The sequence below is a fragment of the Arachis hypogaea genome, chromosome 7 (genome assembly GCF_003086295.3).
Source record: "Arachis hypogaea cultivar Tifrunner chromosome 7, arahy.Tifrunner.gnm2.J5K5, whole genome shotgun sequence".
In the NCBI taxonomy this organism is placed as follows: Eukaryota; Viridiplantae; Streptophyta; class Magnoliopsida; order Fabales; family Fabaceae; genus Arachis; species Arachis hypogaea.
This window is the reverse complement of record NC_092042.1, coordinates 78,076,320-78,134,441: the sequence shown is the minus strand read 5'-3', so window position 1 is coordinate 78,134,441 and position 58,122 is coordinate 78,076,320. Positions and strand designations below refer to the sequence as shown.

Here is a 58,122-nt window from a genome sequence, read left to right as displayed (position 1 = left end):
CACTTGTAAATTAATGATAATTACTTATGCTACTTATAATTGATTAAATGAAAAATTTTAGAATTATAATTGTCCTAAATTAATATTCTTTTGTTTGACTCTTTTTTCCTATTTTATTTTATGATAAAATTTAGTTTAATATTTTAAAAAATAATGACAATTCTTATCAAAAAATAAATGAGCACATATGAATTTTTTGTTGTGATTTTTAGAATCTATTTAAAATAATCATCTTTTAATTTAGATTTTAATAAGTATTGTTGTTAATATTTTTTTCATATCCTATGATAATTAAGAAAAGTAAACGAAGAGAAAAGATCTTAATATTAGTAAATTAAAGATGGACGAAAAAAATATTAAATAGAAAAAATATATCAACTTTATTATTAAGATGTATGTGCAATATTTTTTACTTATATTATGTGTTAGTTTTTCAAGATAATAATGTTTAATTTCACCTTTAATATATTTATAAATAAGTAGATAAACAAATGCAAAGAAATAGAAAATTTGAAAAGAATGAAAAAAATCATTTTTAATTATAGAGATCTATTTAATATTTATCACTAGTTTTTTTTTATTTATCTTTGTTTTTCTTATTTAAAATAATATAGTAAAAAGATAAATTTCAATAATATATTATAAAAATATTTTTAAATCGATATGTTTATACTATATTTAAATATTATTATATAAGAAAGAAGTCATTTTATGCAAGGCAAATATGATTGTCTTTGTAGTTCATCTATACTTATTAAAGAAAAATAATATTAATATTAAATACATTGAATAACCTAAAGAAAAAAATACTATACATCTAAGTATTTTTGTTAACCAAGTATAACTAAATTAGTTTAACATAACAAAAATCAGTTATAACTAGTATTATTTCAAATCTTATTATTTAACTTGGTTTGACTTGATTCATAAAAAAATTTGAATGTGTACAATTACTCAAAAAATATTCTATTTGGATTAGAATTTTTTGGTAAAAAAATACTTTTTAAAATAATAAAGTATTTTTATTAAAGTTTAAACATATTTAATACATTTGAAAGAAAATTTTTTACCGAAAAATATTATTCGATTGTTCTAAAAACCAATAATATTTTGATTTTAAAAAAATAAAAGTAAAATAAGTTTTAATTATTATTTTTACTAGGCATATTATTTATCAAAATTAATATTACAATTTATACTTTTAAAAATAAAAAATAAATTACTCAAATTGAATAATTTTATTTGAAATATGAAGAAGTAAATTATAGCAACATAATGTTATCATATTTGCAAATATTAAATTTAAGTCTTTATTAATTTAATAATTTGTCATGTATTATGTATAAAATAAAATTAAAATTTATTATTTTAATTTTTTTCAATTAAAATTAATGTGTCAATTATATAAATTATAATTTTTCAAATTAAGAAATAATATATAAAATAGATACATAATTATTTAATCAATATACAATAATATGATATATATAATTTTTGGAATATAAAAAAGTATTGTTTCTTTTAATAAATTTTTTATTTTTATACATTTAGCTCAAATTAATGCAACTAATTTTACTTTTAAACATCTTGTAAACAAAATTTTTTTTATATGAGATTTCACAAACAATATAACTCATAATAAATAAAAAAAATAAAATTTCTGCACATGACTTCTCTATACAGCAGTGCAAATTTTTTTAAAGTTCTTTTTGTCTTTTTAGTTTTTATTTTATAATTAAAGGGCTATTTTCGCCTTTTTATAAATAACTATAAGACAAAAATTAATCGTACATGAAATATTAAAGTTTCAATAAAATAGGTGGAACACCTGAAAACTTTCCTACAAAATTTATGTATATGATGTAAGCTGACATAGAGTAGTAGCTAATAATGTGCATTTTTACTGTGAATGAGCGGGCTTTTGCACGTTGCGTTGATAGATTTGACAGTTGTTGACCCGCTGAAATGCAAGAATAATCTATATGTCAAACTAAATTGGATAAACTATTGGTTCACCAATTTTTTGGTAGAATGACGACCTGATTTTGATAATACTGTAATAAATTCTTATTTTATAATGAGTTTTGGATAGAGTTTATTAACTTATTTTATATTTATTCATAAAAAATATATAATTTTATAAATTTTTAAATTATATTTAATTATAAAAATTATATTTTTTATTTTTTAATTATTAATTTTTTAATTTTTTTTGTGTCGTTCGATGTCGTGATCAATTTTGTTTAAAAATTTGAATTAAAGCACTTCAATTGTTTTAAGGGGTAAAAAAGAGCAAAACAAAAATACAAATTTGGAAAACAATTTAGAATGGATGTTGCTAAAATTTTGATTTGGTATAACACTCCAAATTTTTTAAAATTAAATAATAAGTTATTCATAATTTATTATTTTATTTAATTTTTTTAAATTAATTAAATTAAATTTTATGATATTTTTAATTTAAAAATTTATTAAGATTTTAAAATATTTTTATTATAATGAGATATTTTTAAAAAAATAAAAAATTATTATTATTATTATTATTTTATTTTTAACTACTTCAATTAAAATAAAAATTTATATAATAATATTATTATTAAAATTCAAAAAAAAAGAAAAAAATTTGGCCGAAACCATTTAAGAGCAAAAGAAAGAAAATGAAACATGACTTTTATATATATAACCAATGCCATTAAGGGAACAAAAAGAAAGAAATAAAATAGCGTGGCTTGCATGTTTATATACATATATATATATATAGCCAAGTCTCTGGTGACTATGTCTATGGTAATTAGTGGTGGCTAAGGTTACACTTTTAACTTAAAAGTGTAACCTTTCACAAAGAAAAGCGTCACCTAATGGAAAAAAGTAAATTAGAAGATTTAAGAGAAGAAATAATTAAGTTACCAAAATTAATAGATCAAAAATTAATAATTTTAACTAATGTCAACTGTAATGACACCGAATTCTTAAAATCAATACAAAATGATTTTTCTCAAAATCTTTATTTTACTATAAGTTTTATTGAAGGACTTCAAAAACCTAAAAAAACTTATTTTTCACACGGAATTTCTAAAAAATGTTACCATGGAAATGATTCCCCACATCTATATCATACTTTTAACCCACAATTAAATTCTATAGTAGATATGCTTGAAGAAATATTAACATCCATAAAATTTCAAAGAAATAAGGAAAAAGAGAATCCCAAGAAAGAAAAATTTCAAAACATAATTAACATAACAGATTTAAAAGTAAAACCACCACTAAAATTATGAATATTGAAGAAAAATTAGAAGAAGTTACAATGCTTTTTAAACAATTAAAAATGACTCAAAAAAATAATATTATGGAACATGGTTTTCAAATAGAGGAAGAATTAGTAAATTCTGAAAATATAGAAAATGAAGAACACATTCTAGATTATTCAAGTGACGAAGAACCAGCTATTCCAATACAAGTAAAGAATGAAGCTGGAACATCTAAGGATAATCAATCTCAATTTAAATGGGAAACAGGTTTTGATAATTATGCTTTTAAAAAAGGGTTTATAAATAAAGATTCAAAATATGCAAAAATACCATCAAAATACGTTCCTAAAATCCAGGAAATGGAAGGAGAAAGAATACTCGATTTAGACTGCAAAAAGAACGAAAAAGAAATTTTTGAAAACTGGTTGAATTCCTTCTTATTAGAAGCCTTTACTAATCCAAAACTTGGTGAATTGTCTGGAAGGGACATTTGGAATTACATAGGGTTTCATACTAAAGGAATTATAAGAGATTATATGACATCAATAGAAAACCAAATAATAGAAGAATTAGAAACAAAAACAACAGCTTATGATAAGATATTATATATAATGATGATTCTATATAAAGAATTTTTTGGAAAAAATATTATAGATCATAGACAAGAAGTCTATAATAAAGAATATCAAGAAGCAAAAAACCATTTAGCTAATATTCAGATATATGATTTATGTAATGTGGAGTCCTATATATGTGAATATAGAATACATTATTACAAATTAAAAGAAGAAGATAAAAATCATTATCTTAGTATGTACATAACAAAACTTCCATATCCTGCTAATGAATTTATAATGGGAAGATTTATAAGAGAAATAAATAGAGGAACAATTGAAAATAATTTTGGTGGAGCAACCTCTGCTATAAGAGAGGAAATAAAAGAACGTTGTATGCAAGAAGCAACTCAAAAAAGATTTGCAAATATAATCAGAATTTGCTGTCAGGATAATGAGGAGATACCTCAAAAATATGGTCTCAATAAAAATCTTCAAAGAAAAAGAAAATATCAATTTAGAAGAAGAAAATACTATCCAAACTGGAGAAAAAAGAGATATTTTAGAAAAGAAAATAACAATAAAAATAAAAGACAAAGAAATAACTAATGCCCGAATAAAAAAGAAAATTGTAAATGTTGGTATTGCCAAGAAGAAGGACACTACGCAAATGAATGCCTGAAAAAGAAGGATAAAAAGGATCTTACTAAACAAATAGAAATTGCTAAGTCTTGTTTCATGGAACCATTAGAAGAATCTGATGATAACTTAGACTATATTTTTGAATATGTCTCGGAAACAGACTCAGAGACTGAGTAATAATGCTACATTTATTACTATAAAAATAACAGAAAAGTTTATAAATGCTTTCATAGATTCTGGAGCAACACAATGCTTTGCTAGTTCAAGTATAAAACTTGATTGAAAAAAATTAAAGAAACCATTAAAAGTTAGAATAGCTGACAAATCAATACATAAAATTGACCAAAAAGCAGAGATGGTTGAAATTTTTATTCAAAATTATAGGTTCATTGTTCCATCTATATATATGTTAGATTTTGGAATGGATTTTATCATAGGAAATAACTTTTTAAAGCTATATCATCCATTCATTCAAGAATTAATGTATATAGTTTTAAAAGCTCCACACGATTCTTTAATAAATCAAAAATCAAAACGTATAAAAATACCAACTACTACTATAGATAAGATCTTAAAGTTTAAAATATTTTCTATATTAGAAACATGTTATTTAAATCTATACTTTCAGATAAATATTCCAAAAAATAATCTTGAAATAAAGATAGAAGAACTCTTGGATGAAATTTGTACTGAAAATCCTTTAGATATTAAAAATACAAATAACGAATTAGTAAGCATTAAATTAAAAGATCCCACAAAAGAGATAAATGTTTCAAATAAAATTCCTTATTCCGCGAGAGATAGAGAAGAGTTCTCATTAGAGTGTAAAGACCTTTTGGAAAAAGGAATTATAAGATTAAGTAAAAGTCCTCATGCGGCTCCAGCTTTTTACGTTGAAAACAATAATGAAATTAAAAGGGAAAACGAAGAATGGTAATAAACTATAAGAAAATGAATGAAGCAACTATTGGTGATGCTCATAAACTTCCAAGAAAAGATTCTATTTTAGAAAAAATCAAAGGAGCAACTTGGTTTTCATCTCTTGATGCAAAATCAGGATATTGGCAACTTCGTTTAGACGAAGAAACAAAGAAATTAACTGCTTTTACTTGCCCAACAAAGGAATCAACAAGTGTGTTGCTTTATGAATGGAATGTATTACCATTCGGATTAAAGCAAGCCCCAGGTATTTATCAAAGATTTATGGAAGACAATCTAAAAGAGTTAAATGAATTTGTTCTAGTATACATTGATGATATACTAATTTTTACAAAAAAGGATAAAGAAGATCATCTTCAAAAATTATTAATAGTTTTAGAAAGATGCAAGCAAAAAGGATTAGTTCTTAGTAAAAAGAAAGCAAGAATAGCAAAACAAGAAATAGAGTTCCTTGTATTAATTCTATCTACTCAAGGAAAGCTAAAACTTCAACCAAATGTTCTAGAAAAGGTAAATTTATTTCCTAATAAAATAGAAGATAGAAAACAATTACAAAGATTTTTAGGGTGTATAAATTATATTTCTGATCAGGGATTTTTAAAGAATATAACAGAATACACTAAAAGCTTATTTCCAAAAATAAGTACTAAAAAAGTATGGAAATGGGATGAAAAAGATAGCATACAAATTCAAAGAATTAAAGAATTATGTAAAAAACTTCCAGAACTTTATATTCCAGAAGAAAATGACTACTTAATAGTAGAAACAGATGCTTCAGACATAACCTGGTCAGGATGTCTAAAAGCTAAGAAAGCTATAAAAAGTTTGGAACAAGAAAAAGAATCACTAGATTCTAAATATCCCCCAAAGGAATTACTTTGCAGGTATATTTCAGGGACTTTTACTCCAACAGAACAGAGATATACTACTCATGAAAGGGAAACTCTAGCAGCAATTAAATCTCTTAAGAAATGAAAAATTGATTTACTACCCAAAGAATTTACATTAAGGACAGATTCAAGTTATTTAACAGGTTTCATACGATATAATTTAAAAGTTGATTATAATCATGGACGATTGGTAAGATGGCAATTATTTTTATTACAATATCCAATAAAAATTGAATATATTAAGGGTGACAAAAATGTTATTGCAGATACATTAACAAGAGAATGGAGTTCGTCTACAACACATTAAATCAAGAAATTCAAAAATACGAACAAGAACTCGAAAAATACAAGCATTGTTAGCAAATAAGGACACAGATCCAATCCCTCAAGAAGGCCATCGAAGCAATGAAATCAACACAACAACCAAAACCATCAGAGTTCAGCCAGCTAAGCGTGGTGGACAAATTAGGTGAGGAAAAAATTCCAGAAAATAAAACAATTGCTGAAATTATCAAAAAATCCACCCAAGATAAAAAATATTATGTAATTTATAATGGCCCCATGAAAGGAGTATATGATGCCTGGGAAAAAGCAGCACCATTTACACAGCAATCAAGGATAATTCATAAAGGATGGTTTTTAACACTGGAAGAGGCAAAGGAATCTTTTAGAGAATATGAAGCTCTTCATCCAGAGCAAACCCTAAAAAGAGCAGATAAAGCTCCAATTCAAACCCAGAGAACAGGGATAATAAGAAACATTCCTACAAGGGATGAAATCAAGGAAAAGAAAAGGGTTTGTAGATCAAATCTCAGAGAAACCCTTAACATAGTCTTGAATTGGACTGCAGAAAAAAGGGCGATCTTGGGATATTATCCTATTGCCAAAGAACAGCTAACAAAGCTGGTTATATTTCCAGAGGCTTCCCCATCTGACACCTATCAGTTTTTCCAGTATGGATTAATTGATACAATCTTAATTTTTAATGATTTGAAAATTATTAGTGAGTTTCCTGCAGGATTTATTGATGCAGTAAAAAGATTTAAAAATATGATTGACAACGTAAATCCAAGGGATATATCCCTAAAATTTACGAATAGTCAACCTATTTTTAATGAAGAAGAAGAATGCTTGGTTCCAGCACATCAAGTGATCTTCATGTCCGTCTTCCCAGGAAATTTTCAACCAATTGATCAAGTTCAAGATTTAACAATCTACAGTCATGAAGGAAGACTAGCCAGCACACTAGCAAGGGTCTTCGAAAGAACTCAAAAGATAACAAGGGAATCTCACACAAGAATCAATTATAAAAGCAGAAATACGTTGCTTGTGTCCAGTAAAAGGAATGAAATTGAAGAAAGAGAGATGAGACTCTTAGTGGAATTTGAATCAGCATTCTACAACTTATCTGGACTCTTAGAAAAGCTCCTCGAAGGGATAAAGAGGAATCTCTGCTATTTGATAAAAGACAGAGAAGACCACAAGTGCCAGCTATGTGTCTCAGAGTTATCTGAAGAAAGCAATAATAAAACGGAATCAACCCACATGATAAAGGAAGAAGACAACGCATCTGAAGGTCACATGATGAAAGAGGAGGACAGCACATCTGAAGCATCTCTCAACATTATTGCATAGTGACGTAAGTGCTTAGGTCATAGAGCACCAACAATGTAGCTGGTGCAAGATAATAAACAATGACGTAAGCAATGACGTCATAAGAAGGGTAAGGATGGGAATTGTCCATCAGACCCAACCATTATAAATAGGTTGCTTAGGCAATTGTAGAAGGAATCAAACAATAGAAAGCAGAAGGCTAAGAGTACTCATATGCTAGGAGAGCAAGGAGGAAGCGGCCGAGGCGATTCTATAGTTTGAAGAAGAATTCCCTTAGGAAAAACCAATTCTAAACTCCCCTCTGGAGTTAGTATCTACAATCTCCCCTCTGGAGATAAAAACATCTTATGTAAAATATTCTAAATAAAGGAAGTTTTTCTTCAGAAAGATACGCCTTTATCTTAATCTCATAGCTATGAATTATTTAGAAAGTTTAGAATTAACGGAAGAATCTGATTATTATAGACTATCTGCCTTATTAGATAATGAAAAACAGGTTGTTCTAAAAACAGAATTAAATCTCAAATCAAATGAAAATTTTAATAAACAAAATCTTTTAAAAGAAGTTTTTAATAGAAAAAATATAATATACTATGGAAAAATTCAACTTGAAGCCCCTATAAAGATAAAATCTGCTAATGGAGAACTTGAAATAGCTCTGATAAATGATGAAGAATTGAGTAAACAGATTGAGAAAATTAAGGATCAACAAAAAAGATCTAAAATTGGATGGATTCATATTAGTACTATACAAGTCTTAATCAAATCTACATATATGAAAGGAATTAATTCACCAATAAGCTTAGCAATCTGTGACAAAAAAATTACTGATGACCCAATAGATCAAATAATTGGAATTGTTCATGGAAACTTGACAAACGTAAATGTTAAATTCAATGCCCATCTTGGATATGCTATACCTTTATCAACTGAAAATCTTGGAAGATCTATAAGTTTGGCTTATAAATTTCACAGAAAGAATCTAATGGAACAAGACGATGAACCATTTTCAATTACATATGCAATAAATTATGCTTTAACAAATAGCCATCATAGTATAGTATTTAAAAACAGAGAAAGAATTTATGTCGATGAATTATTTCAGAAAATTGTAAAAACAGAAATACCAAAATATAAAGCTATTGAAAACCCAGTTCTTTTACTAAAAGAACCATCAGGAAAATTAGTTTCATCGAATTTTCAAATAAGAGAATCCAAAATTAATAGCCCTTTAAGTTTATCTAAGTTAAAGATTAAAGAAGAAAATTCTGAAATAAAAGAATTAACAAAAAAGGTCGAAAAATTAAATGAAACCCTAAACACTAAGTTATGATAATAAATAAAGAGAAAATATATGTAACCTATCAAGACAAGAAACAAGAGCTCTTTGAAAGAAAAAATCGGTTGAATTATTTACAGTTTTCTGAAATAAATCAAAGAGCCTTTGAAACTCTAAAAATAATCTATGACAAATTGAAAGGAGAAGTTGAAGAGTTAGAAAAAATAATAGAATCTCTAGAAAATAATGATGAATCGATGATAGAATTTGCAGAAATTCTAAGATAACTAATGAAGTATACAAAGATTGAAAGACCAGAAAATAAAATAAAAAGAAAAAGGGCGAAAAAATTAAAAAGTAAAATAAAGGAATATAAAAGAGAATTAAATAATCTTCAATTCGAAATTAATGACCTTATAATAAAAAGGATAGAAATAAGAACAAATATAAACAAGCTGGAGCTAAACTTAAAAAATTTATAAATGCCTGGAACACCATATTATGATTTAAAAGAATTAAAGCTGTTAAAAAAAATGGAGAATGAAATTAAAAAATTAAACAGATATTTAGAAACAGGAGAAAGTGAATAAATAAAAGAAGTTATTGAGGATTTGAGAAATTATAAACAGATAAAAGATTTTATATACAATAATCCATGCAAAAAAGAATATTATAAACTAAAACAAGATTGAAAAATTATGGTCAATACTTTTTATAAAGCACCTATACAAATAGAAATTTCGAAAAAGAAATTAAAAGAAAAATCCAAATTAAAAATTTGGTATCAGAGCCAAGTTAACGATTAAGGGTAACACTTTCTCTTTAAGCAACACTTTTAGTGATACGCTTTCAGTTACCAAATGTCCACAACTAATTGGTAAACTTCTTTGTAGTCACCATATGTACAATAAGATAATAGGTACTATAGAAGGCACCTCTATATATATATATATAATTGTTACACATGTTTCTTTAATTAACAATCATGACACATATACCTCCTTCATTTAATAACTAATAACACTTGGTTATGAATCATCATTAATTACCAATCATGACACATATACCTCCTTCATTTAATAACTAATAACACTTGGTTATGAATCATCATTAATTACCTTCGTTCCTTTAATTTCACCACCAAACTAAGCTTAAGAAAAATAAGAGAAAGAGAGAAACCGAATGAAAGAGAGAGCCTGAATTTCATGGAAACATAAACCTTCTGATTTCAATTTTTTGAACTCCGTAACTATAGTAAAAAATCTAATCTGATAAAAATGTTCGTATCCTTTTTTTTACACATTGGTGTTATATTTATTTGGTAGAAATTGACAATAATTCGTAGTTCCCCTTTTCTTTGAGTTTGGTTAATTAGAATTCTAGGAGGCATAGACGATTTCTGATATTTTTTTCTTCAGCAGCTCGATAAAAAAACTTTTTTGGAGCTTCTGTTATTTTGATTTCATACAGAGATAAAGTTTCGATAAATTCTCAATGATTAAATCTGTATTGAATAAGTGATTTGGAGTTGTGACTGATTATTGATTGAGTTTGATTGAGTTTATATTGAATTTTTACAAAATATTGATGTATGTGAAGATCATGGCTTGGCTGTGATGAAACCAGCAAGGACCAAACTATTTTGAGAATTTTTAGGCTGGAATATCATTGAGGTTCAAGTAAAAATTAGTGAGATTTGATGGTCGAAAGATTAAATTAAAAGTTACAAAAAATCGGTAACCGAAAAACTCGAGAACAGATTAAAACACAAGTAATATTTTTTAAAAAAACGGTTAAGGATTTCGGTATAAGAGGTAGATTAGTAATTAAATTTTATTTTTGAAGGGTAACATTGTATTTATATATAAAATCAAGATAGAATTCGTAATTATGTAAGTTTTTGAGCATTTTGGATAATAAACATGGATAAAAATGGATATTTTATAAGAGTTCAGGATCATTTCTAAAAATATAAAATTAAAATTAGTAATTTTATAAAATGGGTTAAAAAGTAAAATATTTAAAAACTTAAAGAATTGAACGTTAATAAGTAGATTTTGATATAAAAATAATAATGTTAATATTCTTTTATTATTAATACTGGCATTACTTGTATCAATATAATATATTAGTATTTTATTTAAAAGATATTATTTTATTTATGATATACTAAAAGGGTAAGCAGAGAACTGTCCTAAAAGCTTTAGAAAGACAAATTTAAATAAGAATATTTGATTCTCTTTTCATAAGACACTTAGGAAAAAGCGAGGGAATAATGCGAAGATAACTCATATTGTTGAATGATAAGAAAGAAAAAAAAGAACGAAAAAAAAGAGATAAGCAGAGATATTGTTTGGTACTGAAAATGAGCAGAGATGTGGTGGTGAGTCCACCGAGATTTGCTTTCCAGAGATACATCGGCCAATCTAGGGGATGGTCGCACCTGTAAGACAGAGGTTGCTTACAGAAGTTATCAATATATACATTGGCTAGAGAGAGCCTCACCTGTAAGTTCGAGGTTGCTTACAGAGGTTATGTTTGCATACATCGGCTCAAGATAGTCGCACCTGTAAGACAGAGGTTGCTTACAGAGGTTATGGCATTAGAAGCCAAACTCAGACAAAGGTTGCTGAGTTAAGTCGGAATATAATTCAATAAATAACAGATAATAAAAGAATTAAGAGAATAAAAGAAACTAATGAATCTCTGCTATAGAAGAGCAGAGAACATAAGAGAAAAGAATGTATTAACTGAAAGGATTTCTGCTACAAGAGATCAGAGGGCAAAGATAAAGAAAAAATTTTAAAAGACTATCTGCCACAGGAGAATAGATGCGACCTTGCTTGGGACTTAGTGCCAAATGTATAGTGGGGACGCCCACACATTGAGAACTGTTTTTTAGATGTAAGCATATTGAAATACATTTAAAAGTCACACTGTATACGGACTGACCCTAAAACTTATACGCACACTATATGCATCTGGAAAGCCATATATAGGATTTGTGCCCGGGTAATGTTGAGAGCGGATAGGCAACCGACACATGAGCTCATGGCCTGCATAGGACAGACATGTATCATACTTGTTTGCACATACTTCTCTGTGATATGTGTTTCTGTGATTGTGTGTGTGCTTCTTGACTTGATTTTCTCTGTATCTTTGGTTTGTTAAAGTTGTTTGTATTTTGAGGTTTGTTACTATTGGCTATCTATTAAAGATTGTAAATATTCTGTTGTGAAATTGTTGTATAACAAATAATAAACTGAACATAACTACACAGTCCGACCCTACTAAGAACTCCCTAGTTCTTACCCCTTATTTTCACCCCTTTTAGCTATAGGTGCGAAGATTTAGTGCGGAACTACATAAGCATAGAAGATTATGTTTACAAGTTGAGTTGTTAGAATTTACTTTCCCCTTGTCGTTTATTCTTTTGGTTTTTAGAGGGGTAGGACATGTAATTAAGGTTCTATGAATAAGTCTATTGGTGCGGATTTTTTGAATATCCACAACTGAACCAGCAAGTGCACCGGGTCGTCCAAGTAATACTTCAGGTAAGTGAGGGTCGATCCCATGAGGACGGATGGACTGAGCAACAATGGTCGACTGATTGGTTTAGTTAGCAAGCAGAAGAGTGGGTTTGGTGATTTGAAACAGCATTAAACAGCATTTCAAGAGTAAAGAAAGCAAATAAGAGAATTGGTGAGAAATCAATGAGAGAAAGCAATTAAGGTATCATAGATGTTTACTTTTCTGGATTAAGTTTTCTTACCAATTATTTTAATCATGCAATATTCATTTCATGGCAAATTGTAATTGACTAAACCCTAATTTCTTAGAGATTTAGTCTCATCTAACCTTCATTAACCACCAATGTCTTGATCACTTGATTCCGATTAGAGAGTTAAGTTCAAATCTAGTTTATGGCTACAAAATCCCTAATTACCCAAAGCTAAACGGATTATATGTCACGTATCCAGATTAGTTCAAGTAATTAGCAATTTAGGAGAAATTTACTTTCAAGCTGTGTTCAGGTGAGGGACCTCTTCCAAGGGTCACAAGAACGAATCTAAAATAAGGGTCACACTCTCGATCCACCCAGATTCATAAAATGAAGAACGAAAGTAATTCTTGAAACTGAATCAATATATTAATTAAAATAGAAAAGCACTAGTCTTAATCCATAAAAATAAACAGAGCTCCTAACCTTAACCAAGGAGGTTTAGTGGCTTATGACTTATAGAAAAAATACGGATTTTGAAAAGTGTAACGTGCGAAAGTGAGAAGATCCTCCTCTAGGGTGAATCTTCTCCCTTTTAATTCTAACCTAATTTCATTTGAAATTAAAATAAGATAACTAATAAAAATTACAAAATTAAAAGATAAGATAACTAATAAAAGCTAAATCCACTTGAAGATGCTTCCTTGATGAGCTTCAATTCGGATTGCCTAGCGCTAAATGTCAGTTAGGCGTTTAGCGCCTAAAGAGGCAGAGAGCTTCCTGTTTCACAAGGCTTGATGGCACTAAATGCCAACTGGGCGTTTAGCGCCCAAAGGGGTAACTCCAAATCTTTTCTTTTAGGCACAAAACTCTGCCAACTTGCTCCAAATTTCACCTGAAATCATAAAAATACTAAAACAACTCAAAGTAGCATCCAAAGAGGATTTTTGCACTAAAATATAATAAAACTTAATAAATTCTAACTAAAAACGACTAGAAAACAAGGGAAAAATAGGTACAAGATGCTCACGCATTACAACACTGAACTTGAACTGTTACTTGTTCTCAAGCAACTAAAAATAATATAGGACTGAGAAGAGAAAATGCCTAAGGCTTGAGTGTTCAATTAATCTCATGTCTGAGTACTGAGTGGGGCTAATGACACTCTGATTCTAAATAGGTTTGGCATCTCTTTATCCTTTGAAGCTCAGAAATATGGATATCCTTCAGTACTAGAACTCGGATAATATTATGGATTCTCTTCTTTTAGGCTGTAATTGATCTTTGAACACAGTTTTTTCTTTTCTTTTCTTTTGGTGCTTTGCACTTTGAGCCTAGCCGTGACTCTAAGTGTTTTGTCCTTAAGCTTAACTTGATACAACAACACTACAAGTACTTAACTAGGAAACTCTTTGAGTTCTAATTTTTCTAATCATTTTTCCCAAACAGTAGTGCTTAGAGCTTTTGGTATACTCTGCAATTGCACTTGGTGACGACTCTTAGTGCTCTGTCTCAAGGATTAGTTGACACATTCATACCACAAGCATATGGTTAGGAAAACTACTCTTTGAGCTTTTTGATCAATCTTGACCTTCCTAACCATTGATGCTCAAAGCCTTGGACCTTGCTCTTCATTTTCTTTTTCTCTTTGCTGTTTGTTTTGCTTCAAGGATCAATATCTCACTTACTTTAGAGCATCCATAATATTTCTCTAGGTTCCTATACCTCAAGAACCAGCATTCTTAACTTCAATATCAAACATGCACTGTTTATTCATACATTCAGAATTAAAGATAATACAACCACATCAAAGTAACTAGAAAAACTCATAATATATAACTCATACACTTTACTACTTCTTTCCTTTTTCTTTTGATTTTTCAAGCTCAGTTAGCAATACATGAGACAACTTTCAAAGTAAACATAAAATGACAAAATAACTGACTAGGCTAGAAAGCAATAAAAGACTCTAATGATCATGCAATGACTCAAACAAGTAAATAACAGGAAACAAGATAAAAATACTAAAAGACAGGAAATAGGATAGGCATAAGGTAATGAAACTCAACCACCTCAGTTATGGTGGCTACTTCTCCCTCCTCTGAATCCACTCTAGCGCTTCAGCTCTTCCATCTCATGCCCCTATCTTTACTGCTCCTTTGCCAACTGGTGAAGGAAGGCAGAGTGGCTCTGATGCTCCTGTCTCAGCTGATTCATAGAAGATATCAGTTATCCAATGGATGTCGCCAGCTGATCCCAGTACTCGGGTAGAGGAAGATAGTATCCCTGAGGTAACTCAGGATGATCCTACTGAGGAGGGGGAACTGTCTCCTGCGGTGGTGCTTGTCTAAGCTCCCGAGCATATTCCATACCCCTCCTAGTGATCGGTCTATCAACTGCAATAAGAATGTCTCTATCAATCTGGACATTAGCAGCCTCGCATAAGCGGAAGATGAGGTGGGGGAAAGCTAATCCAGCAGAGGTGGAGGTCTTTGCTACTATGCTGTATATCTCGAGAGGGATCAAACAGTGAACTTCCACCTCATTGCCGAGTATGGTTCAGGGAATCATCACGGCTCAGTCTATAGTAACCTCGGACCGGTTACTAGCGGGGAGGATAGAGCGTTGAATGAACTCTAACAATCCTCTAGCAACTGGCTTCAGATCGTGCCTTCCCAACTGGTATGGATGGCCCATGGCATCCTTCCTCCAATGTGCTCCGGGTAGACATATATCCTTGAGGACTTGATTCAGTCTTTAATCAGCTCTGACCCTCTTCGTGTAGGAGTGAGGGTCATCTCTGGATGGAGGCAGCTGAACTATCTCCCTCACTCTCTCCATACCGAACTGTAGGGTCTTTTCTCGGACCATGGAGTGCCAAATCTTAACTCGGGATGCGCATCCCTGATATGCTTGTCAGTCACCCACAAATCTGTATAGAACTCTCTGACCTTCAGAACTCCAATCTCAGTCATAGGGTTGGCCAGAACTTCCCAACCTCTGCTTCAAATATGTTCCTGGATTTTTGGATACTCGTCTGGCTTCAAGTCGAATCTCACCTCTGGGATCACTTTCTTTTTGCTGAGATTCTTATAATAGTGTTCCTCATGAATCTTAGTGTAAAATCGGTTGACATCATGTGAGATTATGAAGGGAGCCTTCTCTTTTCTCTTTCTTGAAGAGGATTCTCCAACTTTTGGTGTCATAGGGGTTATGAGAAAAGTGAAAAGCTGAGGCCCCAATATCAAACTTAAAGCTGTTGCTTGTTCCTGAGCAAAGAAAAAGAAAAGAATGCAAAAAAGAAGTAGAGAAAAAAAGGGAAGAGAAAGAGAAGAGACATTGAAAGGAGTAAAAGGGTGGGGGTGTGGTTATTGGGTTCGGCTATGAGAAGGAGAAAAAAGGAGGAAAGGAAGAAAAAAAAGTAGAAGAGAAGGTTGGTAAGAGGTGAGAATAGAAGTGATATTTATAGTGGTAGGGGATATTTAAGGTTCGGTTATGGGGAAGGGGTGAAAAGGGAAGTGAATTTTGATTGTTTGAGATATGATATGAAAAGATATGATGAGAATTTGATAAGATATGATATGAAAATAGTTGGAAAAAAGATAATATGATGGTTAAAGATGAGTAGTGGGGGAAGAGAGAGAGAGGGTAAACGGTCAAAAAGTGGTGAAAAAGAGAAAATGACTGTTTGGAAATTCAAATTGCCCATCTTTGAAATTGAATGCCCCTTGCTGGCGCTAAATGCTATTTTCGGTGTTTAGTTTCCAAACGCCGAAGAGTGCATCCCCTTTGTGGTGTGAAACGCCACTCCAAGCGTAACATGCCAAAGATTTTTTTTGGACGAGATGGGTGGCATTAAACGCCCAATTGGCGTTTAGTGCCCTTGGTGAGGGTAAAATGGGGTCCTTTGTTGGCGTTAAACGCCCTCCTAGCATTTAACACCAGCTCTTTATGCCTCATCCCTAGCGCTAAACACCCAGCCTGAAATTTAGCGCCAGAACACTTCGAGCTAACCTTGCTCCAGGGTGTTCTGTTTTTCCTTCTGAGTCTTCCTGTCCAACTGTCCCTATTCTAAGAACTTTGCATGATCACAAACAAAATTAAACCACAGAAAACTATGAATAACACTGAAAAATAAACAAAGAATCAAATTAGAAGAAGAACTAAAGGATACTCAAAGTTGGGTTGCCTCCCAACAAGCGCTTCTTTACCGTCATTAGCTTGACGGTTGTTTATGCTAAGTCAGCAGATGGGTGGATCTCTGGCGATCAATCTCGCCTCCCAGATAGTGCTTCACCCTCTCGCCATTAACTACGAATCTGTTATCTGAGTTTTCTTCTTAAAGTGCCACATGACCATAGGGTGAAATTCCGGTGACCACAAAGGGTCCCAACCACCTGGACTTGAGCTTCCCAGGAAAGAGCTTGAGCTTAGAATTCAAAAGTAGAACCTTCTGGCCTGACTCAAACACTCTTGAGGCAATCTTTTTATCATGCTATTTTTTGGCTTTTTTCTTGTAGAGCTTGGCATTCTCATAAGCAGAGTTCCTAAACTCATCAAGCTCATTCAGTTGGAGCAGTCTTTTCTCTCCTGCAGCCTTGGCATCAAAGTTTAGGAACTTTGCTGCCCAATATGCTTTGTACTATAATTCTACTGGCAAGTGACAGGCCTTACCATAGAGTAACTGGTAAGGAGACATTCCAATAGGGGTCTTGTAAGCATTCCGATACGCCCAGAGAGCATCATCAAGTTTCTTTGCCCAGTCCTTCCTTGAAGTACTCACAATCTTCTCTAGGATCCTTTTGAGTTTTCTGTTGGAAACCTTAGCCTATCCACTTGTCTAAGGGTGATAGGATGTTGCCACTTTATGACGGACTCCATACCTTTGCAGGAGTGAGTCCAAATATTTATTGCAGGAAGGAGTTCTATAAGGTCCTCACAAGTCACAATGTATTAAATAAAAATATTAGAAACTTGATAGTCACCTAAAGAAAACTTATCTCTTGTTTGTTTAGATTTTTCACGAGTTTTACAAATCTCATTGCTGGTAGAATTCTCATTTACATCAGGGAGCATTTGCACAATTTTAAATGATGGATGTCCTAGTCTCATATGACAAAGGACTAATTGATTCTCTGTTCTAGCATGACAAGTTTGAATTTTGTGTGCCCCACGATACCAATAGATCCCATCCTTCCGCTCACCCACTCCAATCAGCGTCCTCGAAGTGTGGTCCTGTATGACAAAAAATTTATCAGTGACTTGTACTAGATAATGTTCTGCATCTGTTAATTGAGAAACTGAGAGTAAGTTGCATTTTAAATTAGGTACATAGAGAATATTTTTCAATTCAAGTCCTCCGTCAAGAATTACTATCCCTTGCTTGCACGCTATCACCTGCTCTCCATCCGGTAAACCTACTAGATACCTGCATATAGTTTTCTTTTGACATAAATTTTTCAGAGTTTCGATTATGTGGTTGGAAGCTCCACTATCAATGATCTATAAATAAAAAATTCTCTTACCAGTCATTTTCTCAGATTCATTTAGTTTTTGCTTGTTGATCATATCTACTAATACGTTTCATTGCTCATTGGTCAATCCTGGTATCTCACGTCTCTTGTCTTCCATGTTGATAGCATGGCTACCACTTCCATCAATGTGTGCCACATTTGCACGTGCTGGAATTTCTCGAATATGTGTGCATTATCATCCGTAGCCTTTGTCCCAGTCTCTTCCTTCATTCCTCGCCGGTCGATTGCCTCACCATTCTGGATATCCTACAATCTGAAAGCATCCTTTAACATCATGCTCACTTTTGCCACAGTTAGAGTATATTGTTGATTTTTGGCTATGATCTCCTCGTCTTTTCGTCCTGTTTTCTGCCTGCATTACGAGTCCCACAACTAACCTTCTCTCTTCGGATGCCTTAGTCATCGTTTTTACTCTCTCCTCTTGCACTAGCATTGCATATACATGATACACGATTCAACGATGACAAAGGATCTATTACTAGGATATATTTGACCGCACTATTCTGTAACTCGCATAATCTAGACCCATTAGAAATTAGTGGACCCTCTCCTCTTTCCTTTGCTTCTCAAGTTGAGAGTCAATCCCACACTTACATCCACCACACGTGTATTTAAAAATTTGCTCGCACTGTGCTAATTCATCCCACAACACTTTCAATTTCCCATAATACACCGTCATGGCCATCCTTTCCTACTTGCATCTCATCAGATCTGACTTCAGTAGTTGTATTCGTGTTCTGTTCACAGCTGAAAATCGTTCTTTGATATCTTCCCATAGTATCCGCGCGTTCTCATCATATTCAGCGGTTGACTATAGGCTTAGTTCGACCATGTTCAAGATCCAAGATACAATCATGGACTATCCACCAATCCTCAAAATCAGGTGCATCTTTTCTGGTTCTGTGTGAGTTTCATTGATGAATCCTCATTTTCTTTGAGTTCGAAGCGATATTTTCACCGCTCTAACCCATTTCTCATAATTTTTTTCACGCAGCTGCACTTGCATGATTACATTTTCTGGATTGTCACTCGCATTGAGGTCATATGGCGAGTAAGTTTTCTTAGTTTCTTTTTTTGAAGTCTCTAATTTATTTGCAGAGTTCTTTTCTGGTTTTGCTGCCATGATTATGCAGTGTAGGTTCCTTTTGTGTTTGTCGGTATTAGAGTATGCTCTGATACCATATAAAAAATAAATTGTTTCAACATGCTTTTCTATTAATCATGAACACACACACATATATATATATATATTGATATAAAACTATATTAAATATTTTATATTTTAAAAGGCATAAATTACGATCCTAATAAATTATAATACATAACTTCCTATCCTAAATATACATGAGAGTACTCTTTGAGTACTGTATCTATATTTAATTATAGAAATATTATTGATATAATATTTTTGTGTATATCTAAATTATCCTTTAATAGAGAAAATAAAAAAATTCAAATAGAAAATAAAAAAAAAGAGATGGAAGCGGTGGTAGTGACGACGACGATAATTATAATAAAAGAGAAAGATGAGGAAAAAGGAGGAAAAGAAAGAGATAAAAATACAGAGAACAAAAAGAACAAATGCAATTATATATATATATATATATATATTTGGTGCGTTAAATAAAAAATTTGTTAAAAGTAATGACACATAAAAATAAATTAGGAGTAACTTAGTTAAATTTAGCTGGTTAAATGAGTTAGACGAGTTTTACTGTAATAAAACACCTATCTTCGTTAGAAAAAAAAGTTAGTCGTTGAACTAGCTAATAATATGTAGGTTACTACATAATGATATAATACTATATTATTATCGACTTACTACATAGTACCAGAATTATATATATATATATATATATATATATATATATATATATATATATATATTTTGCTTAATTCGGTGTAAATCTAGAGTTAAAAAAAAGTGAATAACTAAATAACATAAATTTTAGATGCATAATTTTTATTTTTATTTTAGATATATATGTATGTGTTTTTTCTGAGCTAGTTGTTATTAATTTATTTACCCTTCACAGGATCAATTATTTTGGCGATAGTAGTGTGCGTTGTACATTCAACGTGGATTTTTGGCATATAAAGTAACTAACAAGTTTCTTTAATTTAAAGTGGTTATTAAAATATTAAATGTTAAAAACAAATTTATATGAAAAAGAAAACACTATTAATTTATTCTGAAATTTATTATATATAGTATATACAATTTTAAAAACTTATTAATATAAATAATTTTAATAATATTGTAACAATCCTAGGAGACTTATTATAAGAAAAAGTGGCTAAAAACCATTTGACATATTGTACAATAATGTTTTATTATCTAAAGATCAATAATGCATTTAAGGAAGGAATTTTCATTGTGTTTTTACAATGTGTGTCTCTCATAATACGTTTTTACTAATAGAGAGAAAGAAGATAGTTTGTTAAAAATTAAAACTATTCAGTAGTAAAATTTGGCAGAAAAAATCAAGAACATCCGTGGCTGGAATTAAATGATGAGCATCAATTTGATATGTGAAATGGTTCCACATTCCAGTGAACGAACTTACCTTACCTTGTTAGTTCGTGTTTTCTTGTTCTTTGTATTTTTTCCATTTCTTTCATCTTTAGTCACAAAAAACAGTGTGTCCCTCATTCTGTGTCGGTGTCTCTTAATATCAACTTGCTCTATTTTCTTTCCTATGGTCCCCACCACTATTAAATGCAGAAGATGAGACGTCTTAATGGATACTGTGTATTATAGTATTCTTTGCTAAAACTTTGGGTAAATCAAATTCCACTACACGTCCAAAGAAAGTACATTATAATATTGTGTCATGCATAGGATATAAATCATGCGTTTGTTTATATATATATATATATATATATATATATATATATATATATATATATATATATATATATATATATATATCTTTTATAGTATTTTGCGAAATTATAGGACCAACACAATAATTAAACGAATATTATTAGGGAAGAAAGAAATCTACTTTGAAACTCTTAATATGTTTATTAAAATTTGAGGGGTTTTTATTTTGTTGGAAATTATCTAGCTATTACATTTTATTTGACATTTGAAAATTGATAAAACTTTTGACATTATACTACTGTAATAACAGAATTAAATTGTGCAAAACCTTATATATTATATACATATCTTTTATCTTCATCTTCGTTATTAGTATGTGTCTAAATCTTATAGATCCATCATGAGTGAAAGACAAACCAATTAAAGAGTAAATACCCAAAAAATTTTTAAGAAATTTTAAATTAGACATTTAAATTTTTAATAAATTTTTATCTTTTAAAAATTATTTTTGTCAAACAAATTGATCTCTTGGTCACTTTTAATAATATAATTTTTAATATGTATGTTAGATAAATAATTAAATTCCAAAAATTTTATTATAAGATAATTAAATTCCAAAATATATAACTATAAAATAAATTAGTTTCTCCTCAAAATAATGAAGAAAATAAAAATTTGTTGAAAATAAAAATGTTTTATCTAAAATTTTTTAATGACCAATTTAGTTATTTAAATTGAATAAACTTTAAAATGTTAGCATACAAATGAAAGATTTTATTATCATACTTTAAAAAAATATATTACATAAATAACAGAATTGTACATAAAAATAGTAAAAGTATCTTATAATAATCTTTTTTGTTTAGATTCCAAAGGACATAAAAGTCAATATAAACTTAATTAGATATAAAATTTTTAACTATTTATTATTTGATATAACTCAACATATTATTGATGAAAATTTAACCTTCAATGTTATTACTTATTAGTGTTAAACTTGTTATATAATAATATGTACATTTAATTTGTTTCATATATAATAATTGGTTTTTTAAACAAAGAGACAACAAACACACACGTATATAAATGTTACATGTGTTATTTAATTTATTTTTAATTTATATTTTAATATATATTTTTATATAGTGATTAATTTTGTGTGTGCATCTAATATGATTGATAATATTAAAAGAGAAAGAAAGAAAAACTAGAGTACATCACGTTCCAACGGTTTAAAGGTGGCATAGATTTATATATGATGCAAAGTAAATCCGTAAAGAAAAAGTATAGGGTACTAACATATTATCCGCCAACTTTTGTCAACTTTTATTTATATTTGTGTTTTATGGAAGTGTGTTCGTAGATGTGTCTAATAATTAATATATTTTAAATACATATATAAAGAGACACATCCAGAAAATATATCTATAAAGATATTTATATTAAACACAGTTATAAAAAAGACATTTTTATTAGACACATCTACGAACACACTTCTATGAAACACAATTATAGGTAACTTAGCGGAACCGAATCCATAAACATGTTTCAATAGATGACGATATATCTTGTTGACTTGTTTAAAGTCTTCAAAAATAATTCAGTACTTGAAGGCTTCATTTCCTTCATCTCCCTCTATCAACTTCATTGGTCACCTATTTCAACATATAATTAATCAACGAAGTCCATAGATATATCAACTCTTTTTCCGATCCGATAATAGCTGAACTGCTTTAATTATTTCAATTTCATCGGAAAAGCATGAACATGATCTCCCCCTTTTCTCTCTTCTTCCTTTTACTTGTTGCTGCCTTTTGCTTTTCCTCTCAAGCTTTTGGAGCTACCCAACTGCCAGAAAATGAAGGTATGTATATATCAGTATGTAATTTATGTTTCTTAATTTTTATAAATTTGTTTATGTAGTCAATAAAAATATATGTTGTTATGCCAAGAGTAAATACTGTTAGACAAATTAAATAATCTAAATGATATATGAGATCAACCGTAGACATGGGTTCTCCAAAAAAAAGAAAAAATTATATTGTTATTAATTCTCATAAATTCATCATGATTGGATAAATTAAAATACAGAGACTATATATTGAATCCTGTCCAATAATAGTGAATATAATATAGTGTATGCCCCAATTATTATACTCCTTACATGTTTATTTGTTGGATTATATATGTAACAGTGGAAGCTCTGCAAAGCATAGCAAAGACACTTGGGATCAAGAATTGGAATCCTAGCGCTGATGAATGCAATAAGCTGGTGGGACAAAATAATTGGACTTCATGTTCGGAATTCAAAGATGATGAATATCAGAATGTTGTCATCTGCAATAATTGCTCCAGTGACGCCGTTTGTCATGTCACTAATCTGTACGTGATTTATTTGTTTAATTTATTTTTATTCTCTTGATAAGGAGTTTTAAACTACGAAAAGTATATATATATATATATAGGAAGATATCTATTTTTAATCTTTTTCCAACTTTTCTTTTTTATCCTATCACTTTTTTTTTTCCTTTTTTTTACAGCATCCTCCTAGTTTATTATTATTATTATTGTGACTTTTTTAATATATTATTATCATTTGTTAAAAATTTTTACATTTTTCTTTTTGGAGGTTATCACATTGTTTTTTGGGCGTTATTATATTTTTATGGTATCAAGTTTCTTACCTTATCATATTTTTATGATAGGGGAAAATTGTGGTTGTACAAGATGAATCAATTGTACACATGTATAGCATTGTTCTAAGTAGAAAATGATAGAATATGCGTCTATATGAATGATCAGTATGGTATATTATATCTTTAGATAATTGTTTTAGAATTTAATTTTAATATACTATCTGTATAAATTAAGATAATTTTATGTATATATTTAATTATGTTATAAAAAAATAAATTTTTTATTTTTATATGGATTTTATATTAATAATTAATTTAAAAATTAATTTTTAATTTACATTTAATATAATTTTTTTATGTATTATACATACTTATATTTGATGTGTTTGACTTTTTTGTTATTTTAAAATATCTTATCTCCTTTTAATATGTTTACACGTATAAACAATTTTATTTCTTTATTACATCTGAAAAAATATATATTTTAAATTAAATTTCAAATATTATTTCCAAATACAAGTCATCATTTTTATTTGATAATAACATATTTGTTATAAAAGTTGCATATAATAAAATCTATCTTTATTAAATTATATAAAATATTTTTTATACTGAATTCTCCTTTAAAAAAAGGGCCTGGACAAAAAATATGAATTCATTTATATTGGATCATGAATTTTAAGCTTTTTTTTTTTGCTTTTTTCTAGTTAAAATCTGTATCACATGAAAGCATAATACATACACGTTAAACAATATGAACAATGAGTTCTAGAATTGACCCAATAAAATAAAAAAATAATTTATTTTTAAATTACCTCTTAAACTTCAATATTAAGATAATCATTGCACACCTAGTAAATTAAATATTTAGCCATTGTTAACTATACATGAGTAAATCGAATCAAAAGAAATAATCTTCTAATTAAAATAATTAACATAATTATCTGCATACCTATTAAATTGAGTATCCAACATATCCATTATTTACATTGTTTAGTATTTTCATTGTCTATATAAAATTTAAAATAGTAGTTTTATTTTTCCTTTTAAATTTTCATTATTATTCTTGTTTTATTTTTCCTTTTAAATTTTGATTATTATTCTTAAAACATTTGTTCATTGATGGGTTAAATGAATGATAAACAGATGTATGAAACGACAAAACCTCTCGGGTACACTTCCGCCAGAACTAGTGAGGTTGCCTTACCTTCAAGAAATGTATGTAATTCTACAACTTCCCCATTATTAATTAACCTCATTTTTCATCAATTCATTGTTTCATTAATTTGTTCAACGACATATATTAATTATAATATTATTATTTATTATTTATGACTAGTTGCGCCTTTTATCTTTGTGCAGTGATCTTACTTTCAACTACCTGAATGGCACAATTCCTAGTGAATGGGGATCCATGAATCTTCTCAACATGTATCGTCTAGCTCTTTTACAGTTCTATTATTAACAATACAATAAAATTAATAAAATTATTATATCTCTAACAAATATATATAACAGCTCTCTTGGAGGAAATCGGTTAACAGGCCCAATACCAAAAGAGATAACAAACATATCCACTCTCCAAAGTTTGTGAGTTTCTTTTTATCCACCTTATAGTAGCTACCAAAGTAAAAGCTTATTTCATTTAGCATATCTGAAATTCATGTATTCAATGGAACATAGCTTAGTTAATTAATTAATTTGCACTGGATATATAGTGTTGTGGAGTCCAATCAAATGTATGGAGATCTTCCCCTTGAGCTTGGGAATCTGACACAGATTCAAAGACTGTAAGCACCTTAATTACTTTACCTAATTAAGTTTTATACCAAATAGCTTAAAAAATTTTCTTTACAGATAGAACTAGTTTTAATAAACTAGGAGACTTTCATTGATTTACATATGTTAACTCAGAAAATTTTCAATCATACTAACAAAATCAAAAAAAAAAGGTACATGTTAGAGATATAACCATTAATGTTACCTTCTCCTATCAGCTTAAACTTTTGGGATGAGTGGTGACAGTACAAATAAATAGTCAAATACATGTGAGAATTTGGAACATGTGTTTAGTTCTTTCATTTTAATTCCTTGCACTTTCTATTTCTTCAATTTACAGTTTCTCCTTTCAGTTATGCATTTTATCATTCTATTCTTCTTTTTATCAAGTTTGTCGATTCATTTTTTCCACTTTAACTAAATAATATCATTTTCCATATGCTTCATTACAATGTAACTTAGATTAAGCATGACATTACTGTAACTATTCTGAATTACTCGCTGAAAGAAATTCTCTATCTACTCTCTAAATTGAGATTACTAATATAAATTTGGTCAACTATTTTAATTGTTGTTTGAGCCAAACAAGATTCAAGCAAAACATTATATATATATATATATATATATATATATATATATATATATATATATATATTTGAGAAAAAATTATTTCTTTATGAGAATTAACAAAGAAAATAACGAATTATATATCAATTATCTATCCTAACTAATGACAAAATACAAATAAATCAATAAGTAAAATTGTATAAAAGGTGAAAGAGTTTCACTCAACAATCCGGATGCTATTAAGAATATAACCTTCACAAAAAAAGGTAAAATAAAAGATATATATATATGAGTAAAAAACAAATGCTTCAATATTTAAGTGTTTTTCGACAAAAAAGTAATTCTTTTTCTTTTAAGAAAAAAAGGAATTAAGTAATTATAATTACCTATAGTCTTATGATTAATTGATTTTCTTGATTGATGATCCTTTCTTTGTAGTTTGGATTATATATATGTTTGTTTGGATTCGTAATTTATATATATTTTAATTTGTGGCATTATTGTATACATATATATAGGTTACTTTCCTCCAACAATTTTACAGGAGAGCTACCTGCAACACTTGCCAAGCTCACTAACTTGCAGGATATGTAAGCTTCGATTTTTTTTTCTTTATTAAACTAATTAATAAATAATCACAAATGGAAAAGTGGAAGAACATTATTGATTCTCTTTTTTTCTTTAAATTATGCAGTCGACTTGGGGATAATCAATTCTCTGGAAAGATTCCTGATTTTATCGAAAGTTGGACAAATCTCACAACATTGTGTGTGAACCTTTTAAATATTTTATTTTTTCAATAACGTTTCTATTATTCTTCAATTACAAATAATAGTTTGTTCTATTCTTTTTTATAGAAATATTATAGGGAGTGGACTAAGTGGGCCAATTCCTTCTGGTATTTCAAAATTGAGAAACTTAACTGACTTGTAAGCATGATATATTTTATGTATATATGAATAAGATATGGTTTCATTTTGAGAACTTTAAGTGTTTAATTAATTATCTTTGGTTCTGATTATTTTTATATGCAGGAGAATAAGTGATTTGAATGGATCTGAAATTTCAAGTTTTCCCGAACTTAATACTAGGTCGATGAAATATCTGTGAGTTGATACATTTGAATCTTTCAAAAGTGGAAAGTAAAAATAATAATAAAAAAAAGTTATTCACAATATTATGATTTTGTTTGTGATGATTTCACAGAATTTTAAGGAGTTGCAACATTCATGGAATACTAGAAGATTATCTCTCAACAATGACAATATCACAAATCTTGTAATTGAATCAGTAGCTTTAAATTCTGTTTGAGGAATTCTTTAGATATAACATTACGTAAAAAATGTTTAGAATATATATATATATATATATATATATATATATATATATATATATATATATATATATATAAATATATATATATATATATATATATTATAAAAAAAAATAAGATTTAGCAGCGGTTTTTTAAGAATTCTGTTTTTTTAAGGGTTTTAAGCCGCTGCTAAACAGATTTGCAATGCTTATTGAACCGTCGTTTTTTAAAGTATTGGTAATAGAATTTAAATCTTCTAAAGTGAGAAAATTAGCAAAGTTATAAAATAAAAGATTAATAACCATTAATTTTGTAACTTTCATAAAATGTGTACCTACTATTTTAATTTAAGAGTAATTAACTCCTCGTTTTATCAATTTTTTTACTTTAAAAATCTTTATTCTCGGCAATAATATGTGACACATCACACATTACTAATTTATTATTGACCTTTTAACATATTCTTAATTATTTATTTTGCACTTTTTCAGAGATCTCAGCTTTAACAAATTGACTGGACCAATTCCATCTTCCTATCAGGAGTTGACAAAAGTGAATTACATGTAATAATTAAATTATCATGCTTGATATTTGGAGATAGTATAATTGTTATTTTGGAGCATACTTTAATTTTATTATGATAGATCTATTGGCTTAACATCTAAAAAAAATAAAAATAAAAAATATATACATTCAGAAAATTATGCATGTACTTCAACTCTTCAAGTATGGCTCCATGTGACATAATTAATACTATTTAGAAAGGACAAATTAATTTGGAATTTGGATGAGAGTATAGTATTACTAATAATTTTATGTCTATTTGTAATAATTAATAATTTATATTTATATATATACAAAGGTTAAAGATAGATGTATCGATTAACTTCAATTGAAAATTGTATAATGTAGATTTTTTTATATTGATCATTTTCTCCTTGATTTCTTGTAATAATGTAGATTTTTAACTGGAAACCTTCTCAATGGATCAGTGCCATCATGGACGAGTGATGCTACCAGTTTGTAATAATTTCTTTATCAAATACTGCTTTTTAATTGGTTGTTTTAATTAAACACAATGCATATATAGTATTTATCATTAATTTTTTTATTGTTTTATATATTATTATTTAAATTTACTTTTTAAATGGTTTCTCTATAATGTGTGTTTGATGAGCAGCTCCCATTATTTTCTTGCCTCTCCCATTTATTCTGAATGAAATTCTATGCTTTATATATAGAGATCTTTCATATAATAACTTCAACCAAGATTATCAGCAACAATGTCAATCTGGAAATGTGTAAGTAGCACCCTTGTACTTGTTATTGGTATTTATTATTGAATTTTAAGATTTAATTTATGCACTAATTTAGTGAAAAGCTTTGTTTTCTTACTATGTATGTGTCATATATAGGAACTTATTTGCTGCTACCTCTCCGACAATTAACAATTCGTAAGTTTTGCATTTGAAAAAATAATTGTCATTTTTGTATTGCATTGGCATAGAAAAGATTTCATCATAATGAGATTAGTTATACTAACTTATGTTGTCAATTTTGTTGCTTCCATTATTTTATCAGAGGAATTGTTTCATGTTTGAGAAGCTCTGTCTCTGGTTGTTCTAAAGGTGAGTTTTTAGGTTATGTTTTCTAAGAGAGTTAGGCTCTTTGGTATCTCAATAAATAGATAAATAAAGAAATAAATCTCTTTTACAAGTACAAGAGGAGTAAAATACTAAAATGAAAGATCATCATGCATGCTTTTCTATCAAGTTTGAGTTGCTATATTGTCTGAAGTGTTTTTGTGTTTAAATATATTTTTTAATAAATAATGAAAAATGCCTCTTTAGACAAGTTTGGACACACTTAAATAGCTTCATGTATTATTATATTCAACTTTTATTACCTTCTAAAAAAATATCTCTTTTCGAGTTATCTTTTTTTAAAAGATCTTTTAAAAAAGTAAAAACAATTTTATATTTAAATATCTCATGAAAAATATTTTTTTTGTATATCAATTATATTTGGGTACAATAATATAGGAGTATTTTTTGTTTATTTATTAGATAAAAAATATTTTTTTAAGTAAAAAATATATTTTATTTAAAAAAGATATAAATTATAACCTTTAAAAAAATATATTTTTTATTTTTCTAGTATTTTTATTTTTACTATTAAAAATTTGTTAAACAAAATAAAAAATAAAAAAATTAATAAAAAAATATTTTTTAACAACTTAATAACACCTAAACAAATTTAATATATATTATTATTTATTAAAATAAAAAATTATTTATATGCTTTATGTAATTGAAAAGAGTTGATATACTTACACTGTGAAAAATTTTATATGATCCATTAATTATATTCATATTTTTAAATTATTTTTTAAGTAGTGGTTAGGTTGAAAACTAAATACTTTTACTAATGTAAAAATATATGGTTAATTATTCGTGTAAATCTTTTTATTCTCACCGTCTATAAAAATTAAATTCAATTAAAAAATATTAAAATATTTAAAAAATTAGCTTATGCTAATATCAATAAAAATATGATATTAATAAAATCTATTTAAAAGATATTTTATATTTTTTATGTTTAATTTTAATATATTAAAAATATAAAATTTTTTACATAATTATTTAATTATATTTATTTTTTTAAATAATAATTTAAAAATATAAAAATTAATTATTTTTATTGACGTAATATTATATATATATATATATATTATATAATTACTTTATATTGATAGTACGTTAAAATTAAATTTATATTTTATATTTATTTATAATTTTGATAAATTAATAGTATAAAAATATATTTTTAAACGGTCAACTAATTATATTTAGGCTTTGAATGATTTTTTAATTTTTTATTAGGTAGACAATGATTTTTGTAAATAATGTAAATAATAAACTTTAAAATTAACTTAATAAAGTAAAAAATACTCTATCTCTAAATTAATTCCTAGATTTTAACATTAAAATAATCACATGTACACCTAATGAATTGAACATCCAACTATTGTTAACTGTGTATAAGTAAATCGAATAAAAAAAATAACTATCTAATTGAGACAATAAATTGTGATCTCTTATCATTAATTTTAAAAAATAAAAAATCACACTTTACACTCTTATTTTTTTTAACAATTAAAAAGATCCATTTTTTATTATTTAATATTCTCGTTCTCTATCAATACTTTTCCTTTTTTTAATTAGTGAGTTTGGAATTGAGTTTATTTTAGTGCGTGAGACAATATATAGTTAGTTGTCTCGTGTTAAGTGTGTCTCGTACTGGAGTCCGTATTAATTGTAAAGCATGAAAAGCAAGATCTCCCCTTTGTTGTGTCAGTTAACTCTATCCATATAAATTGTGGAGGAACATCATCAGTAAAAGTGAAGGGAATCACATATGATGAAGATGGACGTGATGGGACAGCATTGTTCGACAGAGGTCAAAATAGAAATTGGGCAGTTAGCACCACCGGTGACTACACGGATGTAGAAAAAGAGTATTCTACTTTCTCATTAAATGACACTTCTGCCCTCTCTTCCAATGATGCTTATAGCCAACTATACAAAGATGCACGTGTTTCTCCTATTTCTCTAACTTACTATGGATTTTGTCTTCATAATGGAAACTACAAAGTCAAGCTCCATTTTGCTGAGATTATGTTTACCAATGATCAAACCTATAAAAGTCTTGGAAGGCGTCTATTTCACATCTACATTCAGGTATATTAATATATATTACTATTGCTATTTTTTTCGATTGAGTATCTGTATGTACATGATTTTGGTTTATGTTTTTATTTTTAATGTTTTTGTTCTTTTATTTTGTAAAAAAAAAAAATACAAAAAAATACTATTTTTTATTTTTATTTTTTGTTTTATCTTTTTTTTTTACAAAATTTTGAAAATAGAAAATATTAAAAATTAAAACAAAATAAAAATACAAATAAAAATATAAACAAAACTAACTTAATTTGAAGAATTTAATTGGTCCTAAAATTTTATATATGTTCACTTTGATCATGTTATTATTGAGTGTATAGCTTTGTTCAATTTTGGGAATAAAACAAGATAAAATACAGACTAAAATATAATAAATAGAAATAAAAAAATTAATATTTTTATATTTGTTTCATAAAAAAAACTAAAATATGAAAAAAATTATAAAAGTGTGATTTATTCTTATTTTCTTTCACATAAAAAACTAAAGAAAAAAATATAATGATAATAGATATAATAATAAAAAATTGATAGCTCTAATAAAAAAATAAAAAATAAAGTAGTGTTTATCGGTATTTTTAGGTTTTTTTATTAAAAAATATAAAATATAATAATTTAATATTTTAAAATATAATATTTATGTCTATATCTTACGTATCAAATATAATTTTGTGTGTCCCGTAAATAAATGTAGTGTAAGTTCCATCATTGCCGATCCTTTTCATGATTTAAAAACACATTGTGGGTATCAATAATAATGTTTGATTATTGAAATGTTGCAAGGGAATGTTAGTGGAGAAGGATTTCAATATTGCAAAAGAAGCAGGAGGTGTTGGTAAGGCAATCATAAAAACTTACACAGCAACTGTCACTAATAATACCATTGAGATTCGATTTTATTGGGCTGGAAAAGGGACAACTACAATCCCACAGAAATCAGTGTACGGTCCTCTTATATCAGCCATATCTGTGGAGAATGGTGAGTTATTCTCTTTAGCTACCCCCTTCAATGTTATTCTATTGTTGGTTTGATTTATCGAAAAATTAATCTATTTAAAGATTATTTATCTTTTGTTTTTTTGGTCAGGCAAAGATTATTTATGTTTAGATATAATTAGTTTTATTCTATGTTATTATACGCGTACGTGCTTGTTGGACGGGGGTATGGGTACATTTTGGGTATGTATCTAAGAAAAAAAAATGTTTTAGGTAAAAATAATTTTGGCTATGTATTAGATATGGTTGGATATGTTTTCTTTTTTTTTTTGAATTAGTTTAAAATTACATCATGTTTAGCAAATTTTATTTATTATTAATTATTTTATTCTAAATCTATTTAGATTGTATAATTTATGATATTTCATTAACTATTTAGATTATTCTAAAAATCTGCTCAATCCTATCTATTCCATTATCACCCCTATTAAATTTTCATATCTTATCTATACCGGATATGGATACGATACCATATTCATGCAATTTTGATTTTACCTTTTAAGTTACTAATTTAAAAATGGAGATATATAGTATTATATTTCTAAGGTGAATAATAATTGTCTACTAACAATCAAGCAAACATATACCTCATCACTTAGAAAATGGAGGTAGCATATCAACAAGGGCTGTGATTGGAATTGTTGCTGCAGTGGTCATTATCATCATCATCTTAGTACTTAGTGTGCTTTGGTGGAAGGGCTACCTAGGAAACAGAAACTCTCCTTCAAGAGGTAATTTTTATTTTTAAATTAAACAATGCAATTTTCAGTTATGATGACCAATAAGTCATATTATGTTCTAAATTAATTATATATCTTGTTATAAAGAGTTTTACAGTGAATTTACAATATTGTGATTTTAAAAGAAAAGAGTGAAAAATCTTTAAATTCTTTCTTTCTTTTTTTTTCCTCTTCATTTGTTTATTCAAAGTGTCATTTTGAATATATAATTTTCATTATAATTTTTAAATAATTGTCTCTAATTTTTTTTATTTCATTAATTCTCAGAGCTTATGAGTTTAGATATACAAACAAGTTTATTTTCCTTAAGACAAATCAAAGCAGCAACAAATAATTTTGATATCACCAATAAAATTGGAGAAGGAGGATTTGGTCCTGTGTACAAGGTATTTTTAAACTGTCACTATCTGAATTTTATTATGTTGAAGTGAGACACATGCATGCAAATTTTTAACAATATTTCAATTATACAGGGAAAGTTACCTAATGGTACAATAATTGCAGTGAAACAACTTTCTTCAAAATCAAAGCAAGGAAATCGTGAATTCTTAAATGAAATAGGCGTAATTTCTACTTTACAACATCCATGTCTTGTTAAACTCTACGGATGCTGTGTTGAAGGAGATCAATTATTATTGGTATACGAATACATGGAAAACAATAGTCTTGCTCGTGCATTATTTGGTAATTTTTATAGTAATTTGTGCTACACTTATATGTTACTCTTTTGGGTCCAAAAAATGTGTCTATTAAAAAATAATTTTATTAATTGATCATATAAATGCATATTCTCTTAAAATTCTTTTCACTTAACTTTGTTTTCTTTGTTAATAGAGTTTACTAATAAACATTACCTAAACAGTTTAAGTTAACAATTATTTTGGTTCAAATAAAATTTTATAAATATTATGACAATTATTTTAGGATTGAAAAAAAAAAGTTCTTTTGGGATTTTTTCTTCTTCTATGTCTTATATATTGTGATATGGGCTAATTTGTTTCATATTCACATATAAAGGTCCAAAGGAACACCAAATACAATTGAATTGGCCAACAAGACAGAACATTTGTATTGGTATTGCTAGAGGCTTAGCATACCTTCATGAAGAATCGAGATTGAAGATAGTTCATAGAGATATTAAAGCCACAAATGTCTTGCTTGATAAAGATCTTAATCCAAAGATATCGGATTTTGGTTTGGCCAAACTTGATGAAGAAGACAATACCCACATTAGTACCCGAATAGCAGGAACATAGTGAGTTAAATTCATATATTTAAAATTAGCTTGTATATTGATGGTATTTATGAAAGACATTTAGTTTAACCAACTTGTCAATGGTCATTATAAAAAACATCTAGTGATTTAAACATAAATTTTACTCTAAAGTATATGGTTTTAAACTTTTAGTACAAAAACTTTTGTATCTAGAGCAGGGTAACATATCACAAAGCATTATAAGGTTTGGCTATTATGTTGGTGTTTAACATATAGATTAAAGAGGAGTGCTAGAGGATCAGCAGAATTTGTAATGTGTAGCCATCAATTAGCCATCATCAATATTTTTAACGGTGTGAGATGACATCTAATGGTGTAAGATTACTTATTTTTCTTTTGATGATTAAGTGCTAGCCAAATTTCAATAAAAGTGCTGACTTCATAAACTTTCTCTAAATTAAAAATAGGAATAGATATAGCAGGTATCAAATGTCAATGAATTAATCTAATAAACTTTTTTATGTTTATTATGTAGTGGATATATGGCTCCCGAATATGCAATGCATGGTTATCTGACTGACAAAGCAGATGTCTATAGTTTTGGAATTGTTGCTTTGGAAATCATTACTGGGAAGACTAATACAACTATGAGGCAAAAAGAAGATGTAATTTATCTGCTTGATCTGGTAAGTATTCTCTTGAAGAGTTCGTATAGAATGAGTGTGGTTACATTTTGTTCTGGGAGGAAAAAAAGCTGAGATTATATTATTATTCTACTTCTCGAAAATAATATAAGTTGTTCTATAATTAGTTTCCTATAATTCCTTTGGAAGAACAGATCATTAATTGTTAAATTAGTGTTGTGTTTCTAACTTTTAACAAACCTTATTTTTATAAGGACAAATGTGACACACATATTGCTATTTAAACACCTTTCTCGTAAATTTCTCAAATTGGTTAATATATACACGGCTATAATTGCTTCAATATCACTCAATTTGACAAGATCGAATAGGCTGCTGACTTTGATAGTTATTTATACTAGGCACGTTTATTGAAAGAGAAAGGCAATCTGATGGAATTAGTTGATAGAAGATTGGGCTCAAACTTTGATGAAAAAGAAGCCATGGTAATGATTAAGGTGGCTTTATTATGCACTAATGTGTCTCCAGCACATAGACCAAACATGTCTTCAGTGGTAAGCATGTTAGAAGGTAAAATTATAGTTCAGGAACCAACTTTTGATGAGCAAAGTGAGGCGTTGGATGAGAAGAAATTGGAGGCAATGAGATTGTATTGTTTTGAAGACCAAAGTATCTCAATGGAGGATCCATGGACTACTGCATCTACTTCTACAAAAGATTTGTATCCATTACATTTGGACTCTTCTTACTTAGAAAAGAGAAATCATTAGAGTTGTTAAATTTTTAGTAGAAAAAATTGCAGTTAGCACCAATATCATTCAGTATGTTAAGTTGGTATCCAAAGCTTTCTTTGGTAAACTATTGAATAAGGTCGGATATTTGTGGTAGTAATAAAGTCTATGACTAAGCATTTTTTAGCCATGTTTAATTAAGGGTGATTTCTCCAGAATCTATTAGAATTGTAAGGGTTATTTACCCATGAAGAGCGGTCACAATCACAATTATTAATCAAGTGAAATTCTCAAAAGTTCATTAAATGATGTTATACTATATTGTATTTTATGTTATTTACATTATACTACCTAGTGTATATATACTCCAATATGAAAAAGATTCAATGTGCAATTCATAGATCTTTAGTATGTTTACTTACACCACATCCTTTAGGTTGAGTTTAATTTTTCACATAACTTAGAACTCCCTATCTTAAATCAAAATCTCACATTACACAAGTCAAAAACAAAAGCTTAATTTCTCAAAAAACCCTATTACAGTTCGTCGTTGGCTAGTATTCGAGGAGTGCCTCGAAAACACTATCCCACTTCTCTTTTTCTCCATATTGATGCTTCTTCTAGCTTCGGCAGTGTGGCCTTCTCCGGTGACTTTCTTGCTCGAAAAAACTTTTTCGATGAACCATAGAGTGTAGTTGAGCCAGCTCAAAGCATGTGACTCTGTCAAGCATCGTAGGTTGCAGCAAACAACAACTACCTATGTTGTTGATTTCCCTATTAGGGGTACCTTCGATCCATCCGTAGCTAGTTGGGTAATTTCTCCAATTTCAATTTCAAATTTGTTTCATTTTTTCTGGTACTCAGTTACTCTCATCGGTCTTTGTCAAAGAAGATTCTTTCAATTTAAAATGCAAAATTAATTTTTTTGTTCTTTTTGTTATTCTCAATTATCCTTTTGTAATGGTAGCAGAGTGAATTATTTATGAGTAAAGTAATTTTTTGTCTCCAAAGTTTTGGGTAAGTCTTATTTATGTTCCTAACGTTTAAATCGTCCTATTTGTATCCCTAACATTTATAAAAGTGATTCAATGTTATCTTGCCGTCAATTATACTAATAGATCAGATTGTATTTTTCAATTATTCTCACTTGGATGTATTCATTCTCAATTAGGTCTCACTGGATGTGTTCAATTTTAATATTGTATTTTCAGGTTCAATTATGTCCCTTAAAAAATGAATTATGTAAATGTTGTAGAGATTAGTTTCAAATTTTAATGAGTTATTATTTAGAGTGGATCATCAGTTCTGACCCAAACATTTGTATTCTAATTTCAAGAAGAGATTTTCAAAACTCCAACTAAAGCTCATGATGTATAATTGATGGCAAGATAACATTGAATCACTTTTACAAATGTTAGGGATATAAACAGAACGATTTAAATGTTAGGGACACAAATAGGACTTATCCCAAATATTGGGGACAAAAATAATATTTTACTCATTATTTATTAAATTCAATGCCAATATAAATGTTACAGTAGGTCCAATATAATGCTAGGACTTGTCAATGTTATCATTGTTGATAGAATTTTGTTGTAGATTCAGCTCAATTATTTTGACTCGGGGAGTTTATCGACATCATCATTGATCTCTTGTTTGGACAAAAGGTATAGGAATGGAGAGGACACCTCAGATACAAGCTATTCTACTGAGAGCAACCAATGAACTTACACATTTTAGTATAAAGATTGTAGTGGGACTTCAAGTTATTATGTATCAGACTCGATGCATTTAGAAAGTATTTTCGAGGGATCCTTGACAAAAAATTCTTCGATGCCTATAGTTTTTAGGTGAGAAATTACAAGCCTGGAATAGTTGAAAGCAGCATTACATAATTTATCCCCCAGTATTTATTAGTTTAAATAAGGAAATAGTTACTTTGTATGTTGTGGTAAGGAGCAGTTGTAGCAAGCTACAGATTGGGAAATTGAGTAAATCTGATAGAGTGATCGATGGAATATTTGGATTTGGGCAGCAGGAACTACATGTCATCTCCTTGCTCTCATCGCAAAGAATAGCCTCGACAGTGTTCTCGCATTGCCTGAAGGGTGATAACAATGGTGGGGGGATATTCCAACTTGGAGCTATTATGGAACCAATCATAATTTACAGTCCACTTGTTCCATCACAGTAAGTACTTTCATTGGTAATAAAATGCTTGATTTTTTTTGTTTCTTTATATCACTTGCTTTTTTGGTGTATGTTAAGTACTATATCAATGATGTTGATTGTTTGAATTCTTCCATAAATGAGAGTATAGATTGATGGCTTTAATGAAATTTCAGTACGATCTTTGTCATTTAGGTTATGAATTTGACTTGAAGATTGAAATTCTTCCTCATATGTTGGTTTCTATTGAAACATAAACTCAATCGATAATATACATCCTTAAATATTGTAACACCCTACCACATGGAGCTTTCCGCTTAAGCCATAAAACAGAGGTGGTATGGTATTATGACCTCTAAATTAAAATGTGTACATATAATAACAGAAAGAATATAATAAACTAGGAGGCTTGAAGAACAGGTGAAATAAAAATCGCAAAATATAAGCGCAATGCTCAGAAAATGAGTTAACTTGCGTATTAAGAAAACTATAGCTATCAAGTATAAGATAACAAAAGTAAGGATAGAGTGCCAAAGATACAAAATAACCAGCTCCTAACTCAGCCCGTGAAGTTAAATATTTACACATATATATACATATCCAAAACCCAAATTTATATAAACAAAATCCTGTCTCTCCATAAGCCTCTAAGAGGGTCAAAAGGAATAAGTCATGCGGAGAGAAAACTAAGTACATATATATACATAACTATACAACAAAAGTAACCCGACAACTACTTCGCTTCAGAAGTCCAGATGCCTAACGAGGTGCCTTTTGACTTGTATCTGTAAAAAACAACAACACAGTATGGGGTGAGAATCAGAGGTTCTCAGCATGGTAAAGGTGTCACACATATAAGATATAAGGTCCTGGGAATGCTAGAGGCAATCCTAGAATGCCGACACTTAGATTATAAAGCTTAAAGTATTAAACAGAAACCATAAAATGTGGTTTTCTAAGAGTATCTAAGTCTAACTTAACTTAACCTTGAATCTAAGTCTTACCGCCTTTCTTCCATACCTCCATCTCCGACAACATATCACAGACAAACAAGCAGATAAAGGTAAGAACAAGAAAGTTACAAGTACTGCAGGTAACAAATATACAGTTAACATCACAAGTACATTTAGGCACACCCAGTTAATGCACAAACAAGTAATTCAAGTAATATGCACATGATGCATGCCTGTCTTATGGCTGATGAGTTTCATCTGTCGATTATCAAGCCAACCCGACAAGTCCGGTTTGCTAAACCTTTGGACTGTCCTTCGTCGCGCATCCCCAAGAGTCTATGCATAGCTTTTTCTCTTATATATAAATATCAATTGCTCAATGGGGGTACCATTCCCAGGAATTTACACATGTCCGGCCACCTTTACGACATAGGTTCAACAGAGTATCGAGTTTCGACCTGGTACACGTGGTGGCATGCAATGGTACTTTACCTAGCGAATCTCGTATCTCAGATCATTTGATTATTCAAGCCAAGTATCATACATAATCATTCATAACATTTCATAATCAATTCATCACTTTTTCAGCTTTACTTCACCTCCAAGTTATCCCCATTTCCTAACTTCACTTGATTATCAAACTTAATACTATTATTTATGACTAGAAGAATGAAAAAAGAGGTTTAAAAGTTTGAAATAAGGTTTAAAACTCAGAAAATCATATTTGCTGGAATAGGGGCCATGCGTACACATGGCTCACGCGTACGTGTGGGAGCATAAAAAGACAGCTCGCGCGCGCACCCCATATCATGCGTACGCGTAGACATGCATGCTGGCCCATTACGCGTACGCTTATAAGGAGCTCATTCAAAAATTCCATGCCACGCGTACGTGTGGACCACGCGTATGTGTGGACGTACATTTTCTAAAAATATGATTAAGTAGAAAGCTGCAGAATTTACCTATCCCAAACAAAAACTTCTGACGTACATAACTTAATCATTTTAAATCATTTTTTGTGGGTTCTTCAAATGGCATAAACTTCACGAACCCAATTTTTTTATCAAAACAAGCCAAGTTTGAAACCATTTGGAGGTTTGGAGGCCAAGTTATAGCTCGGCGAAGTTCGAAAAAAAACCAACTTTTCACCAACCCTTATACCATTATTTCATTAACCTATCATTCCCATATCAGCCATTTCACACCTGAATTCAGTCCCTATATGTACAATATACCAACAACACAACTTTACACCATTTTATCATCCATCATACATTAACATTACACAATCTCACATTTCAACAATTTCATCATGCACTCACTCAATATATGTATAACCATATCACCACCAACTCAATCATTTTCCACACTAATATCAATTTAGCAACAATCACTATCACATAACCAACTCACATTATAAATATCAAGGATACTAAGCATTGTACATTTCCATGCGTTCCAGTTTATCCTGTTGTCATCTAGCCTAAATTTTCACAGAACATTATATATTAAATGCAAGAAACCTAAACCATACCTCGGCCAGTTTCTACGTATTGTCCAAAGCAACTCACCAAAACAAACACAGCCCCACAAAAGTTCAATAAACACTAGTGCTCAGCTTCCTCCAAGTTCCAATATCCCCAATTTCAAGCTCCAATTATTTATTCACAACCTATTACACATTCATGACACATATACACCCAATTTAATACCCAAAGCACAAATTCAGAAAATTAAATAGAACTTATGGTATCCTCACCTTACCCAAGCTTCATATAAGCAAGAGTGAACGTTTTTCCCAAACTAATTGAATCCTAATACATCAAAAAGTAAAGAAATTCAACACCACTACATAATTTTTGAAAATTGGGGGAAGGAGAGACTGAGAGTAATTAAATGGTTTACCTATAAAATTATTCTGGTAAAATTGTAGAGCTCAGCGCGGTGGTCGCGTGGTCACAAACGGTACGGCGATCGGAGCTCGGACGGAAGAGATGCGGTGATTTAAAGTAACGTAAGGGGTTAGGGATTCTTTTCTTCTTCTCCCCTGTTTATTGCTTTCAGCGTGTTCTTGCTGAAGTGGGGCGGAAGAAGGGCCTTGGCTCATTTAAGTGTTGGGCTGGTTGGGCTCACGGGCCCGATTTGGATCCGGTTCAACCGGTTCGATCTATTCGGTCTAATCTTGGATTGAATTCTTTGAAATTAGTGTCAAAATTCTCGTTTTAATGAGCTCTATCCTAATTTAATATAATATTCATATTTTTTATTTTTTATTAAAAATTAATTTATTAACTATTTATTTACTAATTTAACAGAATTTACAAATATCATACAGAAGAGGATTACAACCCGTTTGTCAATGCAGTGAGATACCTCTTTTACTTTTCTGTATTCATTTTCCATTTATTTTTTCATTTAGTTTTTTGCAGATGCCTTTTATTAGAAATTTTAGATGAAGTTATCACCTAGGTCTATCAATTGGAAGCAGGCAACGAAGCCTCCTATAGATGCCATTTGGAGAAAAGTTTAGAACTGCAACCAAATTATAAAGACTAGGAAGGAGAATGTTGCTCGCAACGATATTGTGCAGTGAAATAAGAATCTCCCATTAGGTCCAATCAACTTTAAAAGCTACTTAGATCCTATTTTCTTTAATCCTTGAATATCTTAGTGGATAAATACTTTCTTTTTGCTACTATTTCTTCGTTTTTTTATGATCTGCCAACAAAAGTATGAATTTAGGTTCAAAATTTTGAATATTTAATTGTCATTTATCTTCCAACTTATTTCTTTGATTTTCTTATCAATCAAACCATGGTATTATCTTTTACTTCTTTAGTTTTTTATGTATAATTATTGATTGGATCTTAATAGACTCAATTGTGTTGAATTGAATTATGAAAACATCCAAACAAATGTATTCATCAAAATGTCATATGTTGAAATCATCTCCAATGTCCTCGATCTGAAGAAATTGTTTTAAAATAATGATTTTTCTGTTTCCCATGGATGGTTTAACGAAATTATTCCATTACCATTTGAACAGTACAAGATTAAATCAAGATTAATCCAACAATGTGAAAGATGAACATCATTCATAGTGAATGAAGGGTGCTATTTTTTTTTCTAAAAGGGTGCTTTTTTTTACAAAGAAAAATATCAACATTGAGTATAATGAATTCAAATTTCTTGATCAAGCGCCTCCAGAAATTCAAAGTTTGATAGATGAGGAAGCTAAGGGGGCAACTTAGTCTTTGAGGCTTTGCTTGAATATTTCTTGTTTTGTTTTTATTTTCTTATCCTTGGACTTAGGCCCCATTAACTAACAAATTTTTTTTTGGTGAGGTCATCGGACCAGTAACGTGGGCCAGATCCAAAATATAAGCTCCATGACCAGTATCACTAGTCCAAATTAAATTAAGCCCTTCTTCATCTTCCAATTTAGCCACTGCATGTGCTAAAAATTTTCCTTCCCTTGAAGCCAATGTCACCTTTATTTTAGGTAATTCTTTCATCAATTCTTGGATATCTCTGATAAATATAGCAATTTTTCCTATTATATCTATTGGTTTTAAGGATTGAGAAATAACTTGACAATCTGTTTCTATATATGAGTTGTCAAATTAAAAATTTTAACTTTTGTTAATGCCTCACTGAAATTATGGGCCACCATTTATTATTTAGTATTGGTTGAAATCATGTTACTTTGAATGATTCCTTGGGAGTGGTATTGACATTGTCATAAAAGAGCAGATATCATTTAGTATAAATATACGAAAATCACCAATTATAGCAGGTATTTTTTCCATCAATATAAGAAATGCTAGATGGATAAATTGGATGGACAAAATAAACTTTTAATAGCATAGTAAATAGATTTATAATCCCGAAAGAAAGAGGAGATAACAACAAATTTTTACCTTTTAGATGTTCAATATAATTGCAAAATACATGATTAACTTCATAGACTTAATTGTGGCTGAATTCTAAACCGGAAACATCCCTTGATAATACTTGTATATAGATCTAATTGTAATAGGATGTGGCATTTCTCGAGTAGGCCAGACTGTCCTCACCAATAGCTTTCTAGTGCCATGTTCAACGTTATATTCTATTAAAACAAGCTCTCTATATTTGGAGTTTAGGACTAATTCTCTTTCCTTTGAATTGTTAATCAACAAAACTAAATTATGATCCAGAAATAGTAGTGAATATTCTCTTATGCTTCGGCTTTCAAATTTGTAGTATTGTTCGAATCTTGTGTTTCCACCGTAATCTTCATGCAAGTACCAAATCGATACGGCATAATCAAATTCATTGTGTGTATGCAAGAGTGCAAGTTTATTCTTGTGAGCCAGTAAATTGTGAAAGGTATATATAAACCTTGTTATTTATTCCTTAGAGGATGACATAAAAAAGGATGAATTTGAGCATCAAGGATGCTATAGTACTTCCTCTTGGTAGACAGATCATAATGGAGTTTAATACAAAGTTGCAATCGATCAGTAAGGCAGCTGGCTTATTGAGTAGATTTTTAGGGAGTTAGGGTGCTGACTTTCAAAATTTTTCCATTAATGAAGAGAGTTGAAAGACAATGGACATTGCTCTGAAAGAACATGCATATGACACAGTTAAGGAATAATCTTAAATTTGATAGCTTCTTATGTAATTTAAAATAGATATATGCCTTTATTTTTCCTTTTGTTCATATTCATCGCATTATATCTCAAATTTGTACCGGACCTTTCAATATGTCAAGGATGACAATGAAAAAATAAAGCGGGTAATGATTCAAAGGATAGGAAAAATTTGAAAAAAAACAAGAAATAACTTATTTCACAAGTTTTATGATGACGGAAAGAATTTAAAAGAGAATGCTAAGCATAAACCATCCGGAATAAATGCACAACAGTGGAAATGGTTCCTTCAATATTGTTTGAATGACTCTACGAAAGTAATTAACATTGAATTGGTATTCCATTTAGTGTTGCAATTTTTTACGTTTTGAATACCTGAATAAAATGATTGATTGACTGTGACAGAATTAAAAACCCAATATACCAGTCCATTATGTTTCTAAACCTTAAAAAAAATAGGGCACTATTAAGGAGTCATTAAGTTCTAAAATTCATTGCATGATCAATTGTATTTGTGTCTTTATTTATAAGAAAAGTGTAAACAAAATACTCTAAATCGGTCAAAGCAACTTTATACACATACTAGGGGTTCGAAGACATTGGCAAGGCAAACGGATGAAGAGGTAACTATGTGTCTATTATCTTTCATATATTTTTTCATGTTTTATGTTATTCATTTGTTACATGTATGATTGCAAAAATATTTAATGTGGTTACAAAAAAAGGATAGCTCATATATGAATGATGATATGCATGTTATTGGAGTAAGTATTGGTTTATATTTACATCTTTTGTTCTATTCATGTTGCTAACTTTGAAATTACAATAACCCAATTCTGATATGTTTGTAGGAAGCGATTGCAAATATCGAGAGCTAAGATGGTTCCTCAAAGTAAATTTTACATAATGATTTGGTTGCACGAGCCCTTGGAAAAGAGCATTCAGGACGAGTTTGGGGGTTAGGTTTTGGACCATGTCCAACCGAATTTATTCGTAATATTACATAACAATCAAACTTTGGAGTGCAAATTGAGGAGTATTAGAAGAAGATTACAGAATTGAAGGTAATGGTAGTAGAACTAAAGGCAGAGGCAGCAGAAGAGAAGGCAAAGCGACAGACCATGGAGAATCTGTTAAGATACATAATCTAACAGCAAAGAGACACTTTGTCACCTGACGTTGCTGTAGAGCTAAAATCTTAGGGGAGTGCAACAAAATAGATAGAGATCTTTTAACAACCTAATTTTTTTTTGTTTACTTTATGAACAGTGCACTTTGAGGACAAATTACTATTAACTATTTTATTTTGGCATACATATATATAATTTAGATTATTCTAGCATTGTATTTTACTTAAATTATGTTAGTTTATTATAATTGGAAACATAATCAATTAAATTAATACGTAACATCTTCAGATTAAAAGATTTTATAAATTGTGATTGTGATATGAAATGAAAATTCAAATAAATTATCTAATGGAATACGAAACTATATTTTTAGTGGCGGATACAAGTAAACGCCACAAAAACTACTATTTTTATGACAGATATAATGGCGGTTAACTAACCACTGCGAAATGGGGTCTCAAAACAATTCCGGTCAATAGCAGCGTCAGCTATTCGTTGCAAAAAGCTTTCACCGCTAAATACCATTTAGCAGCGATTATTCCAGCTGTCACAAAATCGTCGCTAAAAATTTACCAGCATAGTCAATCAACCGTTGTTATATGTCTATCGGCGGTAAAAAATCGCCGCTATTTGCCTCTTCTGTTGTAGTGTTATTTGAAGTTTGAGACAAATTAAATTTCAAGAATTACTTTAGGTATCTATTTGATGAGATGCATATATTATGGATTTAGCTAATATATATTTTTAAGATATAAGTTAATATTATTATTAATAAAAAATTTAAAATATTTTGTTTTAATAGATACACAATAATTGTATTAAAATCAAATTTTGTATAAATTTTTTTATTAGTAACATTATCATATATTCTAAAGATATAATAAAAACACATATTAATTAAATTCATGTATTATATATATATATATATATATATATATATATATATATATATATATATATATATATATATATATATATATACACTACACCAAATTAACCACATAGCTATACTTAATTTACGACTCTTATTTTAAGGTTCTCTATTCCTTTATATAGTGACATTTATACATGTAATTTTTTATCCATCACTAATGTAGTGAATATCTTTTACTGTCTCACTCTTTCTTTTATTCTTTTTGTCAAAAACTATATTCACACCTTTCCAGAAGAGAACGTAACAACCATCATTGTGCTACAGTTCACGTTTTTCGTTCACCGTCGCAGTTAGAGTCGTCGTTCGCCGTTCACCGTTCACTGTTGCTGTTCGATTTCGTTGTTCGCCGTTCACCATCGTGGTTCGAGTTCGCCATTCCCTGTTCATCGTGGTTCGAGTTTGCCGTTCCCAACACTGTCCTTTCTCTTTCCCTCTTTTGTGAGTGCAAATCCTAATCCCCTCTTTTCGGCGACTATTTCTTCTCTTCGAACCACAATATTGAACTCCAATAGTGAGTATTTGATTGTTCTTCTACTATATTTGTTTTTTTTTTGCAATTTCTTTGTTGTTCATCTGATAGTAAATAACCTATACATGATTGTTATTCTTTGGTACCGCTAATGTTACTTGTGATTTTCAATTTTTTATTGATTCTTCATCTAAGAGCTCATGCTTTGTATCTTATTATGTAGTGGATTGTTTTGTTGGAAGCTTTAAATTGTGTTTTTTTTTTAAATTCATTTTGATTTTACTTGCACACAACGTGCTCGGTAAAATGTTTCAACTAGAATCATGGTTAATTTGATGCATTTCTAATTAGAAGGATATATAATAGTAAAATTAATGCACTGATATGAAAATTGTAAAAATTGATTTTTGAATATACGGTGCTAAACTGCTAATTATTAATGGTACAATGGAGTGGTTTAACATGTTTATCAAAAGTGCTTCCTTAGAGACCAGCATACCCACTTAATGTGAATAGAGATCATGCATGCACTTGTAACCCTTCAATTCATTTTATTAGTCTTAATAATTATAATATAAGTATAAAATAAAATGTCCTTCATCTGATTAGTCTTGATTATAACATCTAGTGGTTAAATTCCGAATTTATCCTTGATGATCTTATATCATTGATCTACCAATTAAGTTGAAATTAATGTTGAATAGAATCTAACTTAAAATCGACCAAACTTTGACAATAACCTAACATTAAGAAATCAAGGTACTACCACGATCTTTTATAAGTTTGCAGGTAATTCAATTCAACTCTTTTTGCTCTATTTACTTATGCATCTCTGAGAATGTTTAATGAGTAAAATATAGTCCAAGGTCCAATTAGGATAGTTTATTAGTAATTGATTTACTATAAATAAATATAGTAGAAATGTAATGGAAAAAGCATGAATTGAGTAATGAATATATTTTCTTTTTCTGAAATTCCTTCTATGGAATTATCTGTTTCCCTCTTGATTCACACACACACACACACATACATACACATACACACATACACATTAACTCAATCACATAAAAAAGAAAGGCGGAAAGCTGGTCATAGTGCCACATGAAAAGGGAAAACAAAAACATTTCAGACAAAAGCAGGGCCTATTTTGGTTGCCATAAATCCCTTCAAGAAAGTTCTTCTATATCGTAATGATTATATTGAAGCCTACAAGCGTAAAAGAATTGAAAGCTCTCATGTATATGCCATTACTGACACAGCCATTCAAGAAATGATATGGGGTAACCTTTTCTTTTCTTATCTTTTACATGTATGCGTGAAGTTTTCAAATTTATGACCACTTACACATTTTATTTGAGCAAATCCTTACTCTGGCTCTTTTTTTTCTCCAGATGAAGTAAATCAATCTATAATTATAAGGTCAGTCTTCTTTTATGAGCAAGTTATCATTATTAATTCTATCTTAAGTTTTATCTTCTTGTTACTTGTGCAAGTAATGCTTGAATACTAGTTTTAAGTCTTACACAAGATTAAAAGGGTTGCATAGTGACTCCATGCTTTTACTGCTCTATAAAAGTATTAGTTAGGGATAAGCTTTTCACTGCTAAAGTCTTGAGACATTGCTCTTGATGCATTGGCTGAAGGAAGATACTTCTCTATTTTGCATGAACTTAGATTTCTTAAATATTGTGCCCCTTAACACATTTGAATTAGGATCAATAATAATTCTTATTATCTATATATTCAATTGTGAGAGTGGAGCAGGGAAGACTAAGATAGCAAAGATAGCAATGCAGTACTTGGCTGCCCTTGGTGGTGGAAGTGGAATAGAGTATGAGATATTGAAGACTAATCCAATACTAGAAGCCTTTGGTAATGGAAAAACATTGAAAAATGGCACAGGGGAACCTCATTGAGATTCACTTCAGTGAAACTAGAAAAATATGTGGTGCTAATATCCAAACATGTAAGTCTACTACTTAATTGTGATTAAAGCTACATTTCTTTACTTCCATTATAATTTTCTAACAAAGAGTTGAAAATGTTTGCATCTATATGCTGACTGCTGATCTGTGGTGCTCTTGGCATGATCATACCATAAACAGTTCTTTTGAAAAAGGTAACGATGCATCCTTCTGAGCTAGTTATTCTTCTCAATTTCTGTTCATACTACATTAAGACACCTTAACTTTATTTGATATTTGAACAGTCTAGAGTTGTCCAATGCAATGAAAGTGAAAGGTCCTATCATAAAAGGTAAAAAATGTCTTAGTATACAAGTCTATTGGCATTTGTTTACAGGTTATACATATCATGTAATTTGATTCCATTAATTTATACAACCTTTGCTGTTGTTTTCTAAAGATTTTTTGAATAGGGATGGGTTATTCTTTGTTGTTGGAGTGCTATTAATTTTAACAAAGAAATTTTGATTCTATTTAATGTCATCTAGGAAAGACTTGCAAAGGGATATGGGTGAGGGTGCTTTAGCATATGTAAAAAGCATCGAGATTATGTTCAAGGTATGGGTTTTGGTGTTCATGCTTTTCAAGTGATTGAATCTTTGTCTTGCATAAGAGAGTTTATGCAATCTGCCACTACAAGTGGACCATCAAATGCCTAATATCATATATTTGTTTAGCACTTAGATATATGAATTTTGTTATAGGGTCAATACTTTTATGGGTTAATACTCAAATTAGTCCCTGAAAGATTTTCCGATCTTCATTTTCGTCCCCGAATGTTTTTTTTAATAAAATTAGTCCCCGAAAGAATTAATTTAAACCACGTTCGTCCTTCCGTTAGGTCATTGACGTCGCCGTTAGAAACTGCTGATGTGGACTGTGACTTGGCTGCCCACCCCAACCAAACGACGCCGTTTGGTCACTCCAGCGTGTCGCAATGAAACGCTTGCGTTTTGAGGGGACAGTGAAACGTTTTTCACTGTGTCTTTGGTCTCTAACCTCAGTTGTTCTTCATCATACTAAGCTTGAGTCTCTGTTTCTCTGCCCCCTAAGCAAGCAAGAGGAAGACGAAGAAGACTGCCCCATTGAACGCAACCGTTGGAGTAGGCGTGGAGCATTGTTGGTGCGTCTGCTCTGGAGCCTGGTGGGAAACCTGAAGGCAAGAACAGAGCGTTGTTTCTGCGTTCGAAGCAGGAGGTAAACTTTTTTGGATGTTGCCAAAACCCTCTGATAAAACTGTGTAAAACCATACTTTTCACATTATTTGATTGAGTGATCGTTAACAATCTGTTAGTGAATGGGGTGTAGGGTTTCATTCCAGGGTTGGGTTTATGAACGGGTGAATGCGTAAATTAGGAAAGACTCTGTATTTTTGGCTTAGAAAAAGTGTTAACTATGGCTTGTGTTAATGGAGTAATGGTTAGTGGTTTAGGGTCTGTGTTGGTGATGATTTAGTGTTTTTCATGTTCCTTTTTAATTTTTGTATAGGGTTTGGAGGCCTTGCACTTCTAAGATGGAGGGTCCTCCGATGATGTTCATTTTTCATCATGGTGGAAGCTTTAAAAATGATGAGAAAGGAAGTAGAATCTACGAACCAGATAATACGGAAGTGTTGGTGGGGGTGGATGGGGATACGTTGGATGTGTTTTTTGTTACAGGATACTATAAGGAACTGGGATATGCTGGGGGGTTTATGTTGGTGGAAGGTTCCTTGGCTGTCGCTTGAGAAAGGGCTGAGGAAGTTAGAGACTGATAAAGACTTGCTGAAACTGTGTAAGACCTGTAGGAGGAATCACAATGTGATGAACATATATTTTGAACATGGAGTTTCAGAGCCACACGTGGTGGAATGCATGAGTGAGGAAGATGATGTCATTCTGCCAACCAATGCACCCTTGTTGAAGCTGCCCAGCACACAGCCTGCAATGCAAGCAAGGAAAATTGCATACCAGCCAACACTGAGCCACTCACAGAGGGATTCAACAAAGCCTCTGCATCCCACTCCCAAAAATAAAGACAAAGCCACTCCCAACTCTGCTGGACCCAATCCTCACCACAAGAACATGGAATGAAGAGAAAATATAACCCCATCCGATGCATGTTCTGTAGTGAGGTTGGACACAACAAGAGAACATGCCAGAAGAAGAAACAGGCTGATGCTGAAGAAGAAGCACGTTTAATGCAGCTGCAACTGGCTTTAACTAACCCTAATACAGATGTACCAAACGAGCTCCCTTCTGATGTACCAAACGAGCTCCCAACTGATGCTGATAGTGCAACGCTACATAATCCTCTCCCTTTGTCTGTTTCCCCACCACCAAAGCGGTCAAATGCAGCCACTGAAACAACACCGGTTTGCTTTACTGCTTTAACTTCAATTTCATTTCACTATAGTTGTTTAGTTTCTCAGTTTGGTGTTTACTATGTCATGCAGGCTAAAATGAGGGAAAGACCACCAAAGCTTCAAGTTTGTAAGGGAAAAGGGAAAAGAGCTGCCTCTCCCCACCCTGCTCCACCAACAGCAACAGCTCCAATTTCTGCTGGAACAATCAGAGGATCTAGTGCTGCGACAACCAAAAAGCTTGCAAGTTTTATGACCTTCGTCCCGACTCTAGGGTTCAAATGGCCTAGGAAGAAAGACGACGGCATCTGAAGCACATCCATCTAAACATATGCAACCTTTTTTTTTGTTCTAGGCTCTAGACTAAGAAAGACATGTTTATGTTTCTGTTAAACAATATCTAGAATCAATGTTTTGTAATGACTCTATTTTGGGTGCATGTTATGCCTTGGTATGAAGTGTTTCTGTTGAATCACTTTTAGGCATTCTACTACCTTTTGTTATGACATTTTATATTAAGAAATTTAAGGAACTTTATTATCTTGTTATGTGTCTGGTTTGCCATTTGCTTCTTTACATTTTATCTTTTCACCACAGGTTATCCAAAAACTAAATTGCCATTGATAAACTCTAGTTTCATATTACAATACTTTAGCTAGGGTACTGGAAACAACAAAACCAGCCCTACTTGTACATATATGAGATGCAAAGTAACACTCCTACTAACATGACTAGCATCACAATAGTGAACATGAAGCACAATAACATTCTATGTGCTCTAACTTCTGCTTCTAAACAACCTATTCTCCATGCTAACTTAACCTTCCAATCTTCATAGTCAATGTCCAGTTCTCCTTCCATTTCTGGGACACCCCTGGAACCCTCTGCAACAGCTACATCTTCATTTTCTTCCACCCATTTAAAAAAATTGCAATGGTTCCCTTTCTGGAAAAATTGAACAACAGTGTAAAGCCCAGAACAAGAGTAAAAGCCAACATCATGCAATGATTCATACAAAATTAAACTCACCCGATATCTTGCACAGGTATGGAACAACCGATCTAGGTTCTTTGATGTCCCTGATTTCTTAATCAAGGTTTTTAAACCGCAGAAACATGTTTCCTCATGGTTTTGTCTTCTTCTTTGCATGGACGAGCTCGATGTATAACTACTCTGTGAGGGCGATGGAAACCCACGACCGGCCCCTCCACTTCCGCTTCCCATCATGGTGCCCAGACCAAATTCCTCCTACAAGCACAACACCTGGGTCTGCGACAACGCTCAACCAAGGCAACCGTGTTCTTCGAAGGTTGGGAATTAGGGTTTTTTAATCTCACACTTGAGGACCAAATTGATGCAACACACTAAACATATCTGGTCAGCAATACACACACCATGCCAGGTGTTACGGTGGGTAGCCAAGTCACAGTCCACGTCAGCAGATTTCTAACGGCGAGGTCAGTGACCTAACGGAAGGACGAACATGGTTAAAATTAATTCTTTCGGGGACTAATTTGATTAAAAAAAACATTCGGGGACGAAAATGAAGATCGGGTGATCTTTCAGGACTAATTTGAGTATTAACACATACTTTTATTATGTATGGTAGTATTTACTCTTTATAGATACATGAATTATGAATCAAATAAACAATGAATTAAATCTATGATTGTATAAATATTTTGATGTAGAAAAGTCTTATTGATAAGGAAACTTTTGATCTTGTAGTGTTTATATACACATAAATTATTATTTATAATAGAAATAATTTTTGTAATAATTAATAAAAAAAATTTTGATGTTGGAGAGATTATGACAGCTTAAAACAGTCATTAAATACAGGAAAAAATTGTCATATGAATTAGTAACTTAGTAACGGTTTTAAATAAAAAAAAGTCACTAAAAATATCGTGACGATTTAAATAGTCACTAAATATATCTAAAAGTGTCATAAAACTAGTAACTTAGTGATAGTTTTAAATCGCCGCTAAAAATTTCATGACGGTTTAAAACAGTTACAAAATATAAGAGACAATTATAAAATATAAAAATCATCTCGATAAATGTTACAAATTAGTGACAATTTTATGCTTCAAAAACTGTCACAAATAATTTAGTGACACTTTTTATCAAATATGTTCTAAAACTGTCACTATGTCAACTGGCGACGCTCAAATCCATAATTTTTTTGTCAACCGTCGTAAAAATAGTTAATGACAGTCAAAACTGTTGCCAAACATTGAAAAAAATGTCGTTGCAAAATTGCTGTGATATATATATATATATATATATATATATATATATATATATATATATATATATATATATATATATATATAGGAAGCGTTTCACGTGTGCCATGGTACGGCACCGGAGTTTCAGAACTCCATGTACTATCAAGTTGTTTGTAAAATTTTGTTTTTTAGCAATTTATTGAATTACCAATTCACCCAACATCTAAAATGGAAAAGACTACATTGGACAGGTTGTAGCTTTGAGAGAAAAAGTGGGGAGCTGATCGGCGCACAGTAAGTTTCGAAGGTACTCTGTGGTTGAATCACACTTTTAACACTAATTAACAAAAATTGCGTTTTGTTACATTTAGAATACTGTTATCCATGTTTATTGTAATCGAATTCTCTAGTGTATATCCTTGTTTCAATTTCATTTTCTTCTTAGCAAGAACAACAACAAATTAATTTAATTAATTTCTGTTTTAACATATATGCTTTTCTATATGAGATGCAGTGTACTTTTGCTAATATTTCGAAGATAAAAAATAACAACCTATACACTTTAATTTAATTTTTACTTCCATTAAATTTATAAAATAAAAAATAAGTTAAACCAAATAAAGTTTGCGATACAATTTATAAACATCACAATAAGATATGTCAATAAATTAATTACATTAAAATTTAAACTAAAAACAATCCTTTTTATTTAGTTCTTGTTATATATGAAAACTGAATTAAGTACATTAATTTTATTCTTGTTATGTATCAAAACTGAATTATATAGCAAAAATAATTTAATAATAAATTTACAATATCTTTAAGAGAGCCACTTAAATAAAGACGTTTAAAACGTATTTTTTTAAAGATATTTTTTAATAATTAAAATTTAATGTATATAATTGATTAAATTATGTTATTTTTGTCAAAATTAGATCAGATAAATTGATTTGGTAAAAAAATCGGTAAACTAAATAAATCTTAAACCGGCCTAAATTATTTTTTTATATAGAAAATGACTAAAATACTGCTATTATATATATTTTTTAAAATTTTAAAAATCCTAAATCCTTATTCTATGACGACATAGAAAGAAGAAAAGGGTTAGAATTTAAGATTTTCAAAATATATAATAATAATAATAATAATAATAATAATAATAATAATAATAATAATAATAATAATATGTTAGTCATTTTTTATAATAGAGATATTGTAGTCATTTTTATAAAAAAAATATTAATTTAGATCGTCTCAAGATGTAATTCACCAATTTTTTGGCCAAATCAATTTATCAGATCTAATTTTGACAAAAATAACATGATTTAATTAATTATATGTATTGAATTTTAATTATTAAAAAATAACTTTAAATAAAGACGTTTTAAACTTCTTTATTTGAGTTACTTCCTATTCCTAAATCTTCAAAAACGAAACTGAATTTTTGGAATCATTAATTTTGATATATAACAAAAACTAAGTAAAAAAGATTGTGTTTAATCTTTTTTTGTTGAAGTGTTATTTTTTTAATTATCTTTTGCAATGTTTTTTCTATCTCAATTCTGATTTTTTAATTTTTTTTATTTTGGTCAACTTAGCCATATAAAAAGAGCACTTTGTCCATGAATTATAATTCAAATGGCATAGTTTTTCCATATTTATTTAGAAGTTACGGGTCCGAATCTTTTAATTTTTTGTTAAAAAAAATAATATTGAGTTATCAAAATATTCCATTTCTTAAAAATAAATTCTGTCCCATAAGTCAATGAATTGATCAATTAGTGAGCTAACTATTAGACCAACCCAATTTAATTAATTTCTTTTCTTTTTTTTGGTTTAGAATTTCTTTTCTTTTTATTTGTTGGGTTTTACCTCAATATGTCATTAAAGGGCCCATGATTAATCGGACCTCAATGCCATGCCCAGAAACCTAAGCCATGCGGCTGTTAGCGTGGGTTACAAGTCCCGTCAGTTCATTCAACCAAAGTTTGGCCAAATCTGACCTTTAACATTGGATTAACAGCTCACTTTCACCACCAGTCGAATCTCTATGCTGCATCCCACCAAACTTGAGTCCACAATATCAAAGCTTCGCCTCATCTTAGTCAATGAAATTTTTTATATTAAATCTGAACGCATTTAGAGATTGGAGTTCTGAAACTCCAGTCCCGTACTGTGGCGCACGTGAAGCGTTTCCATATATATATATATATATATATGCGCTATATATGTCATTGTCACGCTCCAAGCAACTAGCAATAAATGAAATGAATAGTACTAACCGATTCTGTCAGCGGCAATCCTTAATTAGGGGAATTAAAATTAAAGCTTTATATAAGTGGTTGCTTTGAAAATTCTTGGTTTGATAAATGAGGAGAGGGGGACTCTAATTAATAAGCTTTGTTTTAAATCATATAATAATGAGGAACGACGGCGACTGTATTAAAGTTAGATTGCTAATCAAATGAGCAAGGGTAACAAGTTAGTGGTTGAACTAGCTAGTAGGTTACTAACTCAATTTAATGCAAAGGGTTTACGTATCATCTCGTATCGTAAGTGTATATATTAAAATTATAAATTAAAAAAAATTATTAAAAATATAAAAAATTTAAATTTTTAATATATTTATTTTATATATATTAAATAAAGAATAATATTTTTATTAATAATAAATTTATCATATATTTTAAAATTATGTTTGTTTTTAAAAATAGGATAAAATAAGACACTAAAAATAAGACTAGGAATATCAATGGGATAGGGCTAGGGCGGGGGCAGGAAATGCCTCCCTGCTTCTCATCTCCGCCCTCAGATTTGCTCTCCATCTCCATCCTCATTCCCCATCGTGGGAGAATATTGCTCCCCATCTCCATTTTCCACGGGGTCCCATTCCCTGCAGGGACCTCATTCTCCATCTATCTGATAGTTCTAACTAATATTAATTTTCATATGATTAGAGCTGCAAGTATCCATCATATACAAAAACAGTAATATTTTATACAAAAAATCTAAATGACACGATGGTGACTTTTTTGAAATGACGTAGTGGGGGGACACAACCATGAGCAAAAGGACAAAGCAGTGGACGAGGTGTTCGAGAGATGCAGCAACAGAGAGGAGAATGGATACGACGGCAAAGTTACGAAAAGGAACGCTGGAAATAAAAAGCACGACGCGTTGAGGGTGATGGCACGGTGAGGTGTGACGATGCGGTGAGAAGGAAGAGTAGCGAAGGGGTGACTGCAGAGAGGTTGGTGGAGTATGAACAGCGTTAGGGATCTCTGAATTGAAGAAGAGTCATGTAAATGAAGATTAGAAGTTTTGGGTTTCATTATATATATATATATATATATATATATATATATATATATATATATATATATATATATATATATATATATATATATATATATATATATATATATATATATATATATAATATGTGTGTGTATGTGTGAGAAATAACTAAAAAATATATATGAGAAATAAACTATTAAGAATAATTCAGTAAATTTATAAATTTTGTGTAATAGCGAGAACGGGGCGGGGTCCCTGCTTGGTCCCAGCGCTTGCCTCGAAGAAATTTTGTCCCCCATCTCCATTTTCGCGGAAAAAATTTTCCACCGTCGGATCTCCATTCGGGGCCAGTCTTCGCAGGGATTCCCGCGTCTCGGGGAGTTTTGTCATCCCTAAATAAGACATAAATGATAGAAATATAAAATTTAGTGTTTTTGTATTTTGTTCGATGATAAAGTAAAATAAATTATAAAAATCTAAAAAAAAATTATTTTTTTTTATTCAAAAATTTTGAGAAGAAAAATATAATTATAAAAAATTAATAAGAATAATAAACGAAAAAATAAAAAATAAATTGTATTTTTTGTTAATGTTTTTGTGTCATTTTTATCAGGATAAATACAAAATACACTAATTCAATATCTCTGAATATAATATGTCTATCTATATCTCATCTGTCAAATATAATTTTGTATCTTTATATCCCTATCTCGTTATCCTTATAAACAAACGCATCTTAAGAGAGCATAAATTGACTAAACTCTAATATTAAATAAAGTATAATATACTATGAATTAGTTTAGCTAGCAGAATTGTACAAATTGCTTAGCTTTCGGCGTAAATCTAGAATAAAAGAATATCAATAATTAACTAAAATAAATTTTAGATGCATATATAATAGATTTTATTTTTATTTTAGATATATATATATATATATATGTGTGTGTGTTTTTTTTTTGGATAGTTTTTATATTGTCCCTTACAATAGGATCAATTAATTTGGTGGTAATAGTCTGCGTTGTACATTCAATGCAACATGGATTTTCGGCATATAATTTAACAAGTTTCCTTAAAAGAATTTTAAAAACATTTTTTTAGTTTATATTCTTAAATTTATTATAGTATATACATTTTTTAAAACTTACGAATATAAATAATCTTAGTAATTGTATCAATCTTAGGAAACTTATTAGAAAAAACCGTTTTCTAAAGATGAAAATCATGCATTTAAACAAGAATTTCCATTGAGCATTTACAATGTGCGTCCCTGCTGGTACATATCCGTTTGCTTATCAACTTGACTACTTGCTCTATATTTTCTTTCCTATAGTTCCGACCACTATTAAATGCAGAAGATGAGTGTCTTTATAGAAATTTGTCCTTCTAGGTAGCAAGTTGGTACGCTTGAAAAGATTCCAATTCAATGTACTCATACTAAGGGCCATCTAATGTACAGATATGTCTGTACAGATTTTTGTCTTTTTGTGGCTGAAAAAGTGTGTTATTAAAAGTGTTACCCTTAATCGTTAACTTGGCTCTGATATCAATTTTTTAAAGTCGTCTTTTCTTTTAATTTCTTTTTCGAAATTTTTATTAACTCTTCGAATAATTTGCCAATTCAAAAGTACTGACCATATTACTAGTATTTATAATTCTGATTTTTCAATCTTGTTTTAGTTTATAATATTCTTTTTTGCATGGATTATTGTATATAAAATCTTTTATCTGTTTGTCTTTTTCTTTAATATAATTTCTTAAATCCTCAAAAACTTCTTTTGTTTCTACACTTTCTGTTGTTTCTAAATATCTTTTTAGTTTTTCAACTTCATTTTCCATTTTTTCTTTTAACAGCTTTAATTCTTTTAAGTCATAATATGATTTTCCAGGCATTTATAAATTTTTTAAGTTTAACTCCAACTTGTTTATATTTATTCTTATTTCTATCCTTTTTATTATAAGGTCATCAATTTCGATCTGAAGATTATTTAATTCCCTTTTATACTCCTTTATTTTACTTTTTAATTTTTTCGCCCTTTTTCTATTTATTTTATTTTCTGATCTTTCAATCTTTGTATGCTTCATTATTTATCTTAAAATTTCTGCAAATTCTATCATCGATTCATCACTATTTTCTAGAGATTCTATTAATTTTTCTAGTTCTTCGACTTCTCTTTTTAACTTGTCATAAATTATTTTTAGAGCTTCAAATGCTCTTTGATTTATTTCAGAAAACTGTAAATAATTCAACCGATTTTCTCTTTCAAAGAGCTCTTGTTTCTTGTCTTGATAAGTTACATATATTTTTTCTTTATTTATTGTCATAATTTAATGTTTAGGGTTTCATTTAATTTTTCGACCTTTTTTGTTAATTCTTTTATTTCA

General features: G+C 29.7%; 2 protein-coding genes, 2 long non-coding RNA genes and 1 pseudogene across 7 annotated transcripts; 4 read left to right on the top strand and 1 right to left on the bottom strand.

The window, feature by feature from the left end:
- Nucleotides 1-22,790: 22,790 nt before the first annotated feature.
- On the top strand, nucleotides 22,791-35,918 carry LOC112703565 (probable leucine-rich repeat receptor-like serine/threonine-protein kinase At3g14840). 3 transcript variants are annotated; one of them, XR_011864194.1, is made up of 24 exons: nucleotides 22,791-23,115; nucleotides 23,447-23,633; nucleotides 25,034-25,105; nucleotides 25,250-25,318; nucleotides 25,406-25,477; nucleotides 25,606-25,677; nucleotides 26,752-26,823; nucleotides 26,928-26,999; nucleotides 27,091-27,162; nucleotides 27,268-27,339; nucleotides 27,440-27,511; nucleotides 28,040-28,111; nucleotides 28,509-28,571; nucleotides 28,790-28,849; nucleotides 28,964-29,002; nucleotides 29,130-29,176; nucleotides 30,906-31,288; nucleotides 32,069-32,264; nucleotides 32,881-33,012; nucleotides 33,289-33,407; nucleotides 33,495-33,705; nucleotides 34,039-34,612; nucleotides 34,773-34,923; nucleotides 35,283-35,918. XR_011864194.1 is itself a non-coding variant. In XM_072199727.1 (24 exons), the coding sequence occupies exons 1-24, from the start codon at nucleotides 23,013-23,015 to the stop codon at nucleotides 35,649-35,651; spliced, it is 2,976 nt and encodes a 991-aa protein (XP_072055828.1). In that variant the 5' UTR covers nucleotides 22,791-23,012; the 3' UTR covers nucleotides 35,652-35,918. The 3 variants fall into 3 exon arrangements, 2 of the variants coding, with proteins under 2 accessions (XP_072055828.1, XP_025610861.1); XM_072199727.1 differs by having other exon boundaries at nucleotides 30,945-31,288; nucleotides 34,039-34,276; XM_025755076.3 differs by having other exon boundaries at nucleotides 34,039-34,276.
- A 305-nt stretch (nucleotides 35,919-36,223) lies between these two features.
- On the top strand, nucleotides 36,224-37,806 carry LOC112701654 (aspartic proteinase 36-like; annotated as a pseudogene).
- Nucleotides 37,807-38,306: 500 nt separating this feature from the next.
- On the bottom strand, nucleotides 38,307-40,815 carry LOC114924225 (uncharacterized). The gene is made up of 4 exons (XR_003811232.2): nucleotides 40,640-40,815; nucleotides 40,494-40,548; nucleotides 40,269-40,406; nucleotides 38,307-38,566 (listed from the first exon to the last, which is right to left on the bottom strand). It is a non-coding gene; the product is annotated as an uncharacterized lncRNA (long non-coding RNA).
- Nucleotides 40,816-47,045: 6,230 nt separating this feature from the next.
- LOC140174522 (uncharacterized) lies at nucleotides 47,046-47,806 on the top strand. The gene is made up of 3 exons (XR_011864197.1): nucleotides 47,046-47,184; nucleotides 47,296-47,323; nucleotides 47,669-47,806. It is a non-coding gene; the product is annotated as an uncharacterized lncRNA (long non-coding RNA).
- A 215-nt stretch (nucleotides 47,807-48,021) lies between these two features.
- LOC112703567 (uncharacterized) lies at nucleotides 48,022-50,757 on the top strand. 2 transcript variants are annotated; one of them, XM_072199731.1, is made up of 5 exons: nucleotides 48,022-48,160; nucleotides 48,357-48,426; nucleotides 48,710-49,065; nucleotides 49,357-50,221; nucleotides 50,303-50,757. In XM_072199731.1, exons 4-5 carry the CDS (start codon nucleotides 49,937-49,939, stop codon nucleotides 50,519-50,521), a joined length of 504 nt encoding a protein of 167 aa, XP_072055832.1. In that variant the 5' UTR covers nucleotides 48,022-48,160; nucleotides 48,357-48,426; nucleotides 48,710-49,065; nucleotides 49,357-49,936; the 3' UTR covers nucleotides 50,522-50,757. The 2 variants fall into 2 exon arrangements, with proteins under 2 accessions (XP_072055832.1, XP_072055831.1); XM_072199730.1 differs by lacking the exon at nucleotides 48,022-48,160 and having other exon boundaries at nucleotides 48,281-48,426.
- The last annotated feature ends 7,365 nt before the right edge of the window (nucleotides 50,758-58,122 follow it).

Excerpts from the sequence above, each read along its gene's own strand:
- LOC112703565 (XM_025755076.3), top strand. The coding sequence starts at position 23,013 with ATGAACATGATCTCCCCCTTTTCTCTCTTCTTCCTTTTACTTGTTGCT. Across the intron at positions 29,177-30,905 it reads TGTCTCTGGTTGTTCTAAAG|TTAACTCTATCCATATAAAT; the intron begins GTGAGTTTTTAG and ends TTGTTGTGTCAG. Across the intron at positions 33,706-34,038 it reads TCTTGCTCGTGCATTATTTG|GTCCAAAGGAACACCAAATA; the intron begins GTAATTTTTATA and ends TCACATATAAAG.
- LOC112703567 (XM_072199731.1), top strand. The coding sequence starts at position 49,937 with ATGAAGAGAAAATATAACCCCATCCGATGCATGTTCTGTAGTGAGGTT. Across the intron at positions 50,222-50,302 it reads CAGCCACTGAAACAACACCG|GCTAAAATGAGGGAAAGACC; the intron begins GTTTGCTTTACT and ends TATGTCATGCAG.